Here is a 62,937-nt window from a genome sequence, read left to right as displayed (position 1 = left end):
GGAAAGACAGTTTTCCAAAGGATTCTCCTATATATGCCCCTTGATTTCCTTCTCTTCTGAGGGCACTTAGTGGAGAGAGCATTAATTCCTCTTTGGGGTTCCCCACCTGAGAGTTTTGAAGGGCAACAGGTATATTTAGAATATATAATCCTGACAAGCAGAGTAACCAACAGAAATGTGAATTTTGGGTGCTGTGTGGTTTCCGGGCTGTATGGCCGTGTTCTAGCAGCATTCTCTCCTGACGTTTCGCCTGCATCTGTGGCTGGAAACGTCAGGAGAGAATGCTGCTAGAACACGGCCATACAGCCCGGAAACCACACAGCACCCAAGTGATTCCGGCCGTGAAAGCCTTCGACAATACAGAAATGTGGATTATGCGGCACGTCAAATTAGAACAGTTATCTCTCAAAAGACCAGCCGTTTTTACCTCAGAAGTTCATAAACGTAAGGAGAACTTTAACTGAAAGAGAAAACATATGCAGTATACGGTATTACATATATATGGTTACATTCACGGCTCATCGTCTGTTACAGTTTTGGTTGTGCTAGTAAGCATTTTTTTACAGTATCTTTCAGTCAGAGCACTTTTACATAGCATTGGTTAAGCAGTATACAGAGCAACCTCTTCACTCAGTCAGGGAACAACAGAACACTACCAACGGATTTTAACTGTCACCTTTAGAATGTTCGCGCAGCTTCCCAGAATTCCTTGCTGCTTGTGCTGCTGCAGCATGCAAACAAGACTGGAAATGGGGATGTTACAGCTTAGAGAAAGAATTGAAATATTAGGGGGGAGGGGAACTCGCTGGCTGAGATGAGACATGGGATTAGGAGACTAGGATAAAATATTTGCCCTGTGTTCATCTCATGCCTCATCAAAACAGCATCAGTTGACAGAGGCACTGACCAATTCTTCAGACTACAGAGATCAGTTCCCCTGGAGAAAATGGCTGGGCTTTTTTTTTGGGGGGGGGGGCTAGATTCTATTGCATTACACCCCACTGAGTTCCCCCCACCCCAACACTATCCTTCCTAGGTCCTAACTCCAAATAGAAGTTGGCAACCCACTTCAGATGTTCATGGACTGCAATTGCCATTAGCCCCTGCCAGCATGGCCAATTGGCCATGCTGGCAGGGGCTGATGGGATAGCTACAAGGGGGGTGCGCGCGTTGCATTGGGCACGTGTAACCCCTATGCCCAGAATGGGTTGGCCCAGAATGGGTTGACCCAGTAAGGGGGTGGAGACTCGGAGCAGCAGAGAGGCTGCAAGAGCTCTTTTGCAGAAGAAGCAAGGCTACCAGACTCGGACCTTGATTTCTATAAGCCCTTAACACCTTGTTAAGGGTTTTCTTTTGTGGTTGTAATGGGCGGAGTTCTCCTGAGACCTTTCATCATGTTGCAACCTGTTCATCAAGCCCTTGAGTCTTCAGGAGCCAGCCAACTTGCAAAGAAGATTTGGACTTGGCAATATCAGTAGACTGTAAATAGAAGGACTTGAAATGCAACCCGGAACAGGACCTTGAATTGTAACGTTAAATGTTGATGTTTTAAAAGTGTTAATTGTAAAGAAAAGTAAACCATTTTGTTGTTTAAAAATTGTTGTTGCAACTCATTCCAAGTACTGCCCCACAGAACTCACAAGCTGAGGTTACACACGCACCTGGGGGGGCATCAAACTCAGGTTTTGCCCAGGGCTCCAGTTTGCCTAGTTACGCCACTGGATGGGAATTGTAGTTCATGAACATCTGGAGTGCCATAGGTTGACCACCCCTGTTATATAGGATGTCACAGATTCCACCAGGTGAAGTTACCATTTCCTGTATTGCCGAAGGCTTTCACAGACTAGATTTCAGCGCATTGAGTTGTGGTCATTTCGTTCTGTGGCGTGGACTGGGTGGATCTTGTTCCTAACGTTTCGCCTGCATATGTGGCTGGCATCTTCAGAGGTGTATCACAGAGGGAAGTCTGTTAAAAAGATACTGGACACAGTGTGTAACAGACTTCCCTCTGTGATGCACCTCTGAAGATGCCAGCCATAGATGCAGGTGAAACGTTAGGAACAAGATCCACCAGACCACGGCCACACAGCCCAGAAAACCCACCACAACCAGTTACCATTTCCCCCTTCTGTAGTTTGCAGAACAATTGCAATGCCAGCAGAACTCCAGCCAATATTTAAAGCTTGGCAGATCACTAATTATACATCAATTGCTCATTCACTATAAACCGGAGGCCCGACTGTGCCTTCAGGAAGAAGATATCATTTCTGCTATAAGCTACAGGAGAGAGAAGGAAATGTACTACAATTCCCAGCAGGCCGTGCGGTTCTTTGGGCAGTTCTGGGCAACCTGCAGACTTGGTGCGGAAGGCTTTTGATTCCGGTAGGAGATTGTGGCGTCTGGAAGAATTGCGATAACAATAACAACAGAAAAAAAAAACCCCTCCAAGTCTGGATCCTTTTCCTGTCTGCAGATGCTGGTTAGTAGGAGAGGCAGAGTTTGGGGCGCGTGGAGTGTTTTTGCAACCAACCCGCTTGGGATGTCGGAGGAGGCTGACTCTTCCTTGTTGTGAGTTTGCCTTAACTTTGCAGCGCACGACTTGCGCGGAGAGATGTTGGGCAGTCCATATCTAGAACAGAGTTTAGATTTTGAGCTTTCTTGCGGGCTGTCCTGCACTCTTTTTTAGCATCATGCGGCACAGCCTATCCAGAATAATACCATGAATGTCAATCAGTCGCTCAGTCTAGGGTTGTCAGCCTCCAAGTGGGATCGCTCAGTCTAGGGTTGTCAGCCTCCAAGTGGGATCTAGAGATCTTCTGGAGTTACAGTGTTAAGTTATCTGAAAAAGGTCCGCTCCGAGGGAATAAAAATATACTTTAATTGTAGTGCCAACGATCTTCCAGATAGTGGCAGCTGCTGGCAAAAAAGGGGAAGAAGCTGGAACCGGAAATCAGGCATACAACGCAACAGTCCTTATTTAAAGGGCTAAGCTACCACACAACAAGGTATCACAAGCGAAGGGGGCCGATAGATTATATACAGTTCATATCCAGGCAACAAAGATTGTTCCTCCTGCTGGAAGCAGATACTTTGGAGGGTGAACTCTATAGTGTTATGCCTTGCTGAGCCTGCCCTAAAGCCTGCCAAACCCAGATTTGAGCCCCAAGTCTCCAAGGATTTCCCAACTCAGAGTTGGCAACCCAATACACTCTTTTATCTTGTTTTCATGTACTCTCCGCATAGATATGTGGTCACCCTGTTGTGTTTCTTGTGTTTTCTTGGCCTTGTGAGTCAAAGGGAAAACATGAGATGCGCATCAGTCTGAGAGTTGAGGATAAAACCTGACAGAGTAGACTGTAGCCCAAAAATACTTTTGCCGCAATGAGTCCGTTAGTCTTTACAGTGCCACACATTCTTCGCTGTTTTCCTTTTTAGGAAAGTGCCTGTAAGAGAAGCCAAACTGCCAGTATCTGCAGATGGGACTCCAGACATGCCTGCTGCCCTTGATATCCAGTTGCAGGGCTCCTTTTGGGAGAGTTGTAAACCTCACTGGTTGGTCTTTTTGCGAGGAAAAAGGCTACCTCTCCAAAGACTTACATTTTGGTCCATCTTAAGCACAGCGAAGCACTACTGTTCATGTACAGCCTTGCCTCTTTTCCAGAATAATTTTTTAATTTTTATTTTATTCCACTTATACTGTGCATATTTCCCAGCCAGGCCGGGCTCAGGATAACTAGAAGAGTTTCCCGTGCTCCTGCTATATAGGTCAATAATCCGGTTGAGCAGCGTTGGAGCAGAAGTCTCTCCATCTGAGTAGGAGTTCCAAACGAGTGCTGCAGCCAGTTTCTGTAGCAACGTTCTATGATGGGGCAAGGAGGCTGTTTTGAATTGTCCAACTTTGTTTTAAACTTTTCCTCTTTTTTGAGGAAGGAAAATTGCTGTGATCAAGCCAATATAGGAGGCAAATTCTTTGGACTGTCCGGTGTTTTGGGCTGAGGGTTTTGTGTTGTGATAAAGCCAGTGTAGGAGGCAAATGTTTTGGGCTGAGGGTACACTGAAGAAGGAGGTACACTGCAAGGGACTGAAGCCCTGGGAAAGGGGGGGTGTCATCTCTGTTTTTTTTTAAATATTTTTTTATTGTATCATTTGAATTCTACAGTTTATAATAATATCCTTCTTCATACATTTTCAAAGAATACATTTCCCCCCTTTTCTCCCTCCTCTGTTACATCTTCTTCAAAGTTTTATCACACAGACAGCAGTACGTTCATTCTCTGTAGCCTCTTCTCCCATATTTCTTCACTGACTCAAGCTTCTTTCATTCAATCCAAGTATATTGTCCATATCTTCCAAATTTCTTTCTGTTTATCTTGCCACATCTTATTTTTGGTTAATATATCGAAAATATCCAGTGTCACTTGTTCCCAGATATATTCCAGCCATTTCTGAAGTGTCCATTTTTTCTTCCAGCCCAAAAGCCCTATTGTTGCATGGGCTGCTTTAATCGTTATTTTATACATATAACTATATTTTTATCCACCCTTCTATCCTCCATTACACCCATGAACATTAAATCATTATTTAAAACAATATTAATCTTCACCAGTTTCTCGATATATAACAGTACAATTGTCCAAAATTTTTTCACTTCTGCACATTGTATCCACATGTGACTATAAGGGGTGTGTGTGTGTGTGATCTCTGATTTTCCACTACAGTGCGTATTTGTAATCGGGTTTCAATTCTGCTAGACCCCAGCCTCAGGGAAACTTAGTGAGATCTGCTTCTTCTTCCAGAGTCCAGTAACCTTTGAAGATGTGGCTGTGTATTTCACTGAAGGCCAGGGGGCCTTGCTAGACCCAAATCAAAGAGCCTTGTACAGAGAAGTCATGATGGAGACGTATGAGAATATGGCTTCATTGGGTAAGGATCTTGCTTCCTTATATAGTGGGTCTGCAAGATGTCAAAAATGTGTCTCTGTCAATGCCGCCTCCCAGTCCATTATATCCAGAGGTGGGATCCAGCAGGTTCTCACAGGTTCCCGAGAGCAGGTTACCACCATTTGTGTGTGCCGCAGAGGGGTTGGCCACTAATTGGTGATTTTAAGCACGTGATTTTTGCCTTTAAGCCACGCCTCTTCTCTCAGCAGTAGCACGCAGAACTTGGAAGGGAAGTCTAGCAGGAGGTGCACTGGCGTCATGGGCAGCCTGAGCCCCGCGGCATTTGTTTTCCACAGGACCGCAGCTGGCTCGCCCTTGCCACAGCCCTGCCCAGGAATGTTCTCATTTCAGAATGCCCGCCACGCCTATCGCGGCCCCCCCCGTTGCCTAGCCCCATTGGCGCTACGCCACAGTTTGAATCCCACCACCATAGGAACCCGTTACTAAAATTTTTGGATCCCACCACTGATTATATGTCTTCCTTATATAGTGGGTCTGCAAGATGTCAAAATGCGTCTCTGAATGCCACCTCCCAGTCCAAAGAGTCTCTTTGCTTCAGTAATTAGACTTTGTTCTTTTTTATCTTCTTCAAAAATGCAAGCCGCTTACAAGATAGTTTTTTCCCCTCATTTCTCCCCCAAAAAACCCTGTGAGAAAGCTTAAATGGAGAGGTAACGAGATCACCACTGGACCATATGTGTGGAGGATGTAGCTCTTATATCTAGTGCCTGAGACTGAAAAGAGATTTGTCAGTGATGGAACCGATGATGTGAGGGACATACTTGTCTCCGCTGCCCTTCTTGCTTTTCCTCGTCATATATTTATTTAATTACTGTATTCATTGTCTAGCTCTCCCACTGAGACTTAAAGCAGGTTACAAAATTAGACTAAACAATGGAAAAAAGAGCATTGGTAAGATATACAGTAAACAATGCAGCAATGTGATAACAGATTTTCAAAGTTGATGCACTTTAAACATGTTAACATTTACGGCAAAAGGTGCAATAAATGATTATCCTGATTCCTGAATGAAAATCCCGTTCTGACCCAATTCCATTTACTACAACCCTATTTCCTTCATAGAAATGCCCTCCTGAACAATTCCATTATGCAGTTTGCGGAATGATAGTTTAGTGAAGCCTTCCTGACCTCACCAGGTGGGCCGTTCCATAAAGTAGGAGCTGCAACGGAGAATGTACCTGATCTTACCCTTATGCACAAGGGCATTTTCGGAACACTTTGCTCAGATGTGTGCAGCTGTGGGTGTATTGGGAGAGGTGGTCCACTAGATAGATATGTCCTAGGCCAGTGGTTGCGAACCTTTGGCACTCCAGATGTTATGGACTACAATTCCCATCAGCCCCTGCCAGCATGGCCAATTGGTCCTTGGCCATAGAGGGCTTTGAATGGTATCCAGTATCTTGAACTGAACCCAGGAAGTAATCAGTAGCCAGTATACTGACTGCATAACAGGCACAAGATGTATACTTTCCCTAGTTCCCAGTAGCTGACAAGATGCTGCCTGCAATACAATCAGAAATGGTCCCTTACTTTATTCTGCCTTATAAAAACATAGATCCAGATCAGGTTTCTGTTACCATGCGAATCAGTTGATGGCTTTTTATGTGCCGAAGGTGACTTTGTATCCAGTCATTCCTCCCTCCCCTCCCCTCCCCTCCCTTCCCCTCCCCTCCCCTCCCCCGCCCGCCCGCCTGCCTCCCCCCATCCCCAACCAGTCGCTTGAGAAAAGATAATCCAGACAGTTTCCATTTCTTCTCTGTAATGGGGTTAATCAAGAGAAAAGTGACATGAGGCAGAACATTGTAGATTCATGGAAGAGGCTATAATAATTGGATGGGCTTGGTTCTTAAAGACCCTTGTGCAGTTCTACAGGATGGAATAAATGTACTGCAATCCAAAATGAGCAAACTTCCCTTGGTCCAGACACCTGGTTGTGACCTGCTGAACTTTGACCTTGATTGTCACTGTGATCGCATTGAAGAGCTGCCCTCAGGTATCGTTTCTTACCTGCAACTGACTGTCATTATACAGAGCCTTTATCAACTCAAATAATCTTTTGTTGCTTAGAACAGCATCTAATTTTTCACAAAGCCTAATTCTACTAATAGGAGGAAATTGGCGAGCCCCTGACTTCCTCTGAGTCCAATATAAGTTTCCCAATTCTGTTTTCTTAAGCAGGCAATCATTGCCAAACCACTTTGGACCAGCTCAGTCTGTGGAAAATGAGTTCAAACAATTGAGCTTAGGTTCAAAAGTTAAATCGACCTGTAAAAGACAAATGAGCTCTTTGTAGACTTCGATAGACTGAGGAAGAATGCGTCGCCACCATTTCAGACCTTAAGGTAGTGGCCTGTTGGGTCTTGAGTCTAGGTGCCAATTTGTTGCTTAGCTCAGAAGACCATTTAATTCTTACCCCTCTTCTTCTTCTTCTTCTTCTTCTTCTTCTTCTTCTTCTTCCTGTTCTTCTTCTTCTTCTTCTTCTTCTTCTTCTTCTTCTTCTTCTTCTTCTTCTTCTTCTTCTTCTTCTTCTTCTTCTTCTTCTTCTTCTTCTTCTTCTTCTTCTTCTTCCTCCCTTCTTCTCCTCTTCTTCTTCTTCTTCTTCTTCTTCTTCTTCTTCTTCTTCTTCTTCTTCTTCTTCTTCTTCTTCTTCTTCTTCTTCTTCTTCTTCTTCTTCTTCTTCTTCTTCTTCTTCTTCTTCTTCTTCTTCTTCTTCTTCTTCTTCTTCTTCTTCTTCTTCTTCTTCTTCTTCTTCTTCTTCTTCTTCTTCTTCTTCTTCTTCTTCTTCTTCTTCTTCTTCTTCTTCTTCTTCTTCTTCTTCTTCTTCTTCTTCTTCTTCTTCTTCTTCTTCTTCTTCTTCTTCTTCTTCTTCTTCTTCTGGACACGTTCCCTTGAGACTTTGTGTGCCTTTTTCCCCAGTGATACGTTAGGTTTTCATCCTATTATTCCTGATATTTATTGACCCCCCCCCCTTTTTTTTTTCCTTGACAAGGATTTCCGTTCATCAAGCCAGCTCTCATCTCCCAGCTGGAACAGGGAGAAGAGCTGTGGGTGCCAGAGTCTCCAGACTTGGATGCCGCAGAGATCTTGGACACCTCAGGTGAGGGATCAAGGTAATTCTAAACTAAATTTCATTCAAAAGGTGGGGGATAATTATCTAGATATTTCATCCTTAACTTACGGGCATATAATGTTGTCTTGTCTTGTGTTGGAGCAGAGATTTGTTTAGATCAGTGTTTCCCAACCTTTTCGAGGTCAGGGTACCCTTGACCTCACTTCTTCATATCTCACGGTACCATCTGCCGCCCGCACCTCCACCTTCCTCCCATTGTGCACTCTGCTTGCTATTACACTTCACACTTCCCCTCCCAGAGGTGAAGGGAAGCACTGGGGAGTGGGGTGGCTGCCGACCTTGTGGCTTGGAGGTCCTGCTCCATGGAGCCCAGCTCCATGCCCTCAAGCTAGGCATCAGTGGGAGACACCACAAAAAAAAATGAGGGTAGTAGTGTTGCACACTGCTCCACGGCACCCCAGGGTACCACGGAACCCTGGTTGAGAATGGCTGGTTTAGACCAATTGAAAGGAGACTGGCAGTGACCTTTTGAAAGCTAGCGTGCTGTAGTACTTAGAGCACTGGCCTAAGATGTGGGAAATTTGTATCCTGCCCTGCTGTGGTTGCCATCTGCTGGATCTCTTTAATAGTCAGTCACTTTCTCAGCCTAACCTACCTCATGGGTCGAAGGCTTTCGCGGCCAGATTCAACTGGTTGTGGTGGGTTTTCTGGGCTGTGTGGCCCAGCCCGGAAAACCCACCCCAACCAGCTTCCTCACAGGGTTTGTGTGGGCATAATGGAGAAGGAACAAGACAGCGCGTCACACACTGAAGATGGAGGATCACTATATTCAATAAATGTATTTATATATATTATTATAATTGTCCAGTTACTGAATCCAATGATTGTACATCCAGTTTTTTGAAAAACAAGTAAAATATTTTTTTCAACAACAAAAGTTCATTTTTGAGATACATAATCCATATCTTCAATATGGATTTTTTGCATGTTTTGACATGGCGAATTGAAGATATGGATTATATATCTAAAAAATGAACTTTTGTGGTTAAAAAAATATTTTACTTGTTTTTCAAAAAACTGGATGTACAATCATTGGATTCAGTAACTGGACAATTATAATAATATATATAAATACATTTATTGAATATATCGATCCTCCATCTTCAGTGTGTGACGCGCTGTCTTGTTCCTCTGTCATATACGTTACACACTAATTGGCTTTTTTTTGCACATAATGGAGAAGGGGCATATGTTGCAAGCTGCTTTCGAACCCTGTTGGGGAGAAAAGTGGGGTGTAAATGAAGCGAACAATAATCTCCAGGGCTTTAGGGAGAGATCTTTCCCAATACATGCTGCTTATCATCCTTCAGTTAAAAATAAACGGGACTGAAGTGGGCACCCTCTGTGTACATGTACCACTGATTTATAGATTAAAGGGAGAATTTGATTCCACGTTGTTAAGAAATTTTAATCATTGTCAGAACTTTGGTCAAGTTGCTCAGACTGTGAAATTTTTCTGTCTCCTTTAATTGGAGGGCCCCATCCTGATTAGATTCCGGTTCACCTGTTTGATGCTGTGAGAACGAGCAGGGAGTATTAGCTACCCCTCTCAGTCTCTCAAAACAGTAAAGAGATGTTGTGATTATCTATGCCAGGCTGGCTCAAGTCACTAATTGGCTGACGTGTAAGTGTGACCAGAAGCTTGGCTCCGGAACGTTCCACTTAAATTTAGCTCTAATTGGTTGAATTAGATTCACCTGACCATTATTGATGAATCCTTATAAAAAACTTACTGTGGGGCTAGAGTGGCTATTCTGTTCTGAACCCGCCTGAAATGCTGTAACTTCTCTTTGACTTACGCTTGCTGGAAGAAATTAAGGCCAACACTAAATGGACTTCAAGGACTGTGCTAATATTTGCACATTTGTGAGCACTTTATCCTGCTTCATGTTTCATCTAATTTTCTGCTATTTATGCAGATGTTACTTTTCATGCTAACCTTTTTAGTTTTCCTGTTTTAAAAAAATAAAACTTAAAAAAATTATTTGGTCTGCTGTGATGTCATGATGCTGCGGTTGTGGGGGGGGGAACTTTACTTTCACTTTTGCAGGGGCTGTGTTATCATTTCCAGCTGTGGACTTGGAGTTCTGCGGCTGGGAAGAGGCTCCAGGCTGGACAATGTGGACTGTCTGCTTCTCATGTGGGGGCGGGGATCCTACACTCATAATATCAAGAGTTTGGCGTGCTTTCTGCCAGAACTGTTTCTAGTTTCCTGACATGTCTTCAATAAAAGCCTAGAACCCATCAAGTGATCTATTGTCTGATTGGGGAATCTGACATTGTTCTGCATTGTGCATGTTGCTCCCATCATGTGTGTCCACTTACTCTCAAGAACCCATGTGAGCCGGGTTCTCTTGACACACATTAGGCCAGTTCTCTTGACACACATTATGAAGATAACTTTTATGTAGTTTAACTAAGATTCCAAGGGCACGTTGTTTGCAGCAGTCTAGTTTGAAGAGGAAATGAAAATAATTCATCAAGATGACTGTAGTTTCTCGTTAGATCAGTTCTTCATTTAAGGGAGTTTTATATTCAGACCTCGAATAACAAGAAATCTTAAACAGGAATCTTCTCCCTGCCATGCTTTTTAAAAATTTGTAAATGGCTTTTTATGCACAGGAGCTTCCTAACTCCAGTCTGCAATATGAAGTGCAACAGTACAGTATCAGAAACATCACACAGGATTTCCTTGAAATTGCTGCTTGGGGATAATTCAGGAAACTGAGATGGGCAGATTGATCTGTTGTAGTAGTGCACTGCCGACCCAGCAGTACCGTAGTAGAACGTTGGGACGCCAACGGACCTGCGGCCTTGCCGGTCGCATCGCACCCCCACTCCTCATCCCCCCATGAGTCACGGGTCGTGAACTGTCTGGCTCAATCACCGGGCGCAGGGACAATGGTCTTGCCCCCAGGTGAGGATTAGGCTCAGACGCGTACGCTCTTCTCCGCACGTAGCCAGATGAGATCATGCATCACCTGATGATCTCCCGACCTCCCGCTCTCCCGGAACTCCCCCCCAGTCCTCCCTCCTTACACGCGCCCGATAGAGTAACAATAAAAGGTGCCAGGAACCCGGCCCAGGCGGGGAGACTTCGCTAGGAACACGGACCCACTCCGGTCTCCCGCTGCTGGCGATCTCCACCAGATGTTATCTCCGCGTCTCGCTCTACCGTTCTTACGCTTCTGACCGCTGCGGGTCTAACTACAAGCTGGTGCTGAAACCCGGGAATCCTCGAACCTCCACCCTGCTCACGTGGTACAGCCTGGGGAAGGGGCCGCGATACCGAAGTCCGGCTGGATCCGAGAGCGCATCCAGGGACCACCCGTTTATTGTCGCCTCGTCCTCTGGATCGGCGCATCCAGAGACAATCGCCATTCTAGGACACTCTCTCGTCCGGACGGAACACCGGTGAGTATGGGGAGCTTGCAAAAGCAGGGCTTATGACAAGCACGTTGACGAACTGAAAGCGTTAACGAAATGCGGCCAGGGTCCCCACGTGAGAGAAGGGGAGCTGGGGCGCGCAAATTGGTTGAGGGGAGATTGAAGCTCAGTGTCCATGGTACCCAGAGGGGGGGACATTGAATCTCTTAAGGACTGGGAAAAACATCGGGCGCACTCTTCGCGACAGAGCCTCGTAGCGCGCCGATGTAAGCTACTACTGACGATGGAGACAATGTTTTGTGCGCCATCAGCCTGCAGACCTACGGCTCCCTTTGCTGTAGGGCCGCCCTCCTTTCGCATCTTTCACCTTCAATTTCAACCCCGGAATTTTCTCTATCCACTAAATTGAACGCCTGTCCTCCTTCTGCCCCCCTCGCTCCTTCACCCATTTCTCGAACTCTCCCGCGGCTCAGCCGCCCCCTCTCCTTTGCTCCGCTTCTTCATTTTCCGGAAGCCACTGCACCTCCCCGTCAGGCGCCCATCGTAATGGCGCGGGTTTCAGAAAACTCTTTCGCCAGAACGTATTAGCCCAACAATGATCTGCAGAAGAAAGAAACCCTGACGAGGAAGATCGATGCCGATATTCTTGCATTGTGCCCCATCCACTTCACAGATACTCGAGGGAGGATGGCATAGTTCGGCGGGTTGTCCGAGTACAGCCCCCCCTGAGCTATAATATCCCCTCACCCGAAGCTCCATAAAGCAATGTCGCGGACGTAGGAGTCCACTAGCCCCTACGCAGAGGCATGCTGGAAGCCATCGCAAGAGAACCACCTAATGGTTCCAGATGACTGGAAAACCACCCTTCGTGATGCTCCTGAGCCCTCGCGCGGAGTTTGTGGTCTGGGAAAGTGAGTTTCATCAGCACATGCTTCAGCAGAGCAGCCACCTCTGGCCAGTAGCTTCTACACCGCCGGGCTCAGCTTTACGGTTTTCGATGCTTTTGCCAATCCCAACGATCAGATTGTTCCTGCTCTGAGGCCACCCTTACGGTCGCCCACTCTGGAGTGGCGCCTATAAGGCATTTATCAAAGTCCCCAATGCCGGCCAGCCAACCCAGAGTTTCTCCTCCATCCGGCAAAAACCCCAAGAGCCCTCCTATGCTGAATTTGCTTAAACAGGGCTCCAGGAAGCTCAAGAGGCAGGTAGATAGCTTGAGGAGGCCCAAAAGCGAGCTCCTCATGCGCCTCACAGCGAAGGAGAACGCTTCGCATGGAGTGCGTCGCAGGGCAATCACGGCTCTAGGGTAAAAAAATCCTGAACTAGCCGACATGCTTAAGGCTTGCCAGGTGACATTGGGTCCTCAAAGCCCACCAAGCTAGCCTCCTGCGCCGCCTTGCACCTCTCCACGACGGCAGGAGACAGTCTCAGGATGACTGCTTTAATCCGCGGCAGACCCGGACACTTCCGGAGGGAGCGTGTAGGCAGCAGCGGTGGGGGGGGGCCTACAACCCCTCGAGCGGTGGAGGAGGGTCCTCCCCCAGGAGGAGAAGCGCCACCCGAAACCCGGAGATTGCCTCCACGTTGCCCAGAAGGGCTTCCATTGGAGAGAGCGCACTGCCCGACGGGAAACTCCCTTCGGCCTCGGGCGTCTCCCCAGCCCAGGACCAAGGGAGGAGAGTACTAGAGCAGACCCAAAACGCCAAGGCTCCCCCTGCCAAAACCACCCCCTCTCATGGCATCTCGCTCACATGCACCCAGCCCATCTCCTTTAAGTTCCCCACGCAGGCACCTTTTTCTTGGTCGCCCCGACTCAGTATGACGAAGCCCATCCCTACCGGGACAATTGGGCTGAAAGTGCTGCCAAAGGCCTCTGCCGCTGAACAGGGACTGTTCATGCGTCCCCCGAGTGATCGCACTCACCACGCACTGCAAGGACCCATCCACCTCCAGGTCTGGACAAACATCCCACAGGAGCTGCCGCCGCCCGGAGCCAGCTGGCGCTCAGCTGATTCTTCTTGCCCCATGCGCTTCGCCCGCTGCTTCGACCCCAATAAGAAGGCTACGAGCCCCAGCAGCCAACATGGCGCAGCCTACACCACCGTCGCCCAGCGGTGGGAGACGCCCTATCCCGGGAGCTCCCGATCATATCTGGAGCTCTTCGCCATAGAAGGGTGTAAGTTCATGGGCCTGGTGGACACCGGGCGCTGATATTTGTTACCGTCATCAGAGCAGCCGGAAAGTGAAAGCCCGACCAGTGGGCCGAATCGGAGACTTGCCCAGCACATCTGGGGGTGGGGGGGAGACAAACCGCGAGACGGAGCATCCGCCCGCTCACGGTCAACAGCCCAGGACTCGAGCGGCAGCTCACAGTCCGGGCCCCATCGCGTTCTAGATATCCCATGTCAATCTCTGGGGAAGAGACCTCATGAGTCCAGGTTAAAACGACTTCTGGTTTGGGACGGGTAGAGGCCGCCACAGGTCATTGATCCCAATAATCTTGCCCTCCGAAATTATTTCCCTAATCCCACAGGAAAACTGTTTCCCTCTCCCCTCCTCTCTTTCTCCTTCTATTTTTTTAAATGACCAGTAGAGGCGTGGAGGGCCAATTGGCTGACTGGCCCTCCCTGGATGGGCAAAAATCTGGGGCCCACGTCCTGATACCGCGAGCACTGTCAGGACAGGGCCCCAGTTTAAAAAGGGGCTGCCGCTATTATGCGTCTAATACCCAAACCCACGTTAAGTTGTAACATGGCTGCCACAGCCTGGCAACTTTATCCCAAGTACCACGTTAGCAAGGCCCAGGGCGCTCAGCCCGGGAACCGGCCCCTTAAGGAAGCCCCGGTCTCGGTGGGCGGCAATTCCCCAGGCTCAGATAATTCGATCACAAAAAAATCTAGCACCATCCAGCTTCCTGCATCAGCCACCAAGGTCACGGTAAGTACAACTCCCTTGCAAAGAAACCCCCTTCCTTCACTCCTTTGTGTGTGCAAGTGAGATCTGCCTCTATTGCCTGATTGGCTTCATTCCCCGGATGCACTCCATCCCCCCAAAAGGTGCTTCCGGCCCCCTTTGTGTTGCTGATTAAGCATGCATACTCCACAATCCCCTAGGGACTCTTCTGTTCTTCCCCTCGGAGGCTCGGACTCCTCGCCTTGACGCACTCCTGATGACGCCTCTGAAGCCATATTCCCGACAGGGTCGCCTACCTCCTGCCCTCCCTGTCAAACAACAACTAAAGAAAAGAGGAGGTGTAAGGCGGCCCCCAGGAGGGTTGCATTAAAAGCAACCTTCACAGGCTGCAAAACAAGCCTTCTTTCCTTCCATATTAAATCCTAAACACTAACTCGATCCCCAATCTCCCCGGGCCATCCTCGCTCTAGAACTGAGCCTGGCGGGACCCGGCCCCCCCCCTAACCTGGGAAAGGGGGGGGGGTTGTGTGTTTCAGTCCCTCTCCCTACAGGTTCTCCGTGGACTCGATTAAGCCATGACAGGCCAACCCATGGAATGAAGCCAGGAGGAAACCAACCCCATCCCGGAGATGGAACGCATCTCTCTAGAGGATCCCCAGCCCAGCGATCCCGAAGCGGGAAACGCCGTCGCCAACGCCCAAAGACCCGAATGAGCCTGGGGAGACGTCCAAAGGCGCACGCACTCAGCCAGGCTCCTAGCTGCTGCTGCGCCAGCAAGACCACCACGAGACGCCTAGAGAACCTCCTGTGTGCCGCTCTCTTCATCGCGATCATCACCACCTCAACCTCAGCGACTCACCATCGCTTTGCCTGCTCTGCTGCCTCCTGCCGACGGGCGATGCGTGGCCACCCCCTGGCAAGCTTTCACCAGACCAACATCTGGGAGCAGTTTGCCATGCCGCTGCCAACGTCTTCATCTTTCTGCTCTGGGCCAGGTACTCTAGGAGTCGGGAGCCTGTTAAGCTTCCTGCCTGCTCCCCTCGTCTGCAAAGCACCCGGAGACTTCCTAGCGGAGTCTGGGCTGAGCCCCTTCATGAATGCCTCATCCATCAGATATTCTATGAGCGCCGACTGGGGACCCGTCGTCCAAACCCTCGGCTGGCTCTTTCCCTTGGTCAACAAGGCCCGATTAAGCTAACCCACGAGGTCCAACACTCTGCGCCCGCATCACCGGCTAGGCCGACGGCGGAACCGACTCCGGGCCCATTCTGCCGCTCAGGCCAGTTGGAACTGCACACACATGGAGGGACATTCCCCCCGTGTTCGGAAACATCCTGCTCCCCAGGGGCTGGTTCTGGACCTCGCGGGGAGAGAACGTTAACTACATTCCCTCGGCCCGACTCTCTGCCGGAACTCTTTTGCTGCCTCAGTCGCCAATCACCGTTGTCCCCCCCCCTACCCCAGGCTCCACCCCGGGAGCCGGCGGACGCCCGGGCCAGCCGGGCCGGCCTCCGGCCCTTGCCTTTCGGGAGCCCTCCACCAATGTCGGAGCGACGCGGTGCGCCTCTCTCCTGGCGGAGTTAGTCTCCCTCAGCTACTTCCCTGGTGGGGAGTCCCCGGACTCGGCTTCCTACAATGCTAAGACTATTGGCCGGGCTGGCGGCTCTGTTAGCTCCCTGCGGTAAGTCCATCAATTCTACCTCCACCGCTTCTGGGATGCCCTGGCCTCCGAAAGGCAGCAGGAACTTCGTCAAGCGGGCCCTGTGACAATCGTGTCGGCTATTGATTATTTGTTGTTGTTACATCACCAAGGTTGTGAGGAATCGTACATAATATGTGCGTTGTTTTAATCTTTCTGATAATTCCCAGTTGATCCACATGAAAGTGCGTGAGTTGCAAGAAGTTGTCATCTAATCTGAAGTACATGATGTTTTACGCCTCATTGGTGGTCAATGCCCTCTGGAGCTGGCTGTCGGGAGGATGGTTGAGTGCTATTGTACGCAGCTCTGCATTGGTTTAATTGTGGTATTGCCTTGTTATCGGATCTTTGTTTCATTCAATGCGTGTCTAATATTGCCTGTAACGTGTGTAAGAAACCCCTCGTGATTTCCCTTACCCCAAGAACCAAATTCTAATGTTGCTGCACAAGCGAAGCTTGGCCAACTTGACCAAACGGCGGAGAGAGACAAAGCCGATCCTTTAAATAAAGCCCCTTGGCGTTTCGGCCCCCCGTTTTCTAAAATGTAAAAGGAGGGAAGATTGTAGTAGTGCACTGCCTTCGACTCCAGCAGTACCGTGAGTAGAACGTTGGGATGCCAACGGACCCTGCTGCCTTGCCGGTCGCATCGCACCCCCACTCCCTCATCCCCCCCCATGATCCAGCAGGTTGTGAACTGTCTGGCTCAATCACCGGGCGCCCAGGGACAATGGTCTTGCCCCTCAGGTGAGGATTTAGGCTCCAGGCAACGCCAGTACGCTCTTCCTCCATGCGTAGGGCCAGATGAGATCATGCATCACCTGATGATCTCCCGACCTCCCGCTCTCCCGGAACTCCCCAGTCCTCCCCTCCTACACGCCCCCGATAGAGTAACAATAAAAGGTGCCAGGAACCGGCAGGCGGGAGACTCGCTAGGAACACGGACCTCCGGTCTCCCGCTGCTGGCGATCTCCACAAGATGTTATCTCCGCGTCTCGTCTCGTTCTTACGCTGACCGCGTGGGTCGACTACAATCTGTGTTTTCTGTCGTTTTAATTTCTTCAATATTTGAATGCCTTTCTTTCTTTCTTTCTTTCTTTCTTTCTTTCTTTCTTTCTTTCTTTCTTTCTTTCTTTCTTTCTTTCTTTCTTTCTTTCTTTCTTTCTTTCTTTCTTTTTCTTTCTTTCTTTCTTTCCTTCTTTCCTTCTTTATTTCCTTCTTTATTTCCTTCTTTCTTTCCTTCTTTCTTTCTTTCCTTCTTTCCTTCTTTCCTTCTTTCTTTCCTTCTTTCCTTCTTTCCTTCTTCCTTCCTTCCTTCCTTCCTTCCTTCTTTCCTTCTTTCCTTCTTTCTTTCTTTCTTTCTTTCTTTCTTTCTTTCTTTCTTTCTTTCTTTCTTTCTTTCTTTCTTTCTTTCTTTCTTTCTTTCTTTCTTTTCTTCCTTTTCTTCCTTTTTTTCTTCTTTCCTTCTTTCCTTCTTTCCTTCCTTCCTTCCTTCCTTCCTTCCTTCTTTCTTTCCTTCCTTCCTCCCTCCCTCCCTCCCTCCCCCCTTCCCTTCCCTTCCCTTCCCTTCCCTTCCCTTCCCTTCCCTTCCCTTCCCTTCCCTTCCCTTCCCTTCCCTTCCCTTCCCTTCCCTTCCCTTCCCTTCCCTTCTTTCTTCCTTTCCTTTCCATTCACTAGTGAAAGCAAAGATAGAATCTCAGAAAATAATCATATGATCATATTTTATCTTTGCAGATGAATACTGGAAAAGATACTTGATCCCTGCGTGCGTGAAATATTTTGCTCAGGAATTGAACCTTTGTTGGACACCAGGAACTCCGTACAGCAGAAAAACCTTGCATTTGCATAGAGTTTGGGATGTGTTTTGCTGAGTGGATCTCATTTGTTAACCACCACAAGGTTTATAGAGGAGAAAAACCGTGTAATTTTATGGAATGCTGAAAAAGTTTCCCTTGCCCGTCGGTCCTTGTGATCCACCAGAGAGTTTACACTGGAGAAAAGCTCTATCAGTGCCCACAGTGCGTGAAACGTTCTGCTCAATAACCCACAAAAGAATCTACACAGGAGAAAAACCATATGAATTCTTAGAGTGTAGGAGTGCTTTACTCAGCACTACCAGCCCATGAAAGAATCCATACAGGAGAAAGACCCTACAAATGCCCAAAGTGTGAAGAATGTTTTACTCGCCAGTCAAACCTCATGACCAACCAGAGGGTTCACATAGGGGAAAAGCCCTATAAATGCCCTTTTTGAAACACAAGCAAGTGGATTTGGAAGGGATGCCTTATGGATGTTTGGAGAGTGGGAGGTGTTTTGGCCAGCGATCTCATCTTGTGACCCACTCATGAATTCACTCTGGAGAGAAGCCCTACCAGTGCCTCGATTGTGGAAAATGTTTGGCTGACATCTGCAGCCTCGTGTAACACAAGAGGATTATGAAGGGAGAGAATTCGTAGAAATATTAAAATCGGTGGGCTCATTTTTGCTCACTGCTTTGACCTCAGGACTACTGGAGCAGAATCTTATAATTATTTAAAATGATATAGGCAAACTAAAGACATTTGCTTTTAACAGCTCAAATTTTAGCAATTTCTCTTCCCTCTCTCCCCCACCAGCAGAAAATTGGCTCATTAGTGAACCATTCCTGCTTTGCAGCTTCATGGGAAAGTGACATTTTCTTTTATCTGATTGCTATTTGTCATAATTAACTTCTGCCAGTTCTTCATTACTGAGTGATATCTCATTTGTTAGAACCATCATTATGGGTTTGGACCCAAGAAAGTTCCTGTGTCCATGGAGATAGTGGGCAAAAGTCTTGGTTTCCTGAGAGGCCAGCATAGGGATGAAGCCCAATTTTTTCCTCATAATCTTCCAGAGGTGCCACCATTTTGGTGCAATGCATTCCGTGCTGCCAGTCTACCTGGGTGAGCTACAATGCATTAAATAAAGTGCTAGCAATCCCTTTGGCAGCCAGAGGCACTTCTATCTGTGAGGTTCCTCCTGTGTTGTGAAGAGATGGGGAAGCGTATCTATGGTCGATTCCCCACTTACCATCTGCTGCGTGCTAATCTCACCAAGTAGCACGGGGTCCCGTGGCACTCCCCACTACAGGGGTGGCAACAATGCAGCTGCCCCGACGCTGCCGCTCTCGCGCCCTCTCAGCGCGCGTCATTCCTGGCGCTCCTCAAAGCGGCGCCTTTTGATGACCCGTTGTGGGGAAGCTCGGGAGCGCACCAGAAATGACGCGCGCTGAGAGTAGTGCGCAGCAAGGGTGGTCGATGGTAAGTGGGGAAACGACCTCTCAGTGGACCAGAAGCAAGTTCTGCTTGTTCAATGTGCCCCACTTCCTTGTGTCATCGTGAAGTAACATCATTCTGCTCTGTTACCAGTCCCGTCCCCAAAAATCTGAGATAATTTTGTTTCTTTATCCTAATGAGATATGAAGAAAGTTCAGCTCGCAAGGAAAACATTTAACTGGGGAGCCAAGCCATTTAGAGATGCTTCTCACAAAAGGGATTGTGTGAATGTGGACAAAGGCTATGCTGGAAAGGGACCCCAATATCTATTGAAAAAAATTCAGATGCAAGGGGAGGGGCCATGGTTCAGTGGGAGATCATCTGCTTTGCATGTAGAAGGGCACAGGTTCGAGCCCCAGCATCTCTGGTTAAACATATTTGGTAGGTAAAGATACAAAAAATATTTGAGACTCAGCCAATAAGAATAGATAATGCTGTCCTTGATAGACTCAGTAGAAGGCAGGTTCATGTGTCTTGCATGTATAAATATATATTTAGAAGCAGACTCAAAATGCATTGGCTTCTATTTGTATGGCAGTTTTCCAAGGTTTGGTCACTCAGTTTACTGTGCAGGCATTTGAGATTTATTAATGCATGTCCCTAAGTGGGGACTTTTACTCCCCTTCTCCTTGAGTTTTTTTTGCTGTTCTGTTGTAATACTTGTTTCTGCCACAATGTGTCACTATAGTTCTCTCTTCAGCATTTGTATGGTTTCAGTGTCCCACTTGCTCTATTGTCCCACTCTGAAAACAGAGCTTATTCCTTCTGCTGAAAACAACACTGAATTCTGCGGCACTGTAAAATTAAGTGATTTGTAGTGAATTGACATTTTGTAGGCGGGAGTGTATTTTATCAGGGACTGTTGGCCAGCGTGCCACGACCAAGCTAAATCTTGTTTTGGATACGCTGGCATGATGAAGGAGGATACACTTTTACTTCTGAGGTGGTCCGGGCAAATGGGAGACTTGCTAATAGTGGTCTTGTAAAGTCAGGTCTTTCTTGCAGGGATGGGTTTGTGGGCTCTCAAATGCCTGCACAGGAGCAGCAGTGACGTAGTGGCTAAGAGCAGGTGCACTCTGATCTGGAGGAACCGGGTTTGATTCCCAGCTCTGCCGCTTGAGTTGTGGAGGCTTATCTGGGGAATTCAGATTAGCCTGTACACTCCCAACATGCCAGCTGGGTGACCTTGGGCTAGCTAGTCACAGCTTTTCGGAGCTCTCCCAGCCCCACCCACCACACAGGGTGTTTGTTGTGAGGGGGGAAGGGCAAGGAGATTGTAAGCCCTTTGAGTCTCCTACAGGAGAGAAAGGGGGGAATATAAATCCAAACTCCTTCTCCTCCTCCTCCTCCTCTTTTTATTCTTCTTCTTTTTATTCTTCTTCTTTTTATTCTTCTTCTTTTCTTCTTCTTCTTTTCTTCTTCTTTTTCTTTTCTTCTTCTTCTTCTCCTTCTCCTTCTCCTTCTCCTTCTTCTTCTTCTTCTTCTTCTTCTTCTTCTCCTCCTCTTTCTGTTACCAACTGGGATAAGCAAAACAATGCAATGGGAAGATGTAGTGTTTCTTTTTAACAGGACGAGCCGTCTTAATGGGTGATAATGTAGAGTCTCTCAAGAAAGGTCCTGCCGTAGGATCTGGGAGCTTCAGGTTCAAATCCCCACTCTGCTGTGGAACCTCCCTTGGTGACTTTAGGCCAGTCATCCACTCTCCGCCTCACCTACCTCGCAAAGCTGTTGTAAGGGTTAAATGAAGGACAGGAGAACGATGCAAACCACTTCTATGTCCCACATTGGGGAGAAAGATGAGATTTCAATGAAAGGAAAAAAGCATGCTCGTGCTCATTATATCCATAAATTCTATGGTATGGATTTTAAATATGGCTCCCGCACAAAGGAGTCGACATAGCGGAGGTGTTTTTAATCGAGTGATTAGTAACTTAAGGAATAATGGTTATATCAGGGTCCCTTTGTTTTATATTTTCCGTTTCCCTCAGGGGTGTACCGGGCGAAAATGGCGCCCAGAGCACGACCGGCTCCCTGCCCACTCGGCTTCCCGTGCCCCTCCCCCCCATGCCCCACTTACGGCAGCCAGCAGGGAGGCCAGGGAGCACAGGGCTCGGCGGCAGGTGGCTCAGGTGGGTGCTGTAGTGGCAGGAGCTGGCCTGCTGCTGTGGCACCCACCTGAACCACCTGCCACCAAACCCTGCACTCCTCAGCCTCCTTGGGTAGGGCAGGAGTCAGCCTGCCACCATGGCAAGCAGCTTGGCTGGTGAGCAGCGCCCTGGCATCAAGGGAGCCATCGGGTGCCGGCCGGGGCACCACACCATAGGAGAGGCTGGGCGCAAGGACCCCCGCCCCCCCCCCATGACAAAATGACATTTGGCCGGGGACTGATTTCCCTGAAGTTTGCTTTGCATTTAATTGCTGTAACCTGTTAATACCTTCTCAAAACACACTTGTCACACCGAGCCTGTGGATTAAATTAGCCTGTTTGTCTCATCCTGAAATGAAGCTGCCGCTTCTGACAAAAGCGTGGCTGTGTTTCTTTGCCCTTGTTTTGTTGTGTTTTTTGCTGACTCTCTTCTCCCCTTCCTCTTTGTTATCAAGGTTTACCTCAGAAAACTCGAGTTGTCTTTTCTTTTCCTTTGGTGCTCTAGAAATAATACCCTTTGTATTTCTGTTTGATGCCGCTTCTGCTTTGGTGCCTCAGTATTTCCATGTAAATTGCTCCGATTACTCAATAAACTTTTGGCTTTCGTTTCTGACCTCAATTCATCCCTCCCAAGCTAATGTAACGAGCGATTCTTGATCCCTTTGCTTGGGAAATCCAGGTTCAGGCAAGCTGACTGTAATCTCCTCCTTGACTCCATTTCGACATCTTGACAGCTTCCTTTAGTCTAGATACGATCTTTCTCCTCCATGTTGTTCCTGACTTCAGTGAGTTGCCACCCTGGCCATAGTACTGACATTTTCTGGTAGCTCTTGAAACTGTGTGTGTGGTGGTCTTCAGGGGGCTAGCAACCACCTAGAGCTGCCAGGCTGGTGGGCAGCAACAACAACACAAGCCTTTATTGGCATATAAAACAGGACAAAATTTTAAAACAAAACAAGGTTAAGAAATACAGTTAAAATTGCTAATTTCCAGTATAAAATTTGCAACAGTTTCCCAAAAGAGTACATCAGAGCTGTTCAGGAGATTATAACACTCATGCCACTGAGAACATTGCAAGAAAATGGAATTCATGTATTTTCATGCGTATCTTATTGTATTTAGGGCATAGAAACAAAAAATGGTCGGGTGTTTCAACTGTAGTCATATCACATGAACAAACTCTTTTAGAACGTTCCATATTCTTAAATCTTCCCTCCAGCAGAGCTTATGGCAGCACATTACATCTTGCAGTAGCCAAGGTTCTCCTCTGGGTGGGATTAATCAGCAGACGAAGATATGCTGCCATAAATCCTCGCTCGCATGGGATTAATAATTTAGTCGGAGAACAGGTTGTCTTGGCAGCACGAGTCAAATTATGAAAATCAAGATCCAAGAGCCTATTCTTGACTAGTCTGAAGGCTTCCACCTTTGTGAGCATAAGGAGTGATTCCAAGAGGATACCAATAGCTTCAACCTTTCTAAAGATCAAAGTATACCATTCTGAAATAAAGTGATCTGATAACAGAGAGGGAATATAGCTATTGGATCCCACTAGAAAGTGTATATGCAGCCAATATTTTATGGCCCTTATCCATGCCAAGGTTTCTAGAGTTGTTTGGCCCATCTCAATGCACAACGCAGCATAAGGCACACATCTAGGGAGCAGGTGGGCAGCAGCATCCGTGGTAGGTTTAGCGGTGGGGAGAGGGACAGATATGATGACACACCACGCATGATATCTAGCTGAAAACCTGTATTTGATGTGAGCATGTTGAGTGATGCTCTGGCTTTTCAGAGAAACCGGAGTTTTAACCAGAGTGTACAACCAGAGTGTTTCCCCAATGTGCTTATTTATATGAAACATCACACATCACATGATTTCATTTCTATGCCCCTGACTTTTCTCCTGCTGGCTTGTGCTGGGAAGGGGGGGGGGGCGGGTAGTAGATGCTCCAGTATTATTTTCCCTATATTTCAGGTAAGCTGAAGGAAATGTCTGTATTTTGGGGGGAAGGGGAGGATTGTCCTGTGAGATGACACCACAGAGCCTGGTTTAGATCCCAGGAACTTCAGCTTCCTCCCAAGAATCAGGAAAGATTTTAAAATGTTTAAAATATGCTGAATAATTGACTGGGCCAAGCTTTGAAGAACAGAAAAAGACCCTTTGCAAGGCAGGGGACCCTGAATCTAAGGATGTTTGATTTATGGTGGCCCAAAGCTTATTTTGAGGCGAATAGATTTTCAATTATCAGCTATATTTTGGGCTGAGTTAGCTAATAAGGGAATTAGGAACTGCGGATAAGTACCTGGAGCCAGACGTGAAATCCAGCAAGTTCTCACCAGTTCCCGAGAGTGGGTTACTAATTATTTGTGTGTGCCAAGAGGGGGTTACTAATTGGGTCCGCTTTTCCATCTCCACGCCCTCGCCTCCCCGAGAGGCATACTGCCTTTGAACATGAAGGTTCCACATAGCAATTGCGACTAATAATGTAACTCCCTGAACTGGGTTAATCCCTTTCAGGTACTGCAATTCATTGATTCTCAGCCTTTCATACCTTTTATCTCACCAATCTCTATCAAAGAACCTGTGTGTTTCACCATTGCTGTGTTCAGATTTGGGAGTTGGGGCATTTTCTATAATGTGATGATGATTTAGAAATGACCTGGTGCAAAAAAAAATTTGGGGTCGTGGTGGGGTGGCTGCCCATGGGGGGGGCATCCAACTCAGGTTTTGCTCAGGGCTCAGGTTTGCCTAGGTGCGCCTCTGCCCCCTTTGCTGAGAGGGGGCTGGTGAGGGAACCTGTTACTAAAATTTTTGGATCCCACCACTGCCTGGAGCCAGCCCCAGGATCTTAGGGAGCTGCAAAGGTGCAGAAGCTGCCCTTTGCACGCAAGTCCTTAGACATTTGTGGATCTGGGATGTGTATATTTCACCAGGTCTTTAACAATTATGATAGGCAAAATGTTTTGCTGGGGATCCATATTTGCTCCACTCAAAAGTGAAGATGCGGTTGGCGGGCGAAGGGAGAGGCTGCTGTCACCGACAAACCACTGCAACAGCCGGAAACTGCATTTCTCCCTGGGCGGTTATGACAGCTGTCATTCTAGTGGCGTGTTCCAGCGCGCTTGCGCAAGGGAAGAGTATGTCATGTGACCAGGAATAGTGCGCCGATGACCTGGCCAGGAGAACTACAACTCCCAGCAGGCCTAGCGTTTCCAGCGCCCCAGCTAAGGAGAAAGGGGATTGTGCTTCCAGTGGAGGATTTGGAAGCTGGAGAGCCGTCAGAAGCGCTCCCGGAGAGACAGGGTTGTGCCATTTGTTTGCATGCAGGTTGGTGCTCAATCGTGGGGAGGAGGAGAAGAGCATTTTGTCAGCATATAAATTGGAGGAGGGGGCGGCCAGGAGGGGAGCCTTTCCTTTGTCTGCCTTAAGTTTCTGCATCGTTTTGTGCGGCTTGGGACGAAACTCCCGGGGATGAGGAACTGACTGTATTTTAGATCTGGGGACGGGCTAGGTAGGAGGTGGAAGAAAAGCTTCAGAAGGGCAGCTAGTGAATTGGGGGGGGGGGCGATGGGGAGGGAGCGAGGATGATCGGGGGCTTCCTTTGCTAATGTGCAGACGGTGCCTGGCTTCAGGTACTCCTCCAGTCTGAGCCCACTGAAACCGGAAGATTATTGATCTCTGAAGTTACTGACCATTGCTAGCATTTCAGTAATCCTTAAAGTGCACAGGGCCCTTTAGAATAACACAGCCCAGGAATAAAGAAGGAAATGGGAGACCCCTCAGTCCACCGCACTTTTGCTCCCATGCAGCCATCATCAATGCGCTTTCTGCACACAGATGGGCACGATAGCCGCTCTGCAGCAGTCTGTTGCAGATCAGTTTGACTCTGCAGCGGTTGGTTTTGACACATTCGCCCAGGAAAATTCATTTGCACATGATTGCTAGAGCGCACTGGCCAGCAAGGCTTAGATGGAGCATCCTGGTTGTTTATGATGTCAGGCCCAGTGGTGAGATTGGCTGTTTGATCAGAGACCTGGGGAAGCAGGAGAGGCGTGAAGTCTTCTTCATCCACCACCCAAGTAAGAAGACTGCAGAAGATCACCTCTCCATGCATGGAATATGCTGCCACAGGAGGTGGTGATGGCCACTAATCTGGATAGCTTTAAAAGGGGCTTGGACAGATGTATGGAGGAGAAGTCGATCTGTGGCTACCAATCTTGATCCTCCTTGATCTCAGATTGCAAATGCCTTAGCAGACCAGGTGATCGGGAGCAGCAGCAGCAGCAGCAGAAGGCCATTGCTTTCACATCCTGCATGTGAGCTCCCAAAGGCACCTGGTGGGCCACTGCGAATAGCAGAGTGCTGGACTAGATGGACTCTGGTCTGATCCAGCAGGCTACTTCTTATGTTCTTATGCAGCTTTCAGCAAGTGCATTCATGTGTATATGTGTTAACCGCTGTCAGATCGCTTCTGACTTATGGACCCTATGAATTAATAACCTCCAAAACATCATATTGTTAACAGCATTGCTCAGGTCTTGCAAACTGGAGACTGTGGTTTCCTTGATTGAATCCATCCATCTCAAGCTGAGTCTTCCTGTTTTCCTGCTGCCTTCAACTTTTCCGAGCATTATTGGTTTTTTTTACAGAGACTCTTGTCTTCTCATGTGACTGAAGTATGATAGTTTAGTCATTTTAGCTTCTAGGGAGAGTTCAGACTTGATTTGATCTAGAACCCACTGGTTTGAGTTAGCGGAGTGTAGTGGTTATGAGCAGGTACACTCTAATCTGGAGAACCAAGTTTGATTCCCTGCTCCGCCACTTGAGTTGTGGAGGCTTATCTGGTGAACCAGATTAGCTTCTGCACTCCAAACATGCCAGCTAGGTGACCTTGGGCTAGTCACAGTTCTTTGGAGCTCTCTCAGCCCCACCCTTCTCACAGGGTGTTTGTTGCGAGGGGGGAAGGGCAAGGAGATTGTAAGCCCCTTTGAGTCTCCTATAGGAGAGAAAGGGGGGATATAAATCCAAACTCCTTGTTGTCGTCCTCCTCGTCCTCGTCTTCCTCCTCCTCCTCCTTCTTCTTCTGAATCTACTGTCTTTCTGGCCAGCTCTTCTTCTTCTTCTTCTTTCCCACTCATAGAGGTCTTCTTGGAATTCTAGGGTCTTCTTCTTCTTCTTCTTCTTCTTCTTCTTCTTCTTCCTCTTCCTCTATCCATCCTTCCCATCCTTCCATCCTTCCATCTTCTTCCATCCTTCCATCTTCCATCCCATCTTCTTCCATCCTTCCATCCATCCATCCATCCATCCATCTTCTTCTTCTTCTTCATGCCATTCATTCATCCTATCCGTCCATCGGCAGCTTTCTTCATCATCTAACTTTCACACCCATAGGCATTAATGGGGAATACTAGGGTATGCATTATCTTGCTTATTTTAGTGGCCAATGGCACATCATCACTTAAGAATATTTTCTACCTCCCCATTGTACGTGATACTAAATGGATCACTGTCCTCATAGTTTGTACTACTGTCTGAGTAGCTGATTATCCATTGTGTTTGTTTATCTGGTGAGGGCTGGTTTTGAATATTCCTGCTCTGTGTTAGCTGTTTTGGGAAAGGGAGTCATAGTAAAAGTCTTCAGACCATGCTTGGTTGGTTGGTTGAAGTTTGGTTAGTTAATTGGTTAATTGATTGATTATTGAACAGTTAGTTAATTATTTATTTATTTATTTATATTTATTTATATTTATTTTATTTTATTTTATTTTATTTTATTTTATTTTATATATATATATATATATTCGGTTTATAGACCGCCCTCCCCCTAAGGGCTCAGGGCGGTGAACAACATAAGTAGAGCACAATATAGCAAATCAAGTTAAAATTCAATAAGTTAAATAGTACAGGCTCTAAAGAATAAAATATAAACCTTTCCCATTAAAATGCAGCATTAAAATTAACATTAGTACATGATGGCATCCACTATTAACTCCTCAACCCCAAGGGGTGGTATGATTCAATGATGTTATCAGAGGAGGGGGAACGAAAAGGAGGGAGGGAGGGGGCCCTCATCAATGACTGAGGATGTCCCGAAGGCCTGGCCGGAACAGTTCAGTCTTACAGGCCCCTCTTGAACTCAGCAGGTCCGCAGGAGATGGACGGAGTGGTGGTAAGCGTTCCACCAGGCGAGGGCCAGAGCTGTGAAAGGCTCTGGCCTGGTAGGAAACAACCATTATCATTGAGGGGCCAGGGATCACCAGTAAATTGGCCTCTGCTGAGCGCAGAGGCCGGTTTGGGACATATGGGGTAAGACGGTCCAGCAGGTACGGAGGCCCCAGGCCGTGCAAGGCCTTAAAGGTCAACACCAACACCTTGAAAGTGATTCGGTATTCAACTGGTAGCCAGTGCAGGCGGCTGAGCCTGGGGAGAAGTTCAACCATGTTGAATGGTCTTCTGTGACCACGCCCTTAAAAATGTCTTTCTGAATGGTCTCCCTTGAGTTCATTTTTTTCCCTTCACCAGTGCAGAAGATGATGTCCTTCTCTGAGTCTGGGTTGTTGCTGCCCTCTGGAGAAACAGAGAGAGCTCAGGTAGGAAATTCTAAGGGAACTTCTGGTTCTTGTGTGTTGGAGAGGGATGCTTAGTGGTATTATCTTGGGGGAAACAGTGAGGGTGTGATCTTTTTGTTAAGTGTTGATGTTTTCCTGCTCTTGCAGGCAAGTGTTCAAGCCCGTCAGTGTGGACGGTAGGATTTTTAGGAGCCTCAATATCTGTTAAAAATAATAGATACATTTTAGGGCACAGGTGTCAAACTCGCGGCCCTCCAGATGTTATGGACTACAGTTCCCATCATCCCCTTCCAGCATGATGCTGGCAGGGGATGATAGAACTATGATCCTATCTGGAGAACCCATAAGTGTTACCTATGTTAGAAATAAATTATGAAAAAAAATGGGTACACAAATCCTGATTAAACTGTCAGTTCAGTATTTGTAACACTGTTTTTACTTCTATAACTATACAGGTGCTCAAACGATAGCTTCCTTTTGAAATGTGAATGCTGACGTGTGCATACAAACAAGTACTTCTGGTTTTTCAGTCTGCCCTGTATTTTATCTCTTCAGTACCCAACTGGTTAGCCTTGTACACGTGGTCTGCCTTGTGGCACAGTCTCTCAACTTCTTTCTTTCCCTGCACTCACTAACCATCACTTGGCACGTAAGAACATAGTTCTCTCCTGGCAAGGGTGTGGTGCTGTACTCAACATCTTCTTCAGTACTTTGTCAGGGGGATGTTATCTAGGTGATTGAGATACAATCTCAGAACAGTGCAACTGCTTAGAATAACAAATTGCTGCTGCTAGAAAGATATAGGTGACCAGTCTGCTATATGTATCCACTGCCATCTGGGCATTCTTTCCTTGATCTTTATTTTATGGCTTCACATACTTTGTAGACAACTAGGCTTCCCCTGGTACTCCTGTCCCATGGGAACTGTGTCACATCCCTTACCTCATAGGACAGGAAGCCAGGTGGCTTTCTCTTGCTATCTGCCGCTGACTTGAGGCGCCTAAATGCCAAAGACTGTTTATCACAAACTCTTGGAAAAAGGGAGGGGGGTTCTCTATGGGGGATAAAGGGGACTGTGAATGCCAGCTTCGTCAGAATTGGCTTTGCCAAGTGTGGTGCTTCAATACCTATTCAATCAGTTCTACTGACCAATACTTCAGAGTCCGTTTATTGGCTTAAGGTTGCGAGACCTATCAGTACTTGGCCATGCCTCTCACCTGGGACATCCTTTCCTTTCTACCAGATCCCTAAACGACCCTTTCCCAGCTGCTCTTCTTCCTCACCTGTCACTCACACCCCAGCATTCATTCTTCTCTTCCCTATCAACCGAGCCTGTTCCATTCTCATCTAGCTAGATGAGAATGGGCTAGTCACAGCTTTTCGGAGCTCTCTCAGCCCCACCCACCTCACAGGGTGTTTGTTGTGTGGGAGGAAGGGCAAGGAGATTGTAAGCCCCTTTGAGTCTCCTTACAGGAGAGAAAGGGGGGATATAAATCCAAACTCCTCTTCCTCTTCCTCTTCCTCTTCCTCTTCCTCCTCCTCCTCCTCCTCCTCCTCCTCCTCCTCCTCCTCCTCCTCTTCCTCCTCCTCCTCCTCCTCCTCCTCCTCCTCCTCCTCCTCCTCTTCTTCTTCTTCTTCTTCTTCTTCTTCTTCTTCTTCTTCTTCTTCTTCTTCTTCTTCTTCTTCTTCTTCTTCTTCTTCTTCTTCTTCTTCTTCTTCTTCTTCTTCTTCTTCTTCTTCTTCTTCTTCTTCTTCTTCTTCTTCTTCTTCTTCTTCTTCTTCTTCTTCTTCTTCTTCTTCTTCTTCTTCTTCTTCTTCTTCTTCTTCTTCTTCTTCTTCTTCTTCTTCTTCTTCTTCTTCTTCTTCTTCTTCTTCTTCTTCTTCTTCTTCTTCTTCTTCTTCTTCTTCTTCTTCTTCTTCTTCTTCTTCTTCTTCTTCTTCTTCTTCTTCTTCTTCTTCTTCTTCTTCTTCTTCTTCTTCTTCTTCTTCTTCTTCTTGCTATTTGCTACAGGTTGTCCATTTCAAACCTTTCTGGCAAATGAAGGGATCTGGGGGATTTCCTATTCCCAGCTCATATGCAGCCTTTTCCCCTTATGCCTAGTTCACACTTAATATTACCTTTTATGGTATCATGGGGGGAAAGGAGCCCTGACTTCAAAAGGTAAAATTCACAGCTAGAAGGAGGGGTGTCCCCTATGACATTTAGAAGCTAGCTAGAAACTCTCTCTCCAGATTAGAACAAATCTGTGAAATTAGTTTTTGGTCAGTCTGATTTCAACTGGAAATACAGATCACCAGCAGATCGTCTGCACTGATACATTAATGTGGCCTTCTGGAGTCTTTAAGAATGGTCATTTTTTCAAGGCCATGAACCTTAAAAGGCAGAGAGCGAGGACTGCCAATGAGGGGTAGTTTCATTTGTTAAAAAAGGAAACATGGCTACCGGAGAAAGGGCACTTTCACACATGCAGAATAGTGCACTTTCAATCCACTTTCACAATTGTTTGCAAGTAGATTTCACTGTTTTGCATAGTAAGATCCAGCTGCAAAGTGCATTGAAAGTGCATTATTCTGCATGTGTGAAATTGCCCAAAATCACGAAGAAGAAGAAATGGATCAGCAGCGTCAAAAGGTGTGGGGAACATTTTCCTGGAAACTGAGGAAAAACGTCAAACTAGGCCTACATACTGACTTGTAGTGACCAGCATACATTCATCTTCAGTAATGCTCACCCCTTTCTGTCGGAATAGTACCAGAACAGGGGCACATAGCCAAATATCTTGAACTATTAACTGAACCCCAACAGAGATGGATTATTACAAGGGCCAGATGCAATACATTTCCATCGGCCATTACAAAGGGTCGCTACCTATCCATCCCTCTCCAGGATCGGGTCTGTCCACACTGTAAAAACCAAGTGGAGACTCTTGCTCACATTATACTTGACTGTCCGAGATATGTGGGTATTAGGAATTTCTCTCCTGGACGGGTCTTAGACAAATCTGAAAGAGACTCTGACAACTCTGTTGTGGAGCTTTTGTTAAATAACACAGAGGCCATGCTCTTGGGAAAACTAGCAAAATTTCTTTTACAAGTGACAGAATTTTCTAAGTAACGTCCAATGCTAGATGCAGTTTATCTGTCTGTGTTTGGAATGCACTTTTGATTTGTACTTCAGAAATGTCTGTAATGCTCTGGAGCCTATTTTAATATGCCTAATAAAGGTTGTTGTGTTGACATTCATCTTCAGTTTGTGCTTGAGACTACTCGAAAATGATCATGTTTTCTTGGTTTTGCAGATGCTCGTCACCTTTGAAGATGTGATGATTTTCTTCTCAAAGGCCGAATGGTCTCTGCTGGACCCAAACCAGAGAGCTTTGTACAGAGAAGTGATGTGGGAAAATTATGGGGCTTTGGCTTCACTGGGTAAGGCTTGTTTTGGTGAGGGAAGATAAGGGTTTAAGAAAAGAACTGGAATCTCTCAGGAAGACGGGTTTCCTTGTATTGTATCTATTACGTACTCTGAAGGGACCATAAGTGGGCAGCGAGAAATTCATTTTTATTTGAGTCTTACAACATCTCAGTGTAGCTGATGATTGATAATGCCTTACCTAAGGCCACCCACTGCTTGCCGTGGTTAGTATTTGAATGGCAGGCCTCCAAAGGAGACAAAGGTTGCTGTTCAGAGAAACGCAATGGCAGATCTCCTCTGCTGGTCCCTTGCTCTAAAACAGTGACGGCGAACCTTTTCGAGACCGAGTGCCCAAACTGCAACCCAAAACCCACTTATTTATCGCAAAGTGCCAACACGGCAATTTAACCCGAATACGGAGGTTTTAGTTTAGAAAAAAAACGGTTGGCTCCGAGGCGCGCATTACTCGGGAGTAAGCTTGGTGGTAGTCAGTGTCTTTGCTTTGAAGCAACTATGCTTCAAACGGGTGAATCACGACCCTAGGAGGGTTGCCAGCAACCGAGCTTACTCCCAGGTAAAGGATTGTGCTTTAGTTCTTCCCATGAAAATCAGTGGGGTTTAACAGCACTTAACAGGGTTACCTATGGCTCCCCCCCCACGTGACAAACTCTGTGCACGCGTGCCCACAGAGAGGGCTCTGAGTGCCACCTCTGGCACCCGTGCCATAGGTTCGCCACCACTGCTCTAAAAACACCATGAGGTGGAACTTAATGGGGTCATCATGAGTCAACTGTGACTTGATAACATAGGCTCCTTCCGCACATGCAGAATAATGCACTTTCAAACTGCTTTCAGTGCTCTTTGAAGCTGTGCGGAATAGCAAAATCCACTTGCAAACAGTTGTGAAAGTGGTTTGAAAACGCATTATTTTGCCTGTGCGGAACAGCCCACAGTTTACCTTTTAACTGTTTGTAAAGCTAGTTACAATTAAACAATGGATATACCTTTAAAATATGGTGTATACAACTACAGAAATTATACCTAGTACTGTAGATTGTCTTCAATAGGACTCTTCATATTACTTATCTTGAGTCAGTTTAACACCTTGTCTTAAAGTATTTCACTCATTCCAAAAGAGAAAATACTTCACAGGCACTGTTTTCAAAGCACCCTCAAAATTCCAGGTTTTTCCACTGGAAAAATTGAATGAGGTATCCCCCCCTCCATTTTTTCCCCAGATTGTCACATCTGCACTGAGCTATACATTACACTTTCTTGTTCTCTTATTTCCTTCCAAGGGTTTCCAGTCCCCAAGCCTGACGTAATTTGCAGGCTAGAAGATGGGGAAGAGCTGTGGGTGCTGGATTCTTGGAACTTGGATGTGACAGAGATCTCCAGCATAAACTCCGGTGAGTTGTTACCGTAAGTCAGTGGATGAAATTTCACTGGCATTTTCTCTCAATTTTCTTTCTTACTTTTTCTTTGCTGCCAACCTCCTTCCTCTAGCTCCTTCTCTTGCATGCTATTGGGAAAAATATTACCCACATTTTCTTTTTATCCTGCAGGGGCTGTGAGGAAAAAGATCACATGCGATGAGTGTGGGAAATGTTTTACTAAGGAGTGTAATCTTGCAAGGCACAAGCAAGTCCACACAGCAAAGAAACCATATGAATGCCTGGAGTGTGGAAAAGGTTTTGCTCAACAACCACAGTTTCTGAAACACCAGCAAGGCCACAGCCAAGAGAAACCCTATACCTGTGAGGAGTGTGGGATATGTTTTGCACACCGTTCTGTGTTTGTGACTCACCAGAGAGTTCATGCAGGAGAGAAGCCCTATAAATGCTTGGAGTGCGGGAAGCGTTTAGCACTGCAGGGAGATTTTGTGAGGCATCAGCGACTTCACACAGGAGAGAGACCCTACAAATGCTCCGAATGTGGCAAAAGTTTTGCTCGCCATTCAAACCTTGAGAACCACCAGAGAGTTCATACTGGAGAGAAGCCCCATCACTGCCTGGAATGCGGGAAACGTTTCACCTGCCATTCACTTCTTGTGAGTCACCACAGAATCCACACTGGGGAGAAACCCTATAAATGTTTGGTGTGTAGGAAAAGCTTTGCTGAAAGATCTACTTTTGTAAAACACCAGAGAGTCCACACAGGGGAGAAGCCCTATCAGTGTCTAGAGTGTGGGAAGTGTTTCGCTCAGCATTCCAACATTGTGAAACACCAGCGAATCCATACAGGAGAGAAGCCTTTTAAGTGCCTGGAGTGTGGGAAATGTTTTACACGCCGCTCGTACCTGATGATCCACCAGAGCGTCCACACAGGAGAGAAGCTTTACAAATGCCTAGAATGTGGCAAAAGTTTTACTCAGAACTCAACTCTGGCGCAACATATGAGAGTCCACACAGGAGAGAAGCCTTTCAAATGCTTGGAATGTGAAAAGTGTTTTGCTGAGAAGTCGAGCCTTGTGAAACACAGGAGGGTTCACACGGGAGAGAAGCCCTACCTGTGCCTTGATTGCGGAAGACATTTCGCGGATGTCTCAGGCCTTGGGAAACATAAGCGAGTCCACACAGGGGAGAGACCTTACAAATGCCTGGAGTGTGGGAAATGTTTTACTCAGAACTCGACTTTGGCCCAGCATAAGAGACTCCATACTGGAGTGAAGCCTTACGAATGCCTGGATTGCGGGAAGTGTTTTGCTGAGAACTCGGGCCTTGTGAAACATAGGAGGGTCCACACTGGAGAGAAGCCCTATCAGTGCTTGCAGTGCATGAGATGTTTTGCTGACAATTCTGCCTTTGTGAAGCACAAAAGAGTCCACGCAGGAGAGAATCCCTATACCTGCTTAGAATGTGGGGAGAGTTTTTCTCAGCAGTCAGCCTTCGTGAGTCATCAAGAAATTCATTCATTTGAAGACATCGGGCAATTATAAAAAAAGGTAGAGAAGTGGTAGCTCAAAGCTACCAAAGCAGTCCCCAGACCAGTGTTTCCCAACCTTTTCGATGTCACGGTACCCTTGACCTCACTCTTCATATCTCACGGTACCCCTGCCATCCCCCCCACCTTCCCTTCCCAGTGCCCCTGCTTGCACCACCCCCACCTTCCCCTCCCAGGGTGAAGGGAAGAACTGGGGGGGGGGGGGAGGAAGTGGCTGCTGACCTTGTGGCAGGCCCTGCCCCGAGCCAGCTCCATGTCCTTGCTGGCGCCGGCAGGAGACACCACAAAAGTGAGGGGGGGTTAGCATTGCCATGGTACCCCTGGGACCTGCTCACGGTACCCCAGGGTACCATGGAACCCTGGTTGAAAATCACTGCCCCAGACATACAAGTGTATATTTATCATCACTGACCCTGGTCTGTCTTTGTCGGCGGAAAAATCGTTGGCTGTGAGTAGAATCAAATGTGATGAAAGACAATATTCTTGGTGAGAACTGTCTCTTGGCGGCCTTGGCTCATAGTGAGATTTTGCTCACCAGGCAAGTTGTATGGATGTCCTAAGACAGTGATGGCGAACCTTTTAGAGACCAAGTGCCGGGGCGGAGCAAAAGGAAACTGCACCTGGGGCATGCATGTGCCCCGCGCCCAAGCCATGTCCCTGTCCTGCCCTGGAACGCCCCAAAACTCTGCTGCCACGCCCCCAAAATGCCCTTGCCACAACCCCACAGGGGCCCATGCCCAGGGCATCATGCACCCCTCACCCTCTTGGCGCTATGCCACTGTCGATTGCCCAAACTGGGGCAACGATATGCGTGCCCACAAAGAGGGCTCTGAGTGCCACCTCTGGCACGCGTGCCATAGGTTCGCCACCACTGTCCTAAGAGTAGTAGAAGACTTTCTCAGAAGAAAAGCAACAAGGTGCATTGGCACAATGAATATGTGTGTTTGTCTTTCTAGAGGTTTTCATGTAGGTGCTTGTAATTGCTAATTTTAACGTACTTCTCTCCCTCTTTTATTTTGATACTCTATTTTTATACTAGTGTCTGTCACTAGAAGTCACTATACTGCTCTGTGCTTCAATACTAGCCTTTCTTATCCACTCCAACCTTGCTTTTTTACTTCTACATGAAACTATCATGAGAATTATGCCCAGCGATATTATATAGAGAAGGGGATCTGAACAGATAGCCATAAAAACAAGGAAAATACTACTGGCAGTCATAGGGCAGAACAGCGTATGTTTAAGAAGTTTATTAGGACATTTGGGTTGGAAGGCAAATTACTGCAGTGGAGCTCTGTGCTTATGACAAACCAACATCAAGAATATTAATTAAAAATAAAATTTCAGAAAAGTAAGGTTGGCGAAGAAGGAAACAAACGTCCCATTTCATCAATATTTTGCAGATTGACTATTGAAATCTTAGCAAAGGAAGGTCCAGTAATCTTATTAAAAGTGTGATTATAGGATACTGACTGAATAAATGAGGTACAGAACATCTGAAGTTGCCTTCTACTGCATCAGATCTTGGTCCATCAAAGTCAGTATCATCTACTTAGATAGGCAGCAGCTCAGGCAGAGGTGTTTCACATCACCTGTAATTTACCTGATCCTTTTCAATGGAGATGCCAGGGACTGATTATGGGACATCTGCAGGCCAAGTAGATGCTTAGCCACCGAGCCACAACTCACCTTTAGTCATGGGGTGGTTGAAGGGCCATTGTCTCCCCTATGCAATGCCTGGATGCAACCATTGCCCTGGTGCCCTTTGTAACTCAGGTGAGTGCCTCTTTTTCCTTTGCTACTCGTATTTACAATAAGCATACGCATAAGCATTTTATTGTCATTGTGCACGCACAACGAAATTCACAGCAGCATTCCTCGATGCACACAATTTCAGACTCATACCCCAACCTCACTTTCCCCTTCCTCCACCCATCCCTACACAGCCCCAAACACATCAACACGAAGCTGCAGAGTTCAGCATAGCCACAGCTCTAGAGTAGAAGCTGTCTCTAAGCCTCTTTGTTCTAGTTTTTATAGACCTGTATCGTCTGCCGGATGGTAACAGTTCAAAAAGAGAGTGTGCTGGATGAGACGGGTCTCTCAGAATATTTTGGGCTTTTTTTTTAGGCTTTGGGAATTATAGAGTTCTTCCAAGGAGGGGAGAGGGCAGCCGATAATCCTCTGTGCAGTAGTGATCACCCTTTGGAGCGCCTTCCTATCCGCCACTGTGCAACTGGAGGACCATATACAGATGCAGTAGGTTAAGACACTCTCTAAAGCACAGCGGTAAAAGGACACCAGGAGTTTTCCATTCAGTTGTTGTTTCCTTAAAAGTCTCAGGTAGTACAGTCTTTGCTGGGCCTTCTTAACCACCGCAGCAGTCTGAATGCCCCAGGTCAAGTCCTCTTTAATCATAACGCCCCGAAATTTAAAACTAGCCACCTGCTCTACTTGAACTCCATTTATAGTCAAGGCCTGAATTTCTGAGGTATCCCTTCTATAGTCCACTATAAGCTCCTTTGTCTTGTTGGTATTAAGAACCAGGTTATTTTCCCTGCACCATGAGAGCAATCGGTCCACCTCACTCCGATAGGCAGACTCATCCCCTCCAGAGATGAGCCCCACCACCGTTGTGTCATCGGCAAATTTGATAATGGTGTTACTATGATAGACAGGAGTACAATCATATGTATAAAGGGTGAACAATAGAGCCTTTAGCTACTGCCTTAAGGAGCAATGAGCAGTTATAAGGCCATGTATGTTACAGTATCTGTCTCTGAAGCTTTTTTCAAACTAAATTTCACTTTCGCTGACAGATCAACCACATTCACTTAAAGAGCTGTCTGATACCTAAAACAGTTTCAGCCAACAAAGACGAATGGCATGGTGCTCATTTATTGAATAGCCGTAATCTGGGCTTCCCGAGCATTCTCTGGCGCCCTGGAAACCCTGTGGGTTTAGAGCAGTGATTCCCAAAGTGTGCGTTACCGCCCCCTGGTGGGTGCTGCAGCGATCCAGGGGGGCGGTGATGGCCACAGGTAGAAACATTAATACATATATCTTTCTGTTTAATTGCTATTAAAATTTTTAAAAAATTAATTTCCGGGGGGTGCTAAGTAATATTTTTTTCTGGAAAGGGGGCGGTAGGCCAAATAAGTTTGAGAACCACTGGTTTAGAGGTTTCGTGAGGCAGTGGCTTTCCCTGAAACAGAGGCTTCTTGCTTTGAGCCAGAAGTGATTTGATTTTTTTGATTTGATATTTAATTTATATACCGCCCTCCCCCGGAGGGCTCAGGGCGGTGCACAACAGCAAAATAATACATAATAATACACAATAACATAATAGTAAAAATCATAAGGCTAGTACCCACATTCATTAGCCTCCCAGCCCAACAATTCAGACAATAATGTAATCAGGTTAACAAGTCATAACAAGTAAACCAACATATAATGACACCAACATTAAATATAACATTTCATAACAGCAGCAATATAATAACCACAAAATCACAATAACCTAACATTTCACGTAGCATCGCATAGCAACATGATAAATCATTACAGAGCAACAACAACAGAACATTACACCATAGCATCACATTACAATAAATTACAAATGCAAGAATAACTGCAAATAACATAACAATATCCAAAATACGATTCCCCCACAACCCACCTGCAATAACCTGAGCCAAATAGAGGCCTTGTGGTTCTACTTCCCACACCAAGGGCCCCGTCCGTGACGGTTCTTGCATTGGGAACGCTGAGTAACTGGCCTCTGCCTTCCCTAATCCAGAAGTTGCTTGTGTTGTCCAGTGGTGAAGGAAAAAGACGCACATGGGGAAATTCTTCACAACATTCCTGGATCAGAGCAGCTACTGCACAGCACGGCCTGGGAGCTGTGGGCGCTCTGGGTTCCCATTGCGTTGAACCAGCCCGCAAGGAGGCATGGAGCCAAATGGAGGGATGACTCTGTTAGCAAGGAAAGGGGGCCTGCCTGCTCTTTACCTCTCTCTCTCATTTTTTTCCTGGGCTCACTTGAAGCCTTCCTTTTCTTGTTTTGTACCCTCTGTTGGGACTACTGGCCTGTGCTTTGCCCCTGTGCCATCTTAATGGAAAATAAAATGTAACTGGAAAATAAAATGTCACTATTGCGGAAACTGAAACGTTTGGGTTTTATGATGAAATACGATCCGAAACTGATTCCATTTTTGATGAAGATATTTGCCACCACTTGGTACAGCACTTAAGCTCTCGTGCAGTAGTTTCAAACGACATCAGTTCTTGGCTGAGGAATTTAATAGCAGCAGCCAAGCTGGTAGCTTATCAGGAAGAGTTGTGAAAGCCCGATCCACGTGACTGCCGGTGCAAACAGAATTTCAACAAACTCTTGCTAATGAATTTTTGGAACAGGATGACTCAAGAATGCCCAGATGTTACGGAATGTGCGGTTTGTAAACTTCTTGCTTATAACATACGTGTGTCAAATTGAATTTTGGTACTGTCCTATCCTAAAAATGGAAGATAGGAACAAACTTATTGCTGAACCTGAAGTAAGGTGAAGTAAAAAATTTATTATATGAGGCCATAGGTCATAACAACACAAGGACCAAAGTTATATAAACAATACTCACAGATACTAGCGTAAAATTTAGCATAATACTTAATATAAGAATCCAGCTTGCCATCATCATTTCTAATATTAAATGGATTTGTGAAAAACAAAGGTGCACTCTTTTCAGTAAAATTTGTAAAAACGTACCTGCAAGAACGTCCTGCTATTTTGTGACTATTTTTTTCATATTTTTCTTGTTAAAATGTACAGAAAAATATAAAAAATAAAAATACAATTTAAAAATGGTCTATTTGTTGGGTTACTGATTGATTTAAAAATGTTGTTTTAGAACCCAACCAAATTTTGGGGCCAAAAATGTTTGGGAAACCCTGGCAGGAATGAGCGGACGATTGATTCCTGGAACATTGGCACCAAAATAAAAACCATTATGGCTGAGTCTGTAGTACTTTAATTCTGAAACTGTCCCTGTGCCCAACAGGAAAGCTCTCTGTTATCTGTTAACCTTTTCTTTCAAGCATCTTATTTGAAGGAAATACTCTACATCGGATTGCGTGCAAGTCTTGTGCACACACTCGTAACATGTACAGAAAACCCTGGAAAGGGGGCTCTGTTTCATAACGGAATAATTCATATGGTGAGCCAAGTTCTACAAAGGTCCTGAATATGACAGACTGCTCATTCAGAGAAATGCATTGATGAAAATCAATCTATGTGGTTGTCTTCCAGTGGTGTCCACAGTTACTGTGCAAGCGTGTTTGATAATGTTAGCACATCCTAGGAAGCCGCAGCTCACAATATATTGTCGAAGGCTTTCGTGGCCGGATTCAACTGGTGGTTGTGGGTTTTCTGGGCTGTGTGGCCGTGGTCTGGTAGATCTTGCTCCTAACGTTTCACCTGCATCTGTAGCTGGCATCTTCAGAGGTGTATCACAGAGAAAAGTCTGTTTCTCACTGTGTCCAGTGAGAAGGGAATGTTTTAGTGGGGTGTATATTGTCCATGTCCCAGGGTGGGGAACCAATCAGTAGGTGTTTGGGTGGAACTTGCTATGCAAAGGTGTGGTTGATAGTATTGAAATTTTCAGTCCAGGGAGTGATTCACATTTGCATTCCATGCCGCAGCAACAGTCTTAGTGAATGCAAACCCTGTGTCTGGGTGGAGTCCATTGTCCACGAACCATTGTCCACAGCCCACAGTTTGTAAGATCCGAGCAAGGCTGTAATGATAAGATGTTCTGGAGGTCACTGATCCATAGGGTCACCATAAGTCAGAATGACTTGATGGCACTTAATACACACACCTATGTAGACACTTTCCCCCACTTAAGATATATTTAATGCTCTGTTGTACTACTCATGTTCGTCACTAGAGGTCAGTACAGTGCTTTGTGCAAAGCATTTGTTTGCCAAGTTTCCGATCCTGGTTTCTCTTCTGTTTTGCTGGTAATTTTAGTGTGTGTTGTGTTGCAGATTGCTTGTACTTTCTTACTTTTCCCCCTCTTGTGTAATTAATGCCAATGCTTGTTGTACTGTTTTGGTATTTTATGTACCTGGGATTGTCTGTGGCTCAACAAACCTTTGAATTATCTTATTTTTTTCTGCTTCAGTTTACCCGCAGGTTATGGAGACGGCAGCCCCAGAGATTTGGAGGAGCCAAGGAAAGGCTGGATCCTGAGTCCCATTTGCTAGGGGAGAGAAGAAATAAAATAAGACTTTTCCAAGCACTGCTGTAGCTGGCATGAAGATTTATCAGTTTATTCCGCTAATGCTCACTTACTACTTCTGAACAAAATGAGAATAAGAGGGATCTCATTACTCCTCTCTGCCCAGTAGGGACCTTTCTCAGGCACTGGGAGAATTCACCCTATAGCTCCGTGGTGGTGAATCTATGGCACTCCAGATATTCATGGACTACAATTCCCATCAGCCCCTGCCAATTGGCCATTCTGGCAGGGGCTGATGGGAATTGTAGTCCATGACCATCTGGAGTGCCATAGGTTCGCCACCACTGCATAGCTGGTTGCTCCTCGCTCCAAGGTTCGTTCTAAGCAGAGTGAAAAATCCCATTTCAGAATGTGCTCATGAAACACGGGGATGCAAATCTTGACTTACAGGCGCTGCTAGCTAAGCCACCAGCAACTGCTGCTGCTGCTGAGGCCACGGGGGTCCCATCCCGACACCTTTTCCTTTCCCACACTTCATATTGTGTTGCTATACCAGCCCACAATTTCACCCAACTCCATTTTTTGTTCATAATTACTGTGACCATTTGTATGCGTTGGAAGGTAGAAAACCAACTGTTTGCTCCAGGGTTGCACAAACCGCAAATTGTATCTTGGGCTGGTGGTCTGTTTTGCAGATTTTAAAAAAATATGAGTCAGATTTTGGCTATTCACTTTAAGGAATGGGCTAAGGCCCCCACCCAAGGACCAGACTGGAACAAAGATTGTGTCAAGTGGGCTATATCTAAGTGATTGAGATGCATTCCTAACTCAACATAATTGCTACGCACAGTGCCTGTTCCTGGGTAACACAATTTCGTACAATAAAATGAAAAAACACTTTTCACATTCACCTCCCCAGGCTCCGTTACCATTGTGTAGCTGGTTCTCATGTGGCAGAGTGTCAGGGAAGAAAAATCAGTAGCAATTCAGTGCCAACCTTATACTTATGGTATATAAGCAATTGTGTTAATGCAGGTTCTGAGAGGCATGGAAACATACAGCCTGGAAACCCCACAACACCCCCAGCATGGAGACAACCACACATGACAGAGAGCAGACTCTCTAATGTTGCCCTGGAAACTTCTGGATGGTCAACCAAGCTCTGCAAGAAACTGCCCACTAGTGATGGACTTAGGCTGCTCGTCCACACAGTGGGGACTGTAACCTTTTCTTTTCTTCAGCCCTGCACAGCTGCCGTTCCCCCCACCTCTTAAAAAAGAATAACAACTTCTGTCACAACAAACCACTAGTTCCTCTGCTGGCTGAGCCCTTTCTACAGGGGCAGCAACTTTGGCTTTGCCCATTGTACCCAGAGGTGGGATCCAGCAGGTTCTCACAGGTTCCTGAGAGTAGGTGACTAATTATTTGTGTGTGCCGAGAGGGGGTTACTAATTGGTGATTTTGCCACGTGATTCTTGCCTTAGTTATGCCCCTCCTCTCAGCAGTAGCGCGCAGAACTGGAAGCAGTCTAGCAGGAGGTGCACCGGCGTGCGTGGCAGCCTGCGCCTGCGTGCATTCGTTTCCCGCCCAAGGACCAGCGCAGCGGCTGCGTCCTTGCCACAGCCCCGCCCAGGAATGCCCCGCCCCCGGAATGCCCGGCCACGCCCTGTCATGCCCCACCCAGCCCCATTGGCGCTACGCCACAGTTTGAATCCCACCACCATGGCAACCTGTTACTAAAATGTTTGGATCCCACCACTGATTGTACCTCTTGCCTGTGAAGGTGCAGGCAAAGGGCTCTTTCAATTTTTTCTCCCCAGTGAAAAATGTAAGAAAATTATGCATTTCATCTCCTCCTGTGATCTTGGCGAAGGGCTCTTAACTCTCCCTTGCATTCCAAGGGAAACACCAATAAAGCTCTGGCAGTTCTCCCCTTGGGCCCCTCATCTCCTATCTGATTTGTTTGAGGTATAGAAAATATCTTATATTGTTCTCAGTGAAGCAGGAATATTGCCCCGCTCTTAAAATTCTCCTCCTCTAGCAGCAGTTCTGGTGCAAGGCAACTATCAGTTCATCGCAAGAGCAGATATCTGGAGAATCATTTCTGGTAACTCCCTGTCTGTGCCCAAAAGGAAACTCCGTCTGTGCCCGAAAACAACAGAAACGGAAGCGAACTTGGCAACTCTCCCATCCTGCAGTCGAGGCAGCCATGGCGACTGGGGGTCCCGTCCAAGAGCTCTGTGACGAAGTCACCTGTCCCATCTGCCAGAAGTATTTTAAGGACCCGGTGATGTTCGTAGAGTGCGGACACAATTTTTGCAAAGCCTGCCTGCCCCGGAGCTTGGGGGAGTCCATCGAAAAGGTCTCCTGCCCTGAGTGTAGAGGACCAGCTCAGCCAAGGAAAATGAAGCCGAATCGGCAGCTGGCAAATGTTGTAGAGATTGCCAAGAAACTCAGTCTTCAGCGGGGTGGGATGGAGGCAGCAAAGGCTCAGAAGTTGCAAGGAGGAAATCCGAGAACTTGCGAGAAACACCGGGAGCCCCTCAAACTCTTCTGTGAAGAGGATCGAGCCCTCGTCTGTGTGGTCTGCGATAGATCCAAGGAGCACAAACATCATGAGGTGATTCCTGTGGAAGAGGCTGCCCAGAAATATAAGGTGAGGGATAAATAATTTGGCATCTTAAATGGGAGTAGCTTGTGGAGGATGGAACAGCTCTGTGATGTTTTGCAAGGAAAAATCGAACCACACTCTGAATCCTTGCATTCCCTTATGCAGCTGTGGTGAGTGGGAGAGCCTCTGCTTTACAGGTTCAATCCCCAGCATCTCCAGTTAAAAGAATTAGATGATAGGTTGATGTGAAAGACCCTGGAAAGCAACTGCCAGTCTGGGTCCCTGGGAAAGCAACTGCCAGTCTGACGATCATGATATTTGATTCCATAGCAGGCAGTTTCATGGGCTTCAACTATTTCAACAAAACAGGAACTATACTCTGTTCTACAGAAACATGAGAGTAGGGGCTCAGGGTGGTGAACAACAGTAAATAACAATAAAACATGTAAAATAAGTATTAAAACAGTAACAATTCAGTAATCCACTTAATAAAGAGAACCATTAAAACGGATGGCGTCAAATACCCTGTTGGGGTGAGCCAGCGAACCTAGCAGAGCCTCAAACAGAGAACAGGAATGCCTACGCCATCTGTTGCCCTCAGGGCACGCACACTCACCTGTCACAAGACCCCCATGATTCACGGTCACAAGATGTCCCAGACAAAGGGACAAAGAGTCACAAGACCCCAGGTGTGTACTTGACCCAGACAGGAACGTTTCCTCCCGCACGTATGCAGCCCCTATGAGTCATTGTAATGTGCAACCTTCTCCCCCTCTCCCGCCTTCCCCAAACCCTTAATCAAAGGTGCCAGGGACCCCAGCCCGGCAGATTAAGCTGTGATCCACGGGATCACAGCTTAGATGATGCGCCACTGGCTTCTCTCTCCACCGGATCCTGATATCGCCATGCGTCCTGCGCTTCTATTCGCTTTTGGCGGTGCGCACGTGAATCGACTTCATACCACCTCCCCCCTCTTTGCCCACGAAGGCCAGATGGAATGGGCATCATGGGTTGTAATCCAGTGGGCCAAATGCCTGGCTCATTCTGCACATGCAGAATAATGCACTTTCAAACTGCTTTCAGTGCTCTTTGAAGCTGTGCGGAATGGCAAAATCCACTTGCAAATAGTTGTGAAAGTGGTTTGAAAACGCATTATTTTGCGTGTGCGGAACGGGCCTCTGTTAGTGATATGAATCCCCTGAACTCCTATGAGTTTTACTCTTACGCAAAACCATTAATGTATCATGTTCATATCCTTGCCTGTGGGCCGCATCATAAAATATATATTTTTTAAAAGCATCATGGTTCCACTTCCAGGGTTCCATATCCACAGACAGTAACGCAAAGAACACATACTCAACATATTGTGGCATTACTGTGCCACCTAGCATGATAAAAACATCTATGGATCTATTTGATTTCTGCATGAAATGTTGCTCAGTCAGAGATCACAGCTGTTCAGTTCCCCAAGCAAACTATTTCAGGGGCCCTTTGAACTTGGCCAGAACAGAGTGAAGATCCACAGACAATAAGCAACAGTTCAAAAATAATTTAATAATATAGAAAGTTTAGAGCTCTCAAGGAAGAAGAAGAGTTGGATTTACATCATCCTTTTCTAACCTGCAAGGAGACTCAAAGGGGCTTAAAAACCTCACTAAGAATGTTTTTGAGAAGGTTAATTTTTAAAAAGTTTGGAAGCATTTTTTTAAAAGTCTCAGGTTATTATTAGCCATGCTGTAGGAAGGGCTGAGGCTGGGAGGGGCTTACAAAAGCCCTCCAGGAAGGGGCATACCGCCCAGGTGCACACCATTTTGTCATGTGGAGGGGCACCAGGCGCTAGCTGGGTCCCCGCTTCCGGCCTCTCCCGCAGGCTGGTGCCCTGGCCGGCGCCCAGCAGCTCCCCCCATGCCAGGGTGCTGCTCGCTGTCTGAGCCTTTTGCCGGGGCCATAGGCTGGTTCTCACCCCCAGGGAAGGCAGGAGCCAGCCTGCCGCCATGGTGCCCACCCGAGCCCCCTGCCTGGGATGCCTGCCGCCAAGCCCTGCTCCCACCCGGCCTTCCTGCAGGCTGGCTTCTGACCTCAGAGCCTGCCTGCAGGGAGACCAGGGGGGTGGGGCTCGGCAGCGGGTGGCCCAGGCGGGTGCTGTGGCAGCAGGCCGGCCCAGGAGCTACGGTGCAACGGCGCCTGTCCGAGCCACCTGCCCCCTGGCCGGCTGCAATAAGTGGGGCATGGGGAGCCTGGCGGGTGGGGCACAGGGAGATTTAAAGGTGGAATAGGAATATTCTCTTAAACTAGCATAATCAGTCTTGCCTGGTGTTAGGAGTCCATAAAAGTTGAGAAATAAGAAGAGAAGGCTTTATTCTCTCAGTAAAAAAAACCTCCCACCCATCTCATGCTACATATAATTCATGGTATCTGTCTGTGTCATTCTGTATTCTTTTAAAAACAAAGCAGATCTAAACTTTTGTTTTCTCTTCAGGGTATATTACATGGCTACATTGAGATTCAGAGGAAGGAGAGAGAAAACATTATGGCCTGTAAAGCAGACACAGACAAGAAAAGCCAGGAACTGCTGGTAAGTGTTGTGTGACCTAACTGTGGTAAGTTTCTTAAAGGGTGATTCCCCATGGTAGATTCGACTTGCGTCCGCTGGAATTTTTCTTCATGAAGTCAACTCGCTGTCGTTCCGCACAGCGGCTGAGCTCGTTCTTCCTTAGCCGAGCTCAGAGGGCGGGATGAGCTGTGCACGCCTCTTCCTGCTTCGCATTCTATTGGCTGCCATGAAAAGTTGGCACCTGAGCTCGATTCACCGTTAATCCGCACATTGCTGAATTCGTCTCTCCTTACCCTAGCTCAGTGGACAGGGTCAACTCTGTGCGTCATCCACCCCTCTGCCCTGATTGGTTCCCTTTCTCATGGCGGGAAACGTGAAATTCCTTTTTTTCCGTGCATGTCGCAAGGTCGGAGGAGTTTCCGGCTCTACGCATGCTCTGAATAGTCAATTATGATTGGCTGGCCGAAAACGTGCCATGATTTGTTAAAGGGAAACTAAGCCCTGATTGGGCAGAGACAGGAATGATGCGATTGGCTGGAGTGGCGGGTCGAGTACAACAGACAGTCTGCACAAGCGTGAGCTCGACACAAGTTCACCAAAAAGTACTCCCTCCGAGCAGGGATTGAGAAGACCCAGCTCAGGCGGGTTGAAGGAGTCAGACTTGTGTTGAAATCTGCGGCTGTGCGGACTACCTGGGCTGAACACAAGTCGAGCCCTGCTGGTAATGTACTGTGCGGAATCACTCTAAGAGAATTATTATGGGAAGAGCTGTCTCGATAAGTGAGATGTAGGAAGAGGGAGAGAACGGCTGTAGGATGTGCTTTTCAAATGTTGCTTGGCTGAGACTAATAAACAGACTTCAAATTAGGTCGTGAGGCGTTATGGACACAACAGACTGACGAGGATGGGATGACTTTTTTTGCCTTTAAATCTATGAGCACCTTTTTTTGCAAAGTCCAGGTGAGCCTAAATTTGCTTTTACTTCATGGATTCCCATTTTTGATAGTTACCTGCTTGCAATCCTGTTGCTGATGGTAAATATGGGAGTGTTATTTCTGCACTGAAGGAGCCATATTTAACGTGGTAGCTAATCATAATAAATTCTGTCAGCATGAAATGCGATTACATTTTTGGCTGTAGATTTCACTAGGGATGAGGATCCTAAAGAGTTAATATCTGATAATCATGCCCAATTTGCACCTGTGGAGTTTGAAATCTATCTTGTGGAACAAAATATAATGCCTAGGAGGTGCTCGATGTATTCCCCTCAAACGAATTCAGTGATTTCGAAATCTGAAAGACTGACTGTTCAATAATACTTCCAAACCGAATTCCATGTTGTTACTACTAGGAGGTAACCAGACCCGCCCCCCCCCAAAAAAATCTGGAAATTGAGTATGAAATAGTCATTTCCATGAGGTGAAATTTGGTAGTCTGATTTTCCATAGAAATATTCCTGAATGGCTGCTCCAAGGGGGAGTCCTCAGAAGTCCCGAGGAAACTCTTTCTGTGCTAAACGTTGACGGGATCTCTGTGAAAAGTCAGAAGGGTCTTTCCTGTGTGATTCTCACCCTCTAGGTTTCACCAGGGTTCATTCTGTTCCTGCCTCCCTTCTAATTCCCCATTTCCGTCTGCTTTCTGCAGAAGCGAACAGAAGCTGCGAGGAAGAAGTCAGTGATTGAGTTCAGGAAATTACACCAGTTTCTGGAGGAACAGGAGCGACTTCTGTTGGCCCAGATAGAAAAAGTAGAGAAGGAGATTGCAAGAGAAAGGGATGAGTACCTTGGCAGACTCACTGTTGAACTTTCCCCTCTTGAAATTCTCATCCAGGAAATGGAAGAGATGGCTGTCCAGCCAGCGACTGAATTCCTTCAGGTAAGACAGAGTGTCAAGAACAAGGTGAGCTCTCTTCCAGATGTTTGTATACCTCTGGGTTCCTTTTTCTGCTGCGTAAGAACTGGGATCCCAGCTGATGGAGCTCATAACTTGTTCTAGTATATAGGATGCAAGCAAAGTGCTCACATTAGGTATATATAGGATCAGTTTAAAGGTGAGGCACCCTGGGCAAACTTGGCAGAAAACTTGGTCAAAACCTGAGGCTGAAGCAACCTGGATGCCCCTGGGATGGGCAGCAGCACTCCCACTATCACAGGCAAATTTTTTTGCAATTCTAGGATATTGTTGCAGGGTGCCACTCCGCAAGGAGTGCACTTTAGCACTATCAGCACCAGGAGACTGTCCGCATCATCAGGGAGACTGTCATATGCACCATACTCCAGGAGTCCAGGGTTATTGGTGAGGTTCCTGGTTCAAGGAGAGTTATGGACTCCCCATCAAGTGCCCATCATTTTTCCAATGGGAGCCTTTAATAATTGTTGAGGGCGGCTACAGTTATTAGATCGTCCATAGCACTGGGGCCCTGGATTCAAACTGCTAACTAAGTGCCATCATGATGATGCTCAGATGACTTCTGACAATTTTAATCACCGACAGTCAAGTCCAAGATGACACCCCTCCTCTGCAGGAACATCCCAATTCCAGAGAATCTCCCTGGAAATTGCTCTCCAGAGAACTTTTGTTGTGCATGTGCGTGAGTTTTCTGCATTGCTGTGAATGGGGTTGCAGGCTGGGGCAGCACATTTCTGAGAAAGGCACAGGTCTCAAAACTTTCAAGGTCAGCCCATCAGGAGACTGTTCTAAGCTCGATACCCCCAGGTTTAGGTTTGGTGCAGTTTAGTTCCAGGGGCCAAAGTTATGGACCCTCAAAACTGTAGCCCCCATCTCCTATTAGCTTCCATTGGAAACAATGGGGGATAGGGGCACCCCCTTTGGGAATCCCTAACTTTGGACTCCCTGAACCAAACCTCACCAAACTTGGGGGGTAGCATAAGGACAGTCTCCTGATGATACGCTGAAATTTTGGTGCTGCTAGCCTAAAAACTGCGCCCCCTGCAGGCCAAAAATGGAAACCCACTAAAAATACCCAAAAACGAACCCAGCATTTTGATGCCCCCCCACAAGGTGATGCCCTGGGCAGCTGCCCACCTTGCCCAATGGGCATTACGCCAGTGTATAGGATGCAAGGAATGTGGTCAGGTTGATGAGGATCTCTCTGAGATAAGGGTTCTGTTTGATTGTGAGGGAATCTGTGGTAATTTTTCCTTACTGAGAATGAGCTCTATTAAACACTTATCAATTTCCCCAGTGCCCAGCTATACTTTTACAGTTTTCAATTCTTTCTTTTTAAAAAAAAGAGTTTTGTGGCATCTTCAAGACTAACAAGTTTTTATTTCACTGTTTTTATTCCACTATAAGGAGTGCGGCTCATTCTGAAGTTCAGAGAGGCACATTTGCAATTATCAGCCCAAAGAGTCGCTTGACTGCTGTGTCCCAGACATGGCACCCCGCTAAATACACCATCACAGAAAAACTCAAGCTTTGCAAAGACAACGTACAGACTGGTCAGAACCACATCTCACGTTCACCGTTACACTATAGACTACAATTCAATTTCAAACCAAACATTTAAATTTCATCCAAATACAGTAGGGAATGCAAATTTACTTTTAATGTCTCTGACATATTCTAGTGTTTTCTGTATATCGGAGATCCTTGCATATATAACTGTTTAAAGAATTATTATATTAATTTTAAATAATGTATTCCCAACAGCCCCATCCAAAGGAGGCGGGGGGGCTGAAAGGGCTCTTAGGAGCAACACGACTTGGAGAAATGGAGCATTTGCCCTCTCCAGGGCACTTACTTACCCCGGTGGGGGGGGGGGGGGAAGACGCCACCAGCAGTTGCGTGTTCCACAGCCCCATTTCTGCAAGAATCTGATGTTTTGGGCTGCGGTGGAACTGTGTTGGTTTCCAGCCTAAGGGGCTGAGCTGTGGCTTCCCCAGGGTTTAGGGCCCATTCCACAGCACACGGGCCCTCGGATGTACTGTATGCTACACTTTCTGCAGCATAGGTCCATTCAGCCCTATTGGCTTTTCAGTGGTGAGGAGATCCAGGGTTTTTCCTTGCTCTATGTGCCATCAGAAAGCCCTTTTGGGTGGTGCGGTATTGGTGTTGCAGCGTGCTTCTGTAACCTCTATCTGTGGGTTCTGTGGGGCAGAACTTGGAATGAGTTTGCAACAACAAATTTTAAAAACAAAATGGTTTACTTTCTTAACATACAACATCAAACATCAACATTTAACATCACACTTCAAGGTCCTGTTCAGGTTGCATTTTCAAGTCCTTCTAGATTTACAGAGTCTTCTTTATTACTTGCCAGAGTCCGAATTTCCTTTGCTTTTCAAATGGGATGGCTCCTCAATACACCAAAGGCTTGATGAACAGGATTCAACATGATGAAGGTTTCCAAGAGAACTCTCACCCATTACAAACATTAAAAAACCCTGAAACAATAAACTCCAACATTTACAACTTGAAGTAAAAAATACACTACCCCACGCTTCCCAGTAGTTCCCACAAGCAACATTTGCTAAGGACTTATAGGAAATCCAAGGTCCGAAGGTCTGAGTAGCCTTGTCTCCTCCAAGAGAGCTCCTTGCAGCCTTCTGCTGCTTCTTGAGGTCTCCACCCCTTTCTGGGACAACCACCATTCCTGAGCATGGGGTTACACTTCCTCTTTGGGTTGGATGGGGCTGCTAAATCTCCAGGAATTTCCAGACTTGAAGCAAGCAACCTGGAGCTCAGAGGTATGTGAGAGATGATCCCTGAGCCACAGAAGCGAATATCCCTAGACCTCTATGACTTCTCTCAGATCCATGTAGGGATGTACAATTCCTGAGACTCAGTCAATTCTAATCCAATAGAGACCGATTCAAAAAAAGAGTGTAAGCAACGGGAGATAATCCTGGCATGTCCTGCCTGGGATTGGGGCAAGGGAAGGCTCCTCCCACTATCACACTCCTTTTTTCAAAAAAGTAAAAGAGTGGGGGAGGCAAGGGGATCGCCATTGTGGCGTTTAGGGGCCTTCTAGTGGTTGGGCCACCTACATTGGGAAGGAAGGCAGGCAGTGTTCCACCTTTGCTCTTCCTTCCTTCCTACCCACCTTCAGCATGGCAGTCTAGAACTGAGCAGTCAATAAAGGACCAAGCGGGTGTTTTTTGGGGGCACCTCACATTGTCTTCAGTGGGTCTCTTTTTCTCACCTGCTTCACCCTACTAGCTGTTTATGTTTGTGAAATATTTATTTATTTAAACTCTTTTAAACCTACCTGCTACCAAGGTCTCCAAGGTAACGAACGTTTAAAAAATTGAAACATTTGAATAATTAAAAATATGTTTACCATTGTAAAACAATCCCATAAAACACAAATGAAACAACAACAGTGCCAGGAAAGAGGGCCAATAACGATTAGGCTTAGTTTTTATTAGTTAGACCCTTATTAGTTGGCAGGGTTCAATGCACAAGTTAAACAAAGCTGCCAACTCCATCTTGGTGAGTTTTTCCATGTTTGAGGGAGGGGAGGAAGTTCATTGGTAACAGAGCCCTTCGGGGATTGGTGGTATAGCAAAATGAATAAACAAACAAACAAATATTTCTTCCAAAGCTCCTCTAGCAACTCTAGGACTACCTGGTTTTTCTGATTCTCAACCTTTTCTGTTCTCAACCTTCCTAATGCCGTGACCCTTTAATACAGTTCCTCAAGTTGTGTTCTCAACCTTCCTAATGCCGTGACCCTTTAATACAGTTCCTCATGTTGTGGTGACCCCCAACCCTAACGTTTATCCATTTTACAGATGGAGAACACTGATGCAGAGAGTCTTAGGCGACCCCTGTGAAAGGGTCGTTCAATCCCCAAAAGGCTCCCGACCCCCAGGTTAAGAACATAAGAACATAAGAATTTGCCTGCTGGATCAGACCAGAGTCCATCTAGTCCAGCACTCTGCTACTCGCAGTGGCCCACCAGGTGCCTTTGGGAGCTCACATGCAGGATATGAAAGCAATGGCCTTCTGCTGCTGCTGCTCCTGAGCACCTGGGCTGCTAAGGCATTTGCAATCTGAGATCAAGGAGGATCAAGATTGGTAGCCATAGATCGACTTCTCACTCCATAAATCTTGTCCAAGCCCAGCTTTTTTTAAAGCTGTCCAGGTGCAGTGGCCATCACCCCTCCTCCTGTGGCAGCATATTCCAACAACACCAATCACACGTTGCGTGAAGAAGTGTTTCCTTTTATTAGTCCCTAACCACATAAAATGCATTTTCAAGCAATAAATGCCCCCTGGTTCTAGTATTGTGAGAACCACTGTTCTATAGTATATTCTAAAGCTGCCATTTCCTCAGGTGCACTGATCTCTCTAGTCAGTTGTCATTCTGGGGGAACTGCAGGCTCCATCTGAGGGTGGCAAGCCCACGTGTAAGTGAGAGAGGTAGTGTGAACCATGAAGCCTCTGAAGATGGGAGAGCCTCACCCAAGCCAGCTCCCAAGCCTTGGTTGTGCTGGGCAGCATCATTGAGAGGTCTAGCTCTGGCAAAGGATGAGGGGAAGAGGGGAAGCAGACCCAAAGAGGCAAGAACACATCAACGCATGTTATCTCTAAAATGCAGCGGCAGACACTGTACTCCCTCTCCTTTCTCTCTTCCCTGCAGGATGTCAAAGGCTCCTTTGAGTGGTAAGTAGATTTCCCTTCAAGACGTTGGTAATGGTTTGGATTAGCATGTAAGGAACTTGCCTCCAGGGGAGAGACCATAGGACCCTAGAACATCCAGCATTTCAGAGGTGAGAAGAGGTTCTCCGTCATCCTTTTTAGCACTCCCCTTTTCTTACCCCAAGAGTTACTTCCTGAGCTCTGCTCCCTCATCTCTTCTCTTCTTTAAAAGAAACTTGTCACCCTGCTGCCCTCCAGAAACCAATGGTTGGTGCCTCATCAAGTGGAACTAAGACAAAGCAACATTTTGGCAACTTTTTTTAGTTCCACAGCAAAAAAATGAAATTTTATCTTGCTCAAATACTGCCTTCCATGGCAGGCATGTAGGGATGAAGGAAGGGGACTATTCCAGGGTCTCATGAGGGCACCCAGATTATTGGGTCATATGACCTTGAGATGAGTGGGCAAACACAGTTGTACCCATCTGACCTTTAGCCTCCAAAGCAGCAATTTACAGAATCAAATAAGAAACGCCTGCAGCCCAGTCCAGAGTTCTGGGGTGGCCAGGGATGGCGATGCTGCAGTTCTACCCCGCTTTTTGGTTGTGTGGGAAGGTGTGGGTGGCTGCCTGCTGGCAGATTTGCCCCTCTGCTGGGGTGAGTTCTGTTGGTCTAAGGCCCGCTGCCTCCTGCTGGAGATTCAATCGCCTTGCCCCCCCATGCCTATCAAGATAATTGCATCTGCTTTTCAGAAGAACCTCTCATTTGATGGCTCACTTTGGGGAGCTGCAGGGAGGGGGACTCCTCTTCCCAAAGCAACGCCTCCCTCTTCGAGTTTCCACCATTCCATCCTGTTCCTTTGCTCCACTCAGGAATTGCTGACTGGATGTTTGGGAGGTTGACAGTATTTCCCTCAATCAGGTATGGGGAGAAAGAAGAATTTGGGGATTCATTCACTCCTAACTTGCGCCTGATGTGGATGATCAACAACTTTGACCACGTGACCCGCTTTCTGGAGGCCAATCTGCCACAATTCAAAGGTACTAAAGAGTCTGACTACTGATGTTGACGATTCCTTGCAAATAAAAGGCCCATGACTCTAGGGACCACCGCTTCTTCACCATACTGGGCTCAGAATTCAGATAATCAGATATGTCTAAGTTGCAGCTCCTAAACCTCTGTGCGTGACTCAGGCTCATAGACAGCAAGTCCAACTGGAGTGACTCCTCCTCTGCGGAGCTCCTGTCTGTTTTCTTTTGGCCAGAGAGCCTCGTAATTCCCCAGAGCATTCTGGGAAAGCAGCTGAGATGAGGTTGCTTCCAGCTTGAGCACCTCCAACTGGCGCTTGTCTTTTGACTAGTATTTTTCTCAAGACATTCTTATCAGAGGAATTCCACATTTGAACCTTCACCAAAGGCTTGTAGCATGAATGTTGCTCTCCATAAAACTCTTCGTTATTGCAATTTAGACGGCTTTGGCCAGAAATGGAGGTCTCGTTTTTACACCTGCGCAGTAGACATTTCTCAAAAGGGGGAGGTGGCAAAGGTCCTTCTTGGTGCAGGATCAGAACTCAGTTCCTTTAGCCCTTTATGTCATCTAGGTAAGGGAGCCTCTGGGGGCCTTTATTTACAAAATAATGGCTTGGTTCCTTTTGCATCCCAGCAACCAGTAAGCATCAGGGGAAGGCCAAGAAAAACACAGGCCTGATGCACCTGTAATCTTTTCCCAAGAAGGGTAGAGGGGCTTTTCTGATGAATATTTACCAGAAAGGCCCTCCTGAGCCAGGATATCTTGCTGCAAAAGTATATATTGGGGAGTGATGAATTTTTTTAAAAAGGGAGGCAAGTTACCACTGAGCAATGGCTTAGGCAACATGCTATTGTCTACCAGGGAAGAGGGGTTTTGGGCATTTCCGTGGTTTAATCTGGCCCTGGTGCTGCCACAGGAGGTGGTGATGGCCACTAACCTGGATAGCTTTAAAAGGGGCTTGGACAGATTAATGGAGGAGAAGTCAATCTATGGCTACCAATCTTGATCCTCCTTGATCTCAGATTGCAAATGCCTTAGCAGACCAGGTGCTCAGGAGCAGCAGCAGCAGCAGAAGGCCATTGCTTTCCCATCCTGCCTGTGAGCTCCCAAAGGCACCTGGTGGGCCACTGTGAGTAGCAGAGTGCTGGACTAGATGGACTCTGATCTGATCTAGCAGGCTAGTTCTTATGTTCTTATGTTCTATGGTGAGTGGCCAAAATGGATGAAAGTTGTCCTTTGGTTCCTGTCCATAATGAGCTCCTTTTGTGCTGACTGTATCACAATTGTGCTTAGAGATGAAGTTTGCTTTTCCCTTCTCACCAAACTCTGGATTCCTTTTCCTTCCCTCAGATACCCTGGCATCTGAGCTTCAGCTGCAGAAAGGTAAATGATGGGGATGGATGGAGGACCAAATGCACGGGTGGGAGGAGGGGCGGAGGAGCTTGTCAGAAATGAGAGCAGTCAGAGGTCCAGCCTCTCCTTAGTACAGCAAAAATAAAATTGAGATAAAGAGATGTCATTACCAAACAAATTCAGAAACAGGTGGTTTGTGCCTGTCAGAAGCCTTGCTGGAAAATGGGAATCAGGCTAGCAGCGTTTGTTTCTCTCGCTCTCACATCCTTTGTTTTATCTATGTCAGCGTTTTCCCAAACTTTTTCCCCCTGGCCTGGTTATTTGAATACCTCTCCTCCGTGACCTGCTAAATTTTTAATGGCCTATTCATTAGTAAAATAAAACAATTGTGAATGTCATCCTACCACGCGTCTGCCCGTGCTGCCGGGCTTCATCTGCATGCGGAGGCATTAGGGAGGCCCCAACCTCCGTCATGCCACCAGTATCTGCCATCAACTGTGGGTCCATTCCCAGCCCTTTTCGGGGTGGTCGGCTGGCTGGGGAGGAGCCCCAAAGCTGCTTTATCATCCTGGCTAGGCTGGCTCCAGGTGGGTGGTGCCCTCCGAGCAAGGATGGGTGTGGGGTGGTCGGCGCCAGCCCTGGACATTAGGTGACCCAATGCCGGGTCACAACCCACCCTTTGGGAAATGCAGATCTATGGTATTTAGACCCTATTTAACTGTGTTTTATCTTTTGCTGCATTGAACTGATTTTTAAACAACTGGTTTTTTATTTCATGAGCTGAAGGATTCTGGGAGCGGATGAACAAGCGAGGTGAGACAAGTTCATTAGTAGACGGTGAGAGGCTTTATTATTATTATTCTCTCTAAAGGTACACAAAAAAATGGAGCTGCACTGGTTTTGGGTAACCTCCTCCAACAAAACTTGTCAAGCAGGGCGTAATGCCCATTGGGCAAGGTGGGCAGCTGCCCAGGGCATCACCTTGTGGGGGGCATCAAAGTGCAGGGTTCGTTTTTGGGTATTTTTAGTGGTTTTCCATTTTTGGCCTGCAGGGGGTGCAGTTTTTAGGCTAGCGGCACTACAATTTCAGCGTATCATCAGGAGACTGTCCTTATGCTTCCCCCCAAGTTTGGTGAGGTTTGGTTCAGGGAGTCCAAAGTTATGAACTCCCAAAAGGGGTGCCCCATCCCCATTGTTTCCAATGGGAGCTAATAGAAGATGGGGGCTACAGTTTTGAGGGTCCATAACTTTGGCTCCCCTGAACCAAACTGCACCAAACCTGGGGAGTATCATCAAGGAAGTCTCCTGATGAGACCCTGAAAGTTTTGAGACTGTGCCTTCAGAAATGTGCCCCCCCCCAGCCTGCAACCCCCATTGACAGCAATGCAGAAAACTCAATGCAGAATAAAGATTCTTCAGCAAATTTCTGGGATGTTCCTGCAGGGGGTGCACTTTGGACATATCAGTACCAAAATTTCAGGATATCATCTGGAGACTGTCATGATGGCACTCCCAAAGTTTGGTGCAGTTTGGTTCAGAGGGTCCAAAGTTATGGACCCTCAAAAGGGTAGCCCCCATCTCCTCAGCAAAGAATGTTTAAAAATGCACCCCCTGCAGGCACCAATGTCCTGGTGCAAAAAAAAATTTGGTCGTGGTGGAGTGGCCGCCCATGGGGGGGCATCCAACTCAGGTTTTGCCCAGGGCTACAGTTTGCCTCATTACGCTCCTGCAAGCAATTAAAGATTGATCAGGTGTATATTAATTGAAGGAGGATTTAAGAGACCTTGCTGTAGTCCCTTGGCGGCAGATAGGTAGCACTTGAATCGGAAGAATTCCTTCCATTTCCAGATAGTTCTGCTTGTTCAAGAGAAGTTTATTTGATCAAGACCCCCAAGGGGTTTTCCTTGGCGCCACACACTGCCTGGCCTTAGATACCTCAGCACAGCTTCCAAAGGCCCTCTTTAATGAAAAAGGCTAGTGGACTAGTGGGCTAGTGGGGCATCAGAGGCTGAGTGGGGGAGACATTTAGGAAATCCCTTTCTTTAACTTCCCTCCCCAGGTTCTATTCCTCTAGCGCGGCTTCCACAGGCCCTCCTCGAATGCCTCTAGCTTCCTGCTCCCACAACATTCTTACTTTACCCCAAGGCCCCCTCCCTTCCCCCAGCTTTCAGAGCTGGATTCCCATTTAGAAAGGCCGCTTTATGGAAGCCTTGACCCTAAGAAATCTCAAGCTACATCAGAGGCTCGCTGGAGTCCTTCGTGACTTCCTGGAGGTTATGTCTAGAAGTATAGATACACTTTTTGGGGAGAGATTTTATTAGGGGCTAATTTATTTTGCAGCGATCAAGATCAGCAGAAATTTGGGGGCTGGTTCCCTATGAAGTGCAGATTTTGATCTGTAGGGGAAACTCTTAGCATTTTGTGCTGATTCCCCCCCCCCCCCATCCATCCCATCCCACCCCACCCCTTCATTTTCTGATACCTGCTTCTGTTTACAGGGTGTGTGTGTGTGGGTGTGTGTGTGTGTGTCCTGGCAGCTTTTATTTGAGTCATTATGATATAGTAGTTGAGAAATTTAAATGGAGTCTAGTTTTAATAAGGGTGTATTAGGAATTGGTTAAAAAAACCCTCAAATTTTAACTTAAGCTTCAGTTTTTGGCTAATTAGGGTCATGATCTGCTTTAAGACCCAAGGATCTTGTTTGCCAAATACTGGTAGTTAATTAACATACAGTAAACTTTTTCAGAGTTGTCTCTGAAATAATGGGTGCCAGATGTGTGTGTGTGTGGGGGGCACAATTTCAGTGTTTGCCCCAGGTGTCGTTTTGTATAGCTGTGCCCCTGGGGAGAGCTCATCCATTGGGGCTGTGTGATGGGAGCTACTCCTGGCTCCCAAGCAGAGGACACACAGGAACCTCAAAGCTGTGAGCTCTGAAGAGATGAAAAGAACATGTAAACTGAGGCGCTGATTTCTTGTGGAGCCCGGAGCCACACCACACTCTAATCTTAAAGAGGCTTCTGCTGCAAATGTCTATCTTCTCCTTAATGAGCACCAATTACTTTCCCAGCCCTTCCTCTCCACATGGACAAGCAAGCGTCAGTCATTACATTTCCCTCTATTAAAATAAAGCAGTGACCCCTCCCCCCTCAATTGCCTGTACCTCAAGCACACCTGAGGCAATCCCCTCTTGGTTTGGCAATCACTAGTTCAGATAAGCATATCTTTCTTCCCAACTTCCTCTCACAATTTCCCTCACCTTGCTGTGTGGCAAGACCTCACTAAAGGTGACTCTTCCCCCCATCTGTCAAGACCTGTGATGTAGGAAAAAAATACACATCTGAGAGCAGGAAGAGCACTTTCTCCTCAACCCCAAAATGTCCTGTGTCATCCAAAATACAGAGGTTGATATACACTGGCTCCATCTCGTGCTGACTCTGGAAGCCAGTTTTTGTGACATTCACATATTAGAGTTTGAGTAGAAGAAGAGTTTGGATTTATATCCCCCCTTTCTCTCCTGCAGGAGACTCAAAGGGGCTTACAATCTCCTTGCCCTTCCCCCCTCACAACAAACACCCTGTGAGGTAGGCGGGGCTGAGAGAGCTCCGAGAAGCTGTGACTAGCCCAAGGTCACCCAGCTGGCGTGTGTGGGAGTGTGCAGGCTAATCTGAATTCCCCAGAGAAGCCTCCACAGCTCAGGCGGCAGAGCTTGGAATCAAACCCAGTTCCTCCAGATTAGATACACGAGCTCTTAACCTCCTACGCCACCGCTGCTCCTATTACAGGGGAAAAACTTTTGTGCTAACGTTTTAAAAAGAGGACTGTCGAGAGTGGGCTTATCCTCAGGGTGGCTGGGGGACTGAAAGTAAATGAATGTCCCAGCTGATTTTCTTTCTGTTCTCTCTTTTCACTCCTCCCCTGCAGTTAACGTGACTCTGGATCCTGACACGGCTCACCCACTGATCCTCCTCTCTAAAGATCAGAAGAGCATGGCACTAGGAAACGTGCCTTTATGTCTGCCCAACAATCCTAAGAGATTTGATACATCAACTATGGTGTTGGGATGTGAGGGGTTCACATCAGGCCTACGTTTCTGGGAAGTCAATGTAGGGTGTGAGGGATGCTGGGCTGTGGGGGTTGCCAGGGAGTCTGTGAGGAGAAAGGGCGAGGTCACCATCAGTCCTGAGCACGGGATCTGGGCTTTGGCAAAATTGGGTGATAGGTACATGCCTCTCGCTGATACTCAGAGGAGTTTTCTTAGCCTGGAGAGGAAGCTAAAAAGGATCCAAGTGTGTCTGAACTATAAGTTAAAGCGAGTGGAGTTTTTTGACCTTGACACAGGGGAGTTTCTTTACACATTCTCAGATGCCTCCTTCCGTGATGAAATGCTTTTCCCCTTCTTTTGGATGGTTAAACATGGCAACCTCAGCCTTGCTTAGAATTGCAGTGCTGGGGCTACTTGGAATGTTTTGGAGACTTAGTGGTGTATTGTAATCTGTATGTGTGTTCTCTTACCTTGCTATTTTGCTCGTTGCCCCATTTCAGGAGTGTTCTTAGACTAAACACGCTTGATAGTTCTGAGTAAAACATCTTCGGATTTTACCCTTTCTCCACTTGCTGGGTCTCTGATCTGAGCTGCACCGTTTGGCATCCTTTCCTTCACTTCACTTAAGTCATAGGCAGCCTTCTCCCACCCCCGGCAGTTACTGATTGTTTTGAAGGCTACACCAGCCCATGCAAGTAACCACATTATCTCCTGCTTCTACACATCCACATTGGAGGCAGAAAACATAGCTTCCAATCTTTGCCAGGTTGTGAAAATCACTGAGTGGCAAAGTCATTGTCTCTTAGCTCATCCGATTTCACAGGGTTGCTGTGAAGCTAAGAAGCCCGTCTGCATTCTCCTTGGATCTACTTAGGGGGCAAAAGGGGAATTACACAAAGAATAGTCAAACCAATTCAGCGCCTGCAGTCCCTTCTGTGCAGGGAGCAATCCCTACTGTTCTCTGTACATGCTTAGAGGTCTCTTGTTCTTCCTTGGGTTCCAGGCTTCTGTCTGTTCAGTACAAGGGGAATATTCTGCTCTGCGTGCTGCACGGAGGATTGCAGGAATATCATGCTAAGCAGGAAGAGTTTTTTAAAAAATAAAAATAATAGAAAGGCCCATGTTTGGAGCTGGAGATTGGCTGCAGCCTTTAAATGACATGTATATAACTTTTGCTACCTTGTGATAAGATTTTCTGGCAGTGGGAAGAGTCTATAAATCAGCTATTCCTAAGCATATTTATTTCCTTTATGTAGACACCTCCCTTCTCATTCTCGAGGGGAGTTACAGAATGAGCAAACAATGCATACTGTATTTACTCAAAAAGAAGTTTTTGGGGTTTTTTCCCCCAGGGTCCCCTGAAGAGTCCGACTCTGGCATACAAATTGCAAATTTGCACAACTGCAAATGAGCACAGTCAACAACAGCCTGTACACGTGTCTTTTCTGCTGTGGCCCCACTGAGATCAAGAAGGTTCCTACTTGCCTGATTTTCCATAAATTATGCAAAGCTGAACTAGACACCTCCCTTCTCATTCTCAAGGGGAGTTACAGAATGAGCAAACAATGCATACCGTATTTACTGGAAAAGAAGACTAGGGTTTTTTCCCCAGGGTCCCCTGAAGACAGTGAAGTCTCTGATGGTGTGTGTTATTTAATTAACAGTCAGGAGTGGGTTTCCAAGTGGAATACCCCAGAGTCTGCTCTGGTAAGCCCAGTGTGCCCCTCTTTTAGTAGTAGTAGACAAGCCTTTATTGGCATTCCAAATACAATAAAACAATTGTCCATAAAAGACAGATAGATACAACAAACATTCAGAGTCTTATCAATAGTGTAGTGAAGTCATTACGGGCGACGCAAGGAATAGGCGAGACGCAGCTATAACATCCGGTGGAGAGAAGCCAGTGGTGATATAGCATGATCCGTGGATCTGGCTACTCTGATTGATGGATCTGGCAAATCTGCTGAGCTGGCAGTCCCTGGCACCTTTTATTAGGGTTTTTGGGAAGGCGGGAGAGCGGGAGAATGTTGCACAATACATGAATCATAGGGGCAGCGTACGTGCGGGAGGAAACGTTCCTGTCCGGGCCTAATCCATACCTGGGGGTATGCACCTTTTGTCCCTTTGTCCAGGACATCTTGTGACCCGTGAGTCACGGGGGTCTTGTGACCCATGAGTGTGCTTGCCCAGGGGGCAACAGATGGCGCAGGCTCTGTCTGAAGCTCTGCCGGGTTCGCTGGCTCACCCCTACAGTGTAGTCCAAATGGACTCATCAAAAGTGCCTCTTTTAGTGAAAGGAGTTGGGGTTTGTAAAAGTATTTGCCAAGTCTGTGAAGGAAAGATTTTCTCTGTGAAAGAAGTTTAGTGGAAGGAAGTGTCAGGCCCAAACCAAGACGGGCCTGGCACCTTGCATGTCTCCATCAAGGCCACTGCTGGGTTTGCATTATCATCGCCCGAGGCTGGGAAGGTTTTCTATGGCTTGCTTGTAACTAGTTGAAGAGGCAGAGCTGGTTCCTTATCTCCAGATTCCTGGAGGAGGAAAGTGTCTGCAACTTTTACAACAATACTTCTTTATCCCCAATCTTATGCTGATGTTTCGGGAATGCGAGGGAGGGGGGATTCTGGGATGAGCCATGTGGCAATGTTTAGGTATATACTGGGGGGCACGGGACAAAACGCTAGCTTTGGCTTCCTGAATCTTGGGCTGACACAGTTCCAATAAAGCTCTTGAAACTTTCCTGAGTCTTGTTTGCTGACTGGAGTAACAGACCCTCACAGGAAGTTTTGTTAAAACCAAGTCAAAGAACTGTCTGAAACAACTGAAGAGTTAAGCCAAGTATTCCTGCCAGAGAAAAATAAAAGTTTAATTGGATGTGCTGTGTGGTTTCCGGGCTGTATGGCTGTGTTCTAGCAGCATTCTCTCCTGACGTTTCACCTGCATCTGTGGCTGGCATCTTCAGAGGATCTGATGTTGGGAAATGCCAGCCACAGATGCAGGTGAAAAGTCAGGAGAGAATGCTGCTAGAACACAGCCATACAGCCCAGAAACCACACAGCACCCCAGTGATTTCGGCCGTGAAAGCCTTCGACAATACAAAAGTTTGATTATTTCTGTAACTTATTTTCTTGTTAAATCTATAAACGTTCCATCTCTGTTTGCTTGTTAATAAGCCTCAAGGAGTCATTTAAGAGTGCCCAATCCAGCCTAGTAAGAGCAGTTAGTTTTGGAGGGAAAAAATCACCCCACAGAGCTAACAATATACCCAAGAGCAGAGGTGGGATCCAGCAGGTTCTCACAGGTTCCCGAGAGTAGGTTATTAATTATTTGTGTGTGCCGAGAGCGGGTTACTAAATGGTGATTTTGCCACGTGATTTTTGCCTTAGTTATGCCCCTCCTCTCAGCAGTAGCGTGCAGAACTTGAAGCAGTCTAGCAGGAGGTGCACCGGCGTGCGTGGCAGCCTGCGCCTGTGTGCATTCGTTTCCCGCCCAAGGACCAGCGCAGCGGCTGCGTCCTTGCCACAGCCCCGCCCGGAATGCCTGGCCACGCCCTGTCGTGCCCCGCCCAGCCCCATTGGTGCTATGCCACTGTTTGAATCCCACCACCATGGGAACCTATTACTAAAATTTTTGGATCCCACTACTGCCCAAGAGGTGGCAGTTAAAATAAAGTTGATAGAATCTCCTCAAGAGCCTTAGGTGTGTGCTCACTTGGTGTGCTCAAGCCAAGTGATGATAGCAGTGGGATACAAACAATATCACTAAATGCAGTTTTCTTATTAATAAAAATAAGAAATATTAAGTTTTGTGAGAGAACTCTGAGAGAAAACAAACAAAAAAACCTCACAGAAATGGCACCACCAGAAGTGCAAAAGGCAACAGGAGATGGCAACACTCAAGAGCTTGTGGCAGTAGAGACATCTCCTGAGGAGAATCCTAAGCAAGATTCGGAAATGACAAAATTGAGAGTGGAGTTAGCTAAAATTGAAGCAGAAAATAAAAAGGCTGAAAATGAGAGAGCTTGAAGCAGAAAATAAGAGAACTAGGAT

The 62,937-nt window shown here is 46.8% G+C and overlaps 3 protein-coding genes across 5 annotated transcripts; all 3 read left to right on the top strand.

Annotated features, from left to right (window-relative positions):
- The first annotated feature begins 2,339 nt into the window (after positions 1–2,339).
- On the top strand, positions 2,340–19,216 carry LOC125428871 (zinc finger protein 621-like). 3 transcript variants are annotated; one of them, XM_048489577.1, is made up of 4 exons: positions 2,340–2,479; positions 4,797–4,923; positions 7,951–8,058; positions 17,822–19,216. In XM_048489577.1, the coding sequence occupies exons 1-4, from the start codon at positions 2,474–2,476 to the stop codon at positions 17,956–17,958; spliced, it is 378 nt and encodes a 125-aa protein (XP_048345534.1). In that variant the 5' UTR covers positions 2,340–2,473; the 3' UTR covers positions 17,959–19,216. The 3 variants fall into 3 exon arrangements, 2 of the variants coding, with proteins under 2 accessions (XP_048345534.1, XP_048345535.1); XM_048489578.1 differs by having other exon boundaries at positions 7,951–8,071; XR_007243875.1 differs by having other exon boundaries at positions 2,475–2,568; positions 7,951–8,071.
- A 5,543-nt stretch (positions 19,217–24,759) lies between these two features.
- Positions 24,760–34,612, top strand: LOC125428710 (gastrula zinc finger protein XlCGF26.1-like). The gene is made up of 5 exons (XM_048489280.1): positions 24,760–24,860; positions 28,056–28,123; positions 31,402–31,528; positions 32,813–32,923; positions 33,080–34,612. The coding sequence occupies exons 2-5, from the start codon at positions 28,064–28,066 to the stop codon at positions 34,450–34,452; spliced, it is 1,671 nt and encodes a 556-aa protein (XP_048345237.1). The 5' UTR covers positions 24,760–24,860; positions 28,056–28,063; the 3' UTR covers positions 34,453–34,612.
- Positions 34,613–42,567: 7,955 nt separating this feature from the next.
- LOC125428743 (E3 ubiquitin-protein ligase TRIM7-like) lies at positions 42,568–59,680 on the top strand. The gene is made up of 8 exons (XM_048489351.1): positions 42,568–43,352; positions 45,787–45,882; positions 47,506–47,736; positions 52,469–52,491; positions 53,388–53,506; positions 54,846–54,878; positions 55,629–55,685; positions 58,770–59,680. Exons 1-8 carry the CDS (start codon positions 42,906–42,908, stop codon positions 59,282–59,284), a joined length of 1,521 nt encoding a protein of 506 aa, XP_048345308.1. The 5' UTR covers positions 42,568–42,905; the 3' UTR covers positions 59,285–59,680.
- The last annotated feature ends 3,257 nt before the right edge of the window (positions 59,681–62,937 follow it).

This window comes from Sphaerodactylus townsendi, linkage group LG03 (assembly GCF_021028975.2).
Source record: "Sphaerodactylus townsendi isolate TG3544 linkage group LG03, MPM_Stown_v2.3, whole genome shotgun sequence".
NCBI classification, from domain to species: Eukaryota; Metazoa; Chordata; class Lepidosauria; order Squamata; family Sphaerodactylidae; genus Sphaerodactylus; species Sphaerodactylus townsendi.
The sequence above is the reverse complement of the archived record's forward strand: the minus strand, read 5'-3'. Positions and strand labels throughout refer to the sequence as shown.

Coding starts and splice junctions, on each gene's coding strand:
- LOC125428871 (XM_048489577.1), top strand. Junction 4,924..7,950: donor TGAGAATATGGCTTCATTGG/GTAAGGATCTTG, acceptor TTCCTTGACAAG/GATTTCCGTTCATCAAGCCA. Junction 8,059..17,821: donor AGAGATCTTGGACACCTCAG/GTGAGGGATCAA, acceptor TTATCTTTGCAG/ATGAATACTGGAAAAGATAC.
- LOC125428710 (XM_048489280.1), top strand. CDS start 28,064: ATGATGTCCTTCTCTGAGTCTGGGTTGTTGCTGCCCTCTGGAGAAACA. Junction 28,124..31,401: donor GAGAAACAGAGAGAGCTCAG/GTAGGAAATTCT, acceptor TTGGTTTTGCAG/ATGCTCGTCACCTTTGAAGA. Junction 32,924..33,079: donor GATCTCCAGCATAAACTCCG/GTGAGTTGTTAC, acceptor TTTATCCTGCAG/GGGCTGTGAGGAAAAAGATC.
- LOC125428743 (XM_048489351.1), top strand. CDS start 42,906: ATGGCGACTGGGGGTCCCGTCCAAGAGCTCTGTGACGAAGTCACCTGT. Junction 52,492..53,387: donor GTCAAAGGCTCCTTTGAGTG/GTAAGTAGATTT, acceptor TCCCTCAATCAG/GTATGGGGAGAAAGAAGAAT. Junction 54,879..55,628: donor TGAGCTTCAGCTGCAGAAAG/GTAAATGATGGG, acceptor TTATTTCATGAG/CTGAAGGATTCTGGGAGCGG.